The sequence below is a fragment of the Salvelinus alpinus genome, chromosome 3 (genome assembly GCF_045679555.1).
Source record: "Salvelinus alpinus chromosome 3, SLU_Salpinus.1, whole genome shotgun sequence".
NCBI classification, from domain to species: Eukaryota; Metazoa; Chordata; class Actinopteri; order Salmoniformes; family Salmonidae; genus Salvelinus; species Salvelinus alpinus.
In genome coordinates this window covers 47,641,143-47,713,231 of record NC_092088.1, presented here as the reverse complement: position 1 = coordinate 47,713,231, position 72,089 = coordinate 47,641,143, and the positions used below count along the sequence as shown (strand labels likewise).

Below are 72,089 nucleotides of genomic sequence, written 5' to 3'. Positions count from 1 at the left end.
AAACGGAAGAAAGCGGAACGAAACAGGGAGGGACCTAGCTGAATTTGTCCAATAATAGAAACTCTTGTTTTCAATTTGCAACTCGTTGGACTAACCCAGAAATGTTTTCAATATTGATTGATTAGGCATGTTGCGGAAATATTAAATGTGTCACACTTTGTCAGCAAGCTGGAGAGGTCACAGTCAAATTTAGATGCATAAGTACCGGTCTGAAGTGCGCTCCAAAAGGGCATTCCTTACATAGAGCCTTGTATACTGCTATCTAAACCTACATCAACATGAATCATTGGATCGGTTCCTACATGTGACTGGCTCTGTCTCCTATCTTAACTTAAAGAACATATTCTGGGGCGTTCTGACAGATGTTCCTCCGGAGGGCCGCCCCCCTCCCCATCTCTTGACCAGACATAGGCAGGAACCAAGGATTGTTTATGACACCAAAGATAAGATGCACAAAGAACATTTCCTTTACAGGCATATTAAGTTCAAGAACTAGCCTAAGTTACATATGGCGATAAACTCGTGTGTTGCGGAATAGGTTATCTGACTTGTCATAGTCATCATGTTAGGCTTAGTATGTCAATGTCTGGACGTCACCCCGTTTGTTTATAATGTTGTCGTCTTGATATAATTGTGTTAGTGGCGGGTTTAGCCTAATCCAGTGTTTCCCAAACAGGGGTAGGGTCTACAAGCAGCCTACCATATCAACAGCAGTTGAATATGGGGGACACAGTCTCACCTTTTAGCTAACCAACCACCCTGCCAGCTTTGTGTAGTCCAGACATGGGCAAACTACGGCCCGCGGGCCACATACGGCCCGTTAGGCTTTTTAATCCGGCCCGCCGAACTTGTCCAAATTATAGTAAAAACCTCCTTTTTTTCCCCTTTCCCTGCAATGCCCACGTTTCCCCAATAGATGGCGCACTCAAAACACATTGACCGTTGTTGGAGTGGCGCGTATTTCTCTTTATTTCACTTTAATTTTCACTTCGTTTCACGTCACCATTAAGCCCTTCTGTGAAAATGAGCGGACCAAAGAGAAGGAAAGTGGACAGCGAATGCCGAGTGTTTAATAAGGAGTGGACAACAAAATACTTCTTCACTGAAGTCCGATCAACGGCTGTATGTCTGATATGCCAAGAAGCTGTTGCGGTTTTCAAAGAGTACAATATCAGCCGTCACTTTGCCACGAAGCATGCGAACTATGCTAGCAAGCAGTCAACACAAGAACGGGCGGCTACTGCTCAGAGGTTGGCAGCTAATTTACAGTCAACAGAACTTTTTTCACCGACAAACTGCAATTCAAGAGTCAAGTACCAAGGCAAGTTATTTGCTGGCATTCAAATTAGCAAAGGCTAGCAAGCCTTTCTCCGAAGGCGAGTTTTTGAAAGAGTGCATGGTAGAGACAGCAGGTCTCTTGTGTCCGGAGAGCAAAGCCAAGTTTGAAAAAATCAGTTTAGCACGCAGGACAGTGACTCGCCGCGTGGAACTGATTGACGAAGATATAGTCAGCGAGTTAAACAAAAAGGCGGAGTCCTTTAAGTTATATTCACTAGCACTGGATGAAAGTAACGACATAAAAGACACTGCTCAGCTCCTAATTTTTTAATTTAATGGGGAAATCCGAAGAATTCCCCGAGCTGAGCGACACAAACTGGCTTTGTGACTTTGCGTTTGCTGTGGACATATTTTCACACATGAATGAGCTGAACGTGAAGCTACAGGGGAAAGATCAGTTTGCGCACGACATGTACACAAATGTGAGAGCCTTCAAATCCAAGCTGGTTTTATTCTCCAGGCAAATGTCAAACAAATCTTTCGCACATTTCCCCACACTAGCCGTGCAGAAAGAGGCCGCCCGAAATGCGAAGAAATACTGCAAATCACTGGACGATCTGCACAGAGAATTTTGCCGTCGGTTCTGTGATTTTGAAAAAATTGACAAGTCACTTCAACTGGTGTCCTGTCCCCTGTCACAAGACCCCGAATCAGCACCGCAGGAGCTGCAATTGGAACTGATCGATCTTCAGTCTGACTCCGTCTCAAAGGAGAAGTTCAAGTCTCTTAAACTGAATGACTTTTACGCTTCACTTAACGAGACCGCGTTTCCAAACCTCCGGAGGACGGCGCAGAAGATGCTGGTGTTGTTTGGCTCGACCTACGTGTGTGAGCAGACGTTTAGCGTCATGAAAATCAACAAAGCCCATCACAGATCCAAGTTAACTGACCAACACCTCAGATCTGTCCTGAGAATTGCCACAACAAAACTAACTCCAGACTTTGATGCACTGGCAAAAAAGGGAGACCAACAACACTGTTCCCACTGAAATGGTGAGTTTTTCTGCTGTGTTATGAAAAAATGCATATGGAAAGTTTGGAAGTGCGTCTTTTAATTAAGAGCAATGCGCATTTACGCACAGCAGCGGTACAGTAGCTTTATTAACACGCCGCACATCGCTCTTAATTTAAATTTAAATTTTCAGCTGCAGGTAGGATATTTAATACAGCCTATGTCTGTGTGCTTGGCAACGATACACGTGTACTGTTTGCGCGTGAAGGCGAGGGCGTCCGTGGCGAGTTTGTAGAGCGCGCGGTCAGGACAATCCATCCATGATTTTGCGGAGTTTAACACAAGTAGATATTATTGAGCTTGAGTATTTCGTTGTGTAATAATATGTTTTGAATGTTGAAAGTGATTCCATTTTTCAATAAATGTTGATTTCTTTAACTTTGCACCTTCGATTGAAACTTATTAAAAACAGACGCAATCTTGATAAATCACAGTGCGTATGTTATTTTAATCTATTTACATTTCCTCATCCCGGTATCTGCGAAATAGTATGTAAATGCCATATCTTGCATATTCCTTGAGACAAATTTATTAACTGATAAGGGCTATTTTTCACATTTCAAAGACAGTTAATAAATTGGGTTGTAGTGTTCTTACTGTGCTATGAGGTTTGCACACACTACATTTAATGCTTTAGTATATCCGGCCCAAACACTCCCTCCAAATGCTCCTGGCCCGGCCCCTCTGTCAAATTTTAGAACCCATTGTGGCCCGCGAGTCAAAAAGTTTGCCCACCCCTGGTGTAGTCAGTCAGTGCCACTGTTAGTAGGCCTACCATCACTGTTAAATATTTCTCCACTGTCTCATGTTTTGCATTCGCTTCTTGCCAGCAGTTTGTTTGTGCCATGGGTTGTAGAACAAACTGTCATTTTCAATTCTTGCATGTCTATTTTAAAACAACAATTTTTTTTAACTGGTTTGCCATGCATTTGTTGCCTGTGCACTATTTACCAATATTACCATATTCAGCTGTCAAATATTTATTTTATACCTGGCCCTGAACTGACTGTGAGAGGTAGCCTATAGGTCTAACAGTTTAAATGAACAGGGAGCCATCCCCTTCACTCTGAGTTGCAGGTCTTATCTTACCCTCAGGTTTCTGGTTTAGATCCCCCATGGTAAAGAGTAGACAGACACGAGACACCATTTCATTCCCACAGCCATATCCATTCTGAGTAGTGGTCATGGGAGGAATAGTTGTCAGGTTGCATTAAATGAGCTTCTGTTCTAGAAGGAATGCTCTGGGTTATAAAAGGACGCAACAATAACACCCTTCAGTCTCATAAACAAATGGCTGCTGGGCCTAGGAATCCTGGGAACTGTAATCTTTACCCTCCTCACCCCCATGGCTGCCGAATTGGATTACTTCTCATTACTTGTGTCCTGAGTCTGTGCCCAGTTGTAACCCAGGGATATTTTTGTTTGTCAACAGGGAGTGACGTTTCCCGCCATGCACGCCATGTGGGCATCTTGGGCCCCACCAATGGAGAGGAGCCGATTGCTCACCATTGCTTACACTGGTATTGCACACCTAACCCACCCTTCACACACATTTCTTATTCTGGGGACTCACTCATGTTTGCATGTGTAGTATATTATTTTTATTAAAGTTACAATATGTAACTTTTTGGGCGACCTGACCAAATTCACATAGAAATGTGAATTATAGATCTGTCATTCTCATTGAAAGCAAGTCTAAGAAGCGGTAGATCTGTTATGTGTGCTATTTCTATGCTTCCCGTGATTAACATTTTTTTTAATTTACCTTTATTTAACCAGGTAGGCTAGTTGAGAACAAGTTCTCATTTACATCTGCGACCTGGCCAAGATAAAGCAAAGCCGTGCGACACAAACAACAACACAGAGTTACACATGGAATAAACAAACATACAGTCAATAATACAATAGAAAAAGTCCATATACAGTGTGTGCAAATGCGGTAGGATAAGGGAGGTAAGGCAATAAATAGGCCATAGTGGCGAAATAATTACAATATAGCAATTAAACACTGGAGTGATAGATGTGCAGAAGATGAGTGTGCAAGTAGAGATACTGGGGTGCAAAGGAGCAAAATAAATAAAATAAATAACAGTATGGGGATGAGGTAATTGGATGGGCTATTTACAGATTGGCTATGTACAGGTGCAATGATTTGTGAGGGAGATATGAGTCTCCAGCTTCAGTGATTTTTGCAGTTCATTCCAGTCATTGGCAGCAGAGAACTGGAAGGAAAGGCGGCCAAAGGAGGCTGACCAGAATGCTCATACGTGCACCATCGCGCGTATTTTGATTTTGTCCACCCACACCAGACGTGATCAGGACAATTGAAATATTGAATTATCAAAACCAACTCTGAACCAACTATATTTATCCGGGGACAGGTCGAAAAGCATTAAACATTCATGGCAATTTAGCTAGCTAGCTTGCTGTTGCTAGCTAATTTGTCTTGGGATATAAAAATTGGGTTGTTATTTTAACTGAAATGCACAAGGTCCTCTACTCTGACAATTAATTCACAGATAAAAGGGTAAACCGAGTTAGTTTCTAGTAATCTCTCCTCCTTCAGGCTTCTTCTTCTTCTTCTTTGGACGTTATATGGCGGTTGGCAACCAACTTTAAGGAGCATTACCACCACCACCACCAACTGGGCTGGAGTGTGAACCTCAGTTTGTCTTTCAATGACCCACGTGGGTATATGCTCTTATAAACCAATGAGGAGATGGGAGAGGCGGGACTTGCAGAGCGTCAAGCGTCACAAATAGAACCAAGTTCTAGCAGTGTGGGTGCAATGATTGACAAACGTATGTGTACATTTATTTTGCAACGCTCACGCATGCGACGTGAGTGGTGTGGTCAGAATGTAAGTTTAGTTTTTGCGTCTCTTACTTTTTGTTTTGTACACCAGCTGACATACAATATTTTTGGTTATTGAAAAGATATTTCACAGCGGTTTAGATGGTACAATGATTCTCTACACTACTTGTTTCGTCACATAAACTGAAATTAGGCGGACCATTAGAATCTTAGCAACCAGGAAATGGCAGCGCGATTCCTGCATATTGCACCTATTTAAGTTGAGGTGATTTTCTTCACAAGGCAACTTAATAAAAAAACTCCTCTCTCCAGGTGCTCAGCTGGGTACAGTGGTCGCCCTTCCCCTGTCTGGTCAGATCTGCTTCTACCTCGACTGGACCTGGGTCTTTTATATATTTGGTAAGGCCGACAGAGGGTTTGAAACAGAGAAGATGTGAAACTGAACTTTATAGCATTTGACCCATTTCACACAGGTTTTTCGTAGTGTCGGCTTTGTCTTTGTTCATGCTTACAATGAATACAGACACGGTTTCCTTTATGCATTCCTTTTTTAGGGAACATAAAGGGGAAAACACTTGGTGGGAAATATGATTGGGGGGAATTTAAGTGCATGTCACAAGCAAAGCTTGTGCGGCATGTCCGTCCGTGTGTTTGTGTTTACATTTTAGTCATTTAGCAGATGCTCTTATCCAGAGAAACGTACCGTTTGACCATGCATTATTTGACTGTGTGTGTTTAGGTATTGTGGAGATTGTGTGGTTCATCCTGTGGGCTCTCCTTGTCAGTAACACTCCAAGCACACACCCGCGGATCTCAGAACAGGAGAGACTACATCACTTCTACCCTGAATAAGGAGGTATGTTGCAAAAGCAGCTGGGAATTGTAGTGTCTGATCTTTATGTCTAAGGCCCACTCTTTGTAAATTGGCAGACTATGGTTGTGTCAGGTTCATGAACATTAAGTACATAAATATAGAATACAGTGGTCAAATACGCAGTGAAGTTATGTACAGCTTTTTTGTTGTTTTTTTGTCCTCAGTACAGTAGCAGTGTAAACTGGCACACTATTTGGTGCAACAGCAATCTCAACAGGAGGAACTGACTGCCTTTTTATGAACACTGTTATATGCAACCCGTTTTACTGCGGTCACATAACTTTTATTGTATTTTTACTTCACATTTGTTATGCAACACTTGGCAGACATTGAGACATTGAAAAGAAAAAGGTGTTTCTAGCCAAACATCCACAAAGCGCTTTTCTCAGCCACCCTCAAATAAGCCTGTGATAAAAGTGATATTTCACATGGGCAAGTCTAGTGTTATTTTAAGATGGTCATCTTTGATGTTCTTTTGTTCAGATCTCTCCGACGGGGGACCACATCCCCTGGGGGTCCATCTTGAAGGCCATTCCGCTGTGGGTCATAGTGGTGGCTCACTTCTACCACTGGACCTTCCACACACTACTCACCCTGCTGCCCACATACATGAATGATGTATTGGGCTTCAGTATCAAAGAGGTGAGTTTGTTAGTTCTGGTCACACACCCAGCCACACAGTCTCTGTCATTAACCCAGTGTTTGTTGTATGTGGTCCCGTTAGAACGGTGCCCTGTCGCCTCTGCCCTACACCGGCTGTGGGCTGCTAGCTGTGCTGGGGGGCCAGCTGGCTGATTACCTGAGGGAGAACTTCTTCTACCGCACTGTGGTCATCAGGAAGACCTTCAGTCTCATAGGTGAGGAGCAGCATTACAAGGGGACAGAGAGAGACACTCACAGATGAGCACATATACACACTCACCCACACATACATTCATGCTCACACAATACATGCTCACAATCCACATATTCAAACACGTTCAAACACCCACACTGTCTCTATCTTCTAGCTGTATCTCACATTACCTCTATATTTGGATAAATCTAATTTTTTTGTTTTGTTATCAATGTCTTCCCTCCATGTATCCTATGTTTACCATATTCGGTGGGTGTATGTAGGTATGATTGGTCCGGCAGTGTTCATCGTGGCTGGAGGATTCGTAGCCTCTGGCTTCAACATCAATCACCGCGACATTGCCCCCCCCATAAGATACTGAGATCACTATTGATACTGTTACTAGCACTTCATTTTTAGAGAGAGGAATGACCAGGAATGTATAGCATAGTAAAATGGTTATAACACAGTAATAACCATTGAATTATTGTCTTGTTGTGAGATGTGTGTAACTGTCAAAAAATTGTGTGAATGTTCCTTTTCCCTTTTTAGTTATGCTGGAATCTTGTTGGGAATCACAAACTCCTTTGCCACGATATGGTGGGACCAGTCATAGCAAGAGCCCTGACCAAAAATGTAAGAATCTGTTATCATCACATATCTTTCAGATAATGAAAGTACAGTATTATAAAACACTTTGCAGAACTCATGATTGTTGTAAGTGTAGCAAAGTTAAATTAAAGGAAAACAGCCTTGTAAATAAAACTTTTAATATTTTAATGTTTGTTATTTTTGGTAAGTGGACCCCATATAATGGGTGTAAGTGCATTTTTAAAAATCAATTATCAATGCTATTACTCTTTATGTAGGCCTTTTTGTGTGGTATGATAACCCCTTTCGTTTTTTACTTTGTTTACAGGTAGGGGTTTGCGCTGGAGGTTGTGGACTCTTGTGCCTAAAATCACTTGATGAAGTCTTGCATGGACTGACATCAGACAAGTACCATTTCTACTTTTAGTCAACATTTGTTGCTTCCTCCGCTAGATGCTCAGGAGAAAAAACAACAACAAGCCATATGAATTAAGGATCTTGTATGTAGCACAGTTAGCGGCAACTGAAAGAACCCAGTCTCAGAGGATAGAATCCAAGTGCAGTTCACCCACTCCCAAGGCGAAGGATATACGTCTCACTCGGGAACAGGCCCCGACCCCAGTGATCTGCGTGAAGAGGAGGCGGAGAAAGAGAGGCCGGAGGGCAGGCTGCCTTCTGAGGAGTCGGAGGCGATCGAATAAACCCCCACTCCGCTCTATTCTGCAAGCAAGCATGCAATCTTTGGACAATAAAATGGACGAGTTATTGGGTAGATTAAACTACCAACGGGACATTAAAAACTGTAACATCTTATGCTTCACGGAGTCGTGGCTAAAAGACGACAATATCAACATATAGCTGGCTGGTTATACGACGTACCGGCATTATAGAACAGCGGCGTCTGGTAAGACTATGTATTTTTGTAAACAACAGCTGGTGCACAATATCTAAGGAAGTCTCGAGCTATTGCTCGCCTGAGGTAGAGTTTCTCATGATAAGCTGTAGACCACATTACCTACCGAGAGAGTTTTCATCTGTATTCTTTGTAGCTGTTTACATACCACCACAGTCAGAGGCTGGCAATAAGATAGCATTGAATGAGCTGTATTCCACCATAAGCAAACAAGAAAACGCTCAACCAGAAGCGGCGCTCCTATTAGCAGGGAAACTTAAGTCAGTTTTACCAAATTTCTATCAGCATGTTAAATGTGCAACCAGAGGGAAAATAACTCTGGACCACCTATACTCCACACACAGAGATCCATACAAAGCTCTCCCTCGCCCTCCATTTGCCAAATCTGACCATAATTACATCCTCCTGATTCCTGCTTACAAGCAAAAATTAAAGCAGGAAGCAACAGTGACTAAATCAATAAAAAAGTGGTCAGATGAAGAAGATGCTAAGCTACAAGACTGTTTTGCTAGCACAGACTGGAATATGTACCGGATTCCTCCAATGGCATTGAGGAGTACACCACATCTGTCATTGGATTCATCAATATGTGCATCGATGGCGTCGTCCCCACAGTGACCGTACATACATACGCCAACCAGAAGCCATGGATTACAAGCAGCATCCGCACTGAGCTAAAGGCTAGAGCTGCCGCTTTCAAGGAGCGGGACTCTAACCCGGAAGCTTATAAGAAATCCCACTATGCCCTCCGACGATCCCTCAAACAGGCAAAGCGTCAATACAGGACTAGAGTCATACTACACCGGATCTGAAGCTCGTCGGATGTGGCAGGGCGTGCAAACCATTACAGACTACAAAGGGAAGCACAGCTGAGAGCTGCTCAGTGACACGAGCCTACCAGACGAGCTAAACTACTTCTATGCTCGCTTCGAGGCAAATAACACCTAAACAGGCATGAGAGCACCAGTTGTACTGGAAGACTGTGTGATTAAGCTCTCCGCAGCTGATGTGAGTAAGACCTTTAGACAGGTCAACATTCACAAGACCGCAGGGCCAGATGGATTACCAGGACGTGTACTGCGAGCATGCGCTGACCAACTAGCAAATGTCTTCACTGACATTTTCAACCTCTCCCTGTCCAAGTCTGTAATACCAACATGTTTTAAGCAGACCACCATAGTGCCTGTGCTCAAGAACACTAAGGTAACCTGCCTAAATGACTACCAACCCGTAGCACTCACGTCTGTAGCCATGAAGTACTTTGAAAGGCTGGTCATGGCTCACATCAACACCATCATCCCAGAAACCCTAGCCCACTCCAACTTGCATACCGCCACGACAGATCCACAGATGATGCAGTCTCTATTGCACTCCTCACTGCCCTTTCGCACCTGAACAAAAGGAACACCTATGTGAGAATGCTCTTCATTGACCATCGCAGCCCCCCCCCCAACAAATGTAATGAAATAATTTAGGATTTTTTTTGGGGGGGGGGACCGCCAAATGTTACCATGGGTCAAAGAGAAGAATGTTCTCTTTTATAGCTAATTTCATGATATTCTACACATTTTGCCACGAGGCTGAGAGGAAAATGTGCAGTTTTATAGCTAATATCATGCTTTTCTACACATTTTTGCAATGATGCTGAGCGTATTTTACATTATTAAAGAACATTTCCTGCTTTTGAGAATAAATGCAACTCGCAAGCACGCAAACATGTCACATGTAACTTGATATGTGAATAAATTCTATAAGATTTGCAAGCATGCAACTCAATTTGAGAATGAATGCAACTCATTCACTAAACTTGCGACTGATTAACCTTCTGTGAAGCAGAACTACATTTGACGATTTTGAATCTGCACACTCAATAGTTGTATCACTAATTTAGCAACTGACCTCTGGCAAAAGTTTTGTAGGTGAAAAAAAAGTGCTCTGCATGCAAGTGTAGCACATGGGGATGTGTACAACTTCTCTTCAGCTTGAAGTGTCCCCACTGCACCAGCGAATAGCTAGCTTTTTGCATGGCGCCGACTGGTAAGACTCTTCAGGAGGACGGTCACGTGTGCTAGGAAGGAAAATGGCCCGAGTTCGCTCCAGGTATGGGCCGAATCGGTCAGGAAGTGGTACTTGAAAACATATTGTTTTCACCACTTCTGAAATCGTCAGACAAAGTTCCGCCCCAATTCATTTTCATAGAGGGCACGCAGAGCAATGCTCAGGGGATTGTGGTAAGGTGAGTGGTGAGGACCATACTAGCAAAGCGGTAGAAAAAGTTCAGCTCTGCTCTACTTTCTGCAAATTGCACACCCCCACCACTGCCTTAACCAATCAGGTGAGGAGCATATGTGCTTGAAAAACTTCCGTTCATGAAACAGTTCCGCCTGCCATTAGTTCCGGGCAAGCAAGACCAAAAAAGATGAAGGAAAGCCAATCATTGCTCTGTCTGGTTTTCCAATTCTATATGATGTCGCTTTGCTAGAATACAGAGACAAAATCAGAAGGTCAATGGCATGGAGGAGGATTGCAGAGGGTGTTGGTGGGTGAAGAGAGATTTGTAAGAGATGTTTGCTTGTTCTGTTAGCTAGCTATGAAACTCAATCAATCTAAACCTCAAAACTGATCAAGGCCATTATTTGTGAATGTGTTGACTAATTTTTATTATATTTGCCCACCAAAGGGTAGAAATCACCAGTAACACACAACATTGTAAATTAAACACCGGGCATGAATTTCCCATGTCAAATGCTACAAATTTAATAATGGTATCTTAACATCATGATTCTCATATATTATATCTTATGGCTCTTTCATTATACCTGTGTCTTGATCTGGATGATTATAGCTCACTTCCTGTAAAATACATTGGCCTACATGTAATGGGTACTTTAGGTAAAGGAAATTGTGGTTTTGACTTGCAAACATTGTGCAAAGCTCTCTTCGCCTAACTTCAACATCAACATTCTCTGCAATCCTCCTCCATGCCATTGACCTTGTACTCTAAAATCATTCTAAGCAAATAAGGTAGAATTACGCGCCCCAAGATCCTTATCGACATTTTGAATTACCCTACAAATTGTCAGCTCCTTATTTTCATATACAATAATGTACCTACAATACAAGGGATGGATTTGCATTAAACAATTTCATGTCAGAAAAATAAAGGAGGTTGGTTAGCCTCATATATTATCTGCTGGTATCATTTTAAACAGGTTTTGCTGTTTTTATTGACATTTGTCAATAAAACTCATGAATACATCTATTTATGTCTACTTGTTTTGTATTCTACTTGTAGCTCTGGTTGTCCTGAAAAGAAAAATGGTAAAAAACTTCACTATGAGGCTAAATATAAGACCTAGACATGAAGATACAGTTGAAGTTGGAAGTTTACATACACTTAGGTTGTAGCCATTAAAACTCGTTTTTCAACCACTCCACAAATTTCTTGTTAACAAACTACAGTTTTGGCAAGACGGTTAAGACATCTACTTTGCATGGCACAGAATTTTTCCAACAATTGTTTACAGACAGATTATTTCACTTATAATTCACTGTGTCACAATTCCAGTGGGTCAGAAGTTACGCAAAGTTGACTGTGCCTTTAAACAGCTTGGACAATTCCAGAAAATTATGCTATGGCTTTAGAAGCTTCTGATAGGCTAATTGACATAATTTGAGTCAATTGGAGGTGTACCTGTGGATTTATTTCAAGGCCTACCTTCAAACTCAGTGCCTCTTTGCTTGACATCATGGGAAAATCAAAAGAAATCAGCCAAGACCCCAGAAAAAAAATTGTAGACCTCCACAAGTCTGATTCATCCTTGGGAGCAATTTCCAAACGCCTGAAGGTACCACGTTCATCTGTGCAAACAATAGTACGCAAGTATAAACACCATGGAACCACGCAGCCATCATCCCACTCAGGAAGGAGACTCGTTCTGTCTCCTAGAGATGAACGTACTTTGGTGTGAAAAGTGCAAATCAATCCCAGAACAACAGCAAAGGACCTTGTGAAGATGCTGGAGGAAACAGGTACAAAAGTATCTATATCCACTGTAAAACGAGTCCTATAACGACATAACCTGAAAGGGTGCTCAGCAAGGAAGAAGCCACTGCTCCAAAACCGCCATAAAAAAAGCCAGACTACAGTTTGCAACTGCACATGGGGACAAAGATTGTACTTTTTGGAGAAATGTCCTCTGGTTTGATGAAACAAAAATAGAACTGTTTGGCCATAATGACCATTATGTTTGGAGGAAAAAGGGGGAGGCTTGCAAGCCGAAGAACACCATCCCACCACGGGGGTGGTAGCATCATGTTGTGGGGGTGCTTTGCTGCAGGAGGGACTGGTGCACTTCACAAAATAGATGGCTTCATGAGGAAGGAAAATTATGTGGATATATTGAATCAATCTCAAGACATCAGTCAGGAAGTTAAAGCTTGGTCGCAAATGGGTCTTCCAAATGGACAATGACCCCAAGCATACTTCCAAAGTTGTGGAAAAATGGCTTAAGGACAACAAAGTCAAGGTATTGGAGTGGCCATCACAAAACCCTGACCTCAATCTTATAGAAAATTTTTGGGCAGAACTGAAAAAGCGTGTGTGAGCAAGGAGGCCTACAAACCTGACTCAGTTACACCAGCTCTGTCAGGAGGAATGGGCCAAAATTCACCCAACTTATTGTGAGAAGCTTGTGGAAGGCTACCTGAAACGTTTGACCCTAGTTAAATAATTTAAAGGCAATGCTACCAAATACTTATTGAGTGTATGTAAACAACTGACCCACTGGGAATGTGATGAAAGAAATCAAATCTGAAATGTATCACTCTCTACTATTATTCTGCCATTTCACATTCTTAAAATAAAGTGGTGATCCTAACTGACCTAAGACAGGTAAGTTTTACTAGGATTAAATGTCTGGAATTGCGTAAAACTGAGTTTAAATGTATTTGACTAAGGTGTATGTAAACTTCCGACTTCAACTGTGTGTGTATGTGTATATATATATATATATATATATATATATATATATATACAATGCATTCAGAAAGTTTTCAGACCCCTTGACGTTTTCCAAATGTTACGTTACAGCCTTATTCTAAAATGTTTTAAATACATTCTTCCCCTCATCAATCTACATATTGCATAATTACAAAGCAAAACGAGCATTTTAGAAATTTTTTGAAGGAAAAAAACCTGAAATATAACATTTACAGTGGCTTGCGAAAGTATTCACCTCCCTTGGCATTTTTCCTATTTTGTTGCCTTACAACCTGGAATTAAAATATATTTTGGGGGGGTTGTATCGTTTGATTTACACAACATGCCTGCCACTTTGAAGATGCAAATATTTTTTATTGTGAAACAAACAAGAAATAAGACAAAAAATCTGAACTTGAGCATACATAACTATTCACTCCCCCAAAGTCAATACTTTGTAGAGCCACCTTTTGCACCAATTATAGCTGCAAGTCTCTTGGGGTATGTCTCTATAAGCTTGGCACATCTAGCCACTGGGATCTTTGCCCATTCTTCAAGGTAAAACTGCTCCAGCTCCTTCAAGTTGAATGGGTTCTGTTGGTGTACAGCAATCTTTAAGTCATACCACATATTCTCAATTGGATTGAGGTCTGGGCTTTGACTAGGCCATTCCAATACATTTAAATGTTTCCCCTTAAACCACTCGAGTGTTTCTTTAGAAGTATGCTTAGGGTCATTGTCCTGTTGGAAGGGGAACCACCATCCCAGTCTCAAATCTCTGGAAGACTGAAACAGGTTTCCCTCAAGGATTTCCATGTATTTAGCGCCTTCCATCATTCCTTCAATTCTGACCAGCTTTCCAGTCCGTGCCGATGGAAAAACATCCCCACAGCATGATGCTGTCACCACTATGCTTCACTGTGGGGATGGTGTTCTCGGGATGATGAGAGGTGTTGGGTTTGCGCCAGACATAGCGTTTTCCTTGATGGTCAAAAAGCTACATTTTAGTCTCATCTGACCAGAGTACCTTCTTCCATATGTTTGGGGAGTCTCCCACATACCTTTTGGCGAACACCAAATGTGTTTGCTTATTCTTTTCTTTAAGCAATGGCTTTTTTTCTGGCCACTCTTCCGTAAAGCCCATCTCTGTGGAGTGTACGGCTTAAAGTGGTCCTATGGACAGATACTCCAATCTCCGCTGTGGAGCTTTGCAGCTCCTTCAGGGTTATCTTTGGTCTCTTTGTTGCCTCTCTGATTAATGCCCTCCTTGCCTGGTCTGTGAGTATTGGTGGGCGGCCCTCTCTTGGCAGGTTTGTTGAGGTGCCATATTCTTTTCATTTTTAATAATGGATTTAATGGTGCTCCGTGGGATGTTCAAAGTTTCAGATAATTTTTTTATAACCCAACCCTGATCTGTACTTCTCCACAACTTTGTCCCTGACCTGTTTGGAGAGCTCCTTGGTCTTCATGGTGCCGCTTGCTTGGGGATGCCTCTTGCTTAATGGTTTTGCAAACTCTGGAGCCTTTCAGAACACAGAACAGGTGTATGTATGTGTGTCTGTGTATATATATACTGAGATCATGTGACACTTTGATTGCACACAAATTGACTTTATTTAACTAATGTGACTTCTGAAGGTAATTGGTTGCACCAGATCTTATTTAGGGGCATCATAGCAAAGGGGGTGAATACACAGGCATCTTCTTCGAGTGTTGTTGAGGGGAGGGGGGACGTAAACTGCTATTATTTTGGGTTGAGTCCTTCAAAGATTTCCATTGGGAATTGTTGGTTGCAACAGGCATAAACAATTCCCAATGGAAATCTTTGGAGGACTTAAACCAAAATAGTTGATTACAACCATATACAGTCATTGATTACAACAATATCTAAACCATGTTTTATAAATACAATGTGATTCCATAATCTTATGGGCAGCCACAACTATAATTTGCGAAAAATAACTATTCATACTTAGATATCTGTGCGTTTTCAAAACTTGTACATTACAAATTATAAACCGACAATTATCACGTTTCAGGGAAGACCCAGATGCAGACAGTGTCCAGGTAACAAAAGTGTATTACTAGAACAGTGGGCAGGCAAATTGACAGGTCAAGGGCAGGCAGAGGTCATTAATCCAGATCAGAGTCCAAAAAGGTACAGAACGGCAGGCAGTCTCAGGGTCAGGGCAGGCAGAGGTCAATAATCTAGTGTGGTGTGACAAGGTACAGAACGGCAGGCAGGTTCAGGGCAGGCTAAATGGTCAAAACCTGGAAAACTAAAAAACAGGAACTAGAAACAGACAGGACCAAGGGTAAAAACACTGGTAGGCTTGATGAACAAAACGAGCAGGCAACAGACAAACAGGGAACACAGGTATAAATACACTGGGGATAATGGGGAAGATGGGTGACACCTGGAGGGGGGTGGAGACAAGTACAAAGATAGTCTATGTGCACAATAGTCTATGTGCCATCTCAATCTAATCTCAAAATGAGATGGCAATATCTACAGTACAAACAAAGATAAGACAAAGTAGTCATAAAGTTGCCTAACACTAAAATGTTAGTAATTATATGCCATGTAAAAAAAAACATTTGTGGAACACATTTCATAACAATAAATGAATGTACTTTTTTTTCTGAGTACAAGATGAAAATACATATCCATATTATAATTTTGTTATGGGGGGTGTGAGATTTATAAATGTTATTAAAATATGTGATCATACATTTTAAAATATATGTCACGTTTATATATGGGTTTTAAATATATGATCATATATTTTAAAATACACAGACTTTTCTGTTTGCATTTACGTGGGCTGGCACCCATGTCTCACTGGCCCATGGCTCCAGCGTCAACTCACACCCCTGAGTAAATACTTTGTAGAAGCAACTTTGGTAGCGGTTACAGCTGTGAGTCTTTCTGGGTAAGTACTGTATCTAAGAGCTTTCCACACCTGATTGTGCGAACTAATTTGCCTATTATTCTTTTCAAAATTCTTCAAGCTCTGTCGAATTGATTGTTGTTCATTTATAGGAAACCATCAGGTCTTGCCATAGATTTTCTAGTAGATTTAAGTCAAAACTTTAACTCCCATACTCAGGAACATTCACTGTCTTTTTGGTAAGCAACCCCAGTGTAGATATGCCTTGTTTTTTAGGTTACTGTTCTGCTGAAAGGTGAATTCATCTCCCAGTGTCTGGTGGAAAGCAGACTAAACGGAAAAGAGAGTTAGCCTCTTGTCAATATAGGGGGTGCTGTTTCAACTTTGTAAAATATCGTTCCCAAATTAAACTGCCTCGTACTCAATTCTTGCTCGTACAATATGCATATTATTATTACTATTGGATAGAAAACACTCTCTAGTTTCTAAAACCGTTTGAATTATTTCACCTCTCCGGTACATCGCTGGCGTTAGCAGCTAATTCTACAGGAGTAGAGGACATCTTTCAACCAAAAGACGATTGTTCTGGACAAAGGACCACTTGCCCAAGATTCTGATGGAAGCTCATCGAAAAGTAAGAGCTATTTATGATGTTAATTCGTATTTCTGTGGAAGAATGTAAAATTATTAGTCCGCCATTAATTTCGGCATGGTCTCGCTGTAACGCACGCTGTATGTCGAGTAACGTTAATTTAAAAAATCTAACACAGCGGTTGCATTAAGAACTAATGTATCTTTCATTTGCTGTCCAACCTGTATTTTTTAGTCAAGTTTACGATTAGTTATCGATTAGATTAGGTGCCTCTCCAAGATGGCGCCGGACAGATTGCTTCAAGTTTGGCTACAATTCACATTGTATAACCACGATTTGTGCCGCTAAATATGCACATTTTCGAACAAATCCTATATGCATTGTGTCATATGATGTTACAGGACTGTCATCTGATGAAGTATATGAAGGTTAGTCAAAAATTATATATCTTTTGCTGGTTTGTTAGGATCGCTAACCTTTGCTGCTGGTAAATGGCTTGTGTTTCTGGCTATTGTGGTAAGCTAATATAATGCTATATTGTGTTTTCGCTGTAAAACACTTAAAAAAATCTGAAATATTGGCTGGATTCACAAGATGTTGGTCTTTCATTTGCTGTACGCTGTGTATTTTTCAGAAATGTTTTATGATGAGTATTTAGGTATTTGACGTTGGTCTCTGTAATTATTCTGGCTGCTTCGGCACTATTTCAGATTGCAGCTGCAATGTAGAACTGTGATTTATACCTGAAATATGCACATTTTTCTAATAAAACATATGCTATACAATAAATATGTTATCAGACTGTCATCTGATGAAGTTGTTTCTTGGTTAGTGGCTATTTATATCTTTATTTGGTCGAAATTGTGATAGCTACCTATGCAGGAAAAAAATGGTGGGGGAAAAAAGTTGTGTCTTTTGCTATCGTGGTTAGCTAATAGATTTACATATTGTGTCTTCCCTGTAAAACATTTTAAAAATCAGAAATGATGGCTGGATTCACAAGATGTGTATCTTTCATCTGGTGTCTTGGACTTGTGATTTAATGATATTTAGATGCTAGTATTTACTTGTGACGCTATGCTAGGCTATGCTGGTCAGCTTTTTTACTGATGGGGGTGCTCCCGGATCCGGGATTGGGACCAATTAGAAGTTAGCACAATAGAGCTAACTCTCTATTCTGTTTATTTTTTATCCTGAAAAACTCCCCAGTCCTTAACAATTACAAACATACCCATAACATGATGCAGCCACCACTATGCTTGAAAATATGGAGAGTGGTACTCAGTAATGTGTCAGTATTGGATTTAACCTAACATAACACTTTGTATTCAGGACTAAAAGTGAATTTCTTTGCCACATTTTTGGCCATTTTACTTTAATGCCTTGTTGCAAACAGACTGCATGTTATGGAATATTTTTATTCTGTGCAGGCTTCCTTCTTTTCACTCTGTCAATTAGGTTAGTATTGAGGAGTAACTACAATGTTGTTGATCCATCCTCAGTTTTGTCCTATCACTGCCGTTAAACTCTGTAACTGTTTTAAAGTCACCATTGGCCTCATAGTGAAATCCCTGAGCGGTTTCCTTCCTTTCCGGCAACTGAGTAAGGAAGGACGTCTGTATCTTTGTGGTGAATGGGTGTATTGATACACCATCCAATGTGTAATTAATAACTTCACCATGATCAAAGGTATATTCAATTTTTGCTTTTTTATTTATTTTACCCATCTACTAATAGGTGCCCTTTTTGCGAGGCTTTGGAAAACCTCCCTAGTCTGTGGTTGAATCTGTGTTTGAAATTCACTGCTTGACTGCAGGACCTTACAGATAATTGTATGTGTGGGGTACAGAGATGAGGTAGTTATTAGATTCATGTTAAACACTATTATTGCATGCCGAGTGAGTCCACGCAACTTATTATGTGACTTGTTAAGAAAATGTTTACTCCTTAACTTATTTAGGCTTGACATAACAAAGGGTTTGAATACTTATTTACTGAAGACATTTCAATTTTAAATTTTTTATTACTTTGTAAACGTTTCGAAAAACATAATTCCACTTTGACATTATGGGGTATTGTGTGTAGGCCAGTGACACAAACTCTCAATGTAAAACCATTCTAAATTCTGGCTGTAACATTCCAAAATGTGGAAAAGTCAAGGGGTGTGAATACTTTGATGGCATGTATGCATATGCTTCAGACTACAGATTTAAACCTCTAAGGGATCGGTGTCTCTATACCGGGATGGTTGTTGCTAACGTGCACTAATGTGACTAGAATGACGTTGTAAGAAACAGCCAGCTTTTCACGACATAGACATGTCTTATATGGGCAGAAAGCTGGTTGAGAGAATGCCAAGAGTGTGCAAAGCAGTCATCAAGGCAAAGGGTGGCTACTTTGAAGAATCTCAAATATAAAATATATTTTGATTTGTTTAACACTTTTTTTGGTTACTACATGATTCCATATGTGTTATTTCATAGTTTTGATCTCTTCACTGTTATTCTACAATGTAGAAAATAGTAAAAATAAAGAAAAACCCATGAATGAGTCTGTACACAAGTGGAAAAAGCACATAGGGTTGGGAAGTTCAGCTCTTTTTACTGACACATCTTTTCGACTCGTTCAGTAAAATTAACCGGTGGTGGAAAAAGTACCTAATTGTCACACTTGAGTGAAAGTGAAAGTCACCCAGTAAAGTACTACTTGAAGAATTTGGTTTTAAATATACTTAAGTATCAAAAGTAAATGTAATTGCAAAAATATACTTAATTATCAAAAGTTAAAGTAGAAATAATTTCAAATGGCTTATATTAGGCAAACCAGACGAAACAATTTAAAAAATATTTCTTTCATTTATGGAAGCCAGGGGCACACTACAATATGCAGACATAATTTACAAACAAAGCATTTGTGTTCAGTGAGTCCTCCAGACCAGAGGCAGTAGGGATGACCAGTGCATGAATTGGACCATTTTCCTGTCCTGCTAACCATTTGAAAATGTAGCTAGTACTTTTGGGTATCAGGGAAAATGTATGGAGTACAAAGTACAATATTTTCTTTAGGAATGTAGTGAAGTAAAAGTAAAAGTTTTCAAAAATACAAATAGTTAAGTAAAAGTACAGATACCCCAAAAAACTACTTAAGTAAAAACACTACAAAGTACTACTTAAGTACTTTAGCCCACTGAAAAGAACAAATCTTTCGACTTATTTCATTAATTTGAATCAGTAATGCCCAGAGCACACAGGACCGCCTACCGGCAAACAAAGAGTATTGATACTACAAGCCTCTTGTTCACTTTTCATTCACCACAAGGGTAGTGGTGGGGAGTTGCCTCCTTAAGAGTTGATTCCACCAGTCCTTGCCCGCCGACTCCTATTTCTGGGTGTCGAGACTTCTACGATTCTGTATTTTTGAAAGGAGGAAACTAATTTCCATAGTATACTTTGAGAACACGAACTCTCACATCTTTCACAGCAATGAAATAGAGAGCTAGCGAGGGAGAGAGAGAGATAGAAGGGCCACAGCCAAGCATAAGTAGGCACGTTTCCAAGTGTTTTGGGAGTCGAGCAAGAGACTCCAAAAATCCTGAAGTCGTGCAGCACTACATAAGGGGCATATTGGGGATGTCATTTATGACTGAGACATGTACAATTGTGCTTTAAACAATGTACATTTGTTGATGGCTAGACATAAAAATTATTATTTATTGCTACATTTGAAACAAGGTCTAGTTGTGGCAGCAACCGGACAAGATTTTGAACGACTACTTGCGGATGTATTACCATTACAAAAAAGATTGCAGTTTTGAAACCGCTGTAAAAGTGCAATAACTGCAGTCGACTGTGGTATTTTGGAAGCAGTACTTGCAGAATAACTGTAACTGCAGTTACACTGCAAAATTACTGCAGTAAAAAAAACGGTGTTATTTTGGACACAGTATTTCCAGCACACTGCACTATAACTGCAGTTATACTGTAGTGTAATTCAGTTTTACTGCACTGTGACTGCAATATTTTTTGTAAGGTTTTGCTTGACTGCCATGAGGGCGACAATATAGTTCGAATTGCAGCACCCCAAATGATTCGTTCTTCAGTTTTTTGAGCAAGTGTTACAGAATGTCCCTGCCGAGGGCGCTGTGGGACTAATTTCCAGCATGTGTGTTGTTGTTTATGTCTGGCTTGAGCCATGATGAATGACTCTTACCCATCCTCCTTCCTCACCCTTTCTCCCCCTCACCTGAGACATCACGTCTCCTCCAACTCATGGCTTCAGCCAATCAGACAATAGCCATGTGTCTCACCCCTGTGCACGCTCTAGCCATGCAGTCTCTCCAGGTCCTGATTGGCTAGCCAGCCTGACAACACTCTCAAAAGGGAGTAAATATTGGCACATTATACCTGAACGTGGTATTCCAGTCTGTGTTTGTGGGTGGACATACAGTATGTGCATGGAATGCTTGAGTAAATTATTAATGTGGTTTAGCTTGGCTTTGTATAGCACTACGTAGCTATTACAATGTTATATGCTGAAGTTGTTATTAGTATTGGCTATTACCTTTTAGTGTAATACTTGCTATTTATGTTTCCCATTTGTATAGCCTCATTGTATAGTATTAGGTAAGATGTTTACATTAACTCTGCTGTTATTATTGTACTAATATTTAATACCTGGTTATTAGAGAGAGTCCTTACCTATTGTGCTATTGTATGTGTGTTAACTCTTGGACTGCCTTATTCCCTCCTAACCAGCGGCCGTGTCAGTGAGTCACAAACCAAACCAGTGAAATACGTAGGGCCGGGTCGCTCTCTTTCACAAAGGCTGTTGAGAAAATACTCAACAAACAAGCAAAATCACATTCCTTGCATAGAGGCCTTGCATAGAGCACCTATTGTGCTATTGTATGTGTTAACTCTTGGACTGCCTTATTCCCTCCTAACCAGCGGCCGTGTCAGTGAGTCACAAACCAAACCAGTGAAATACGTAGGTCGCTCTCTTTCACAAAGGCTGTTGAGAAAATACTCAACAAACAAGCAAAATCACATTCCTTGCATAGAGGCTGAATTGACGTTTAATATTTCAAAGACATGATTTGATATTAACTTTTTAGAGATATTGTAAATGTTAATTACACATTAACAATCAATTAATAACTTGTTTGTTTCTTTAGGAATCATTATACAATTCAGTTAATGGTTGAGCGACAGACTTGAAACTTGTTATTAACAGCTGCTGAGCGCAACTGTAGATCCGAGTTACTAGGCACCGCTGTTAAGTCATGCTGCTTACTTAGCGAGTACCACCAAAGATTATGGATATACTGACAAGATACATGTCTCTCCACCCTAACAATGAGAGTCGTTTGTCCACGAAGCGGCACAGCGTGCTGTCTAGCTCCCACCTATCCTTTCTTTGGATTGGTGGATACATCTTATTATTGTATCCTTTTTTTAACATTAGTTTTTTTTAAAATTTTTATTATCTTCATTTATGGAGTAACAATTACAATATTTTCTTTAGGATTGTAGTGAAGTAAAAGTTGTTAAAAATAATAAATAGTAATGTACAGATACCCCCAAAAACGACTTAAGTAGTACTTTAAAGTATTTTTACTTAAATACTTTACACCACTGATTAGTGGTTCCACTTCCGATTTGGCCCATACCTGGCGAGAACTCGGGACCTCTAACTCGTTAGCACATGTGACCGCCCTCCTGAAGCGTCTTATATACAGTACACACTATGGTCTTACCAGTCGGCATCACGCGAAAAGCTAGCTATTTGCTGGCGCAAGTGGGGACACTGCCCGCTGAGGAGTACGTTTCACACATCCCCATGTGCAACACTTGCTTGCAGAGCAGCTCTTACAAAACAGACAATTCACCCGTTGCAATTGTTGTAAATGAGTTGCATTCATTCTCAAATTGTGTTGCATGCTTGCAAATCGTATTGAATTTATTCCCATGTCAAGTTACATGTTTGCAAGTCTTATATTTTTTCACACATCACATTACGTGTTTGCGAGTATTGCTGCATTTATTCTCAAAATAATTTACATGTTTGCAAATATTTTTTGCAACTACAAAACTGATTATACAGGTGCAACTCATATTTTACATGTGCAAGTCATACTTTACATGCCTGCACAATACATTGTCTCTAATTTACTTCCATAGCAGGACCTCATGTTTAGAAGTCCATGCTTATGTTATAGGGTCGGTCTTATTTATAGGACCTTATTTAGTTTATACACAATTATTATTTATCTCAGAAAATTCTTGTACGGATTATATCCATAACCGCTCGTTCCCTAACTGAGGAAAAATACACTTTCATTGACGAATTCAAATGAAGTTGACCAATACAAATTAGGGAAAAGTCCGGGGTTGTATTCGATAAAAGTTTGTATTAAAAGTATGAATTTCAGCACCACACGGAAGGACTGCGGTTGTATAGGACAAACATAGGTACAGGTAGGCGTTTTCAGAATTACAATTTTTACAAGTATGGACTGATGGCGGCTCAATGTTGTCGCTAGCAAAACGCGGGACCTGTTATCATAACTCAACTGTGCCTCAATGTAAGAAAACGGAGTTGAGTGTGCCTCGTCTACTCGTTCCCTTGCTCTGATGCTCTGTCTAGGACGGTCTAGGAGGGGGTATGAGAATTGAGCGCAATTGCATAACCCCCTACTGTCTGGGATATAAGCGGATCAGCATCTCGTCACACAAGGTCTTTCATTCAGCACCGAACTTGACTGTCGTTTGAGCAGGTAGGCAACAGTTTCCGATAATATTTCACCCTTTGATAAATTGTTCTCAAATGCAATGCTGTAAATGGCGAATGATTGAATTATCTTTTTCTATTTTCCATGTGTCCTTATAATATTGTTGTCCGTGATGTTTTTGTGCGTGTGAATATTGCATTGACGCTGGAAGCCGACAGTCGGCCGTTAATGCGCATAGATAGTCTATTCCAGTAAACAGAGGGATGAGAGAACATGGCGGCAGAGGCAGAAGGAGAGCTCGAAAAGCTAAATCCCCTAGACTCCCTTCGAATTATCTGGTCGCGCTGCTAATTGTAGCACCCGCCCCCGTTTTCTAGTCCCCTATTTATAAATGCATGGACAGCAAAGGAAAATGAACAGTGGAGAAAAAAAACTATTGCAAAGAAAAAATAAACTATTGCAAAGCTACCAGATTTTATAGTAAAAATAACTGTCAGTTCTGATTATATCTGGTATCAGCTTCCAGTGCACATAGATAATCTTGCAGAACTGGCTACCGTAACAATTTCCATACATTACTCAGCTAATGAAATGTTATGTCATAAATAAATAACAACCTAGGGTGTTGATTAATGTGGCAATTGCAAAATTAGGTGAATTTGTGATGATCTTGTGTTTATCTGTCATTGTCATGTTGCAAATCAATGAAAATGAATCCACGCTACTGCCCTAGTAAAGCCAGAAATTGTTGACATGTTATTCCCCTTCATTTAACCTGTGGATGCATGCACTGCAGTAGTCTGGCTTCAGAAATGGCTGCTGCACTTCCAATGGCAAGGATCATGACAAAATGGAGGACTATCTGTGAGGCTATAGTTAGCAAATTGATACGGAATACGGAGGATATTCAGTGACATAAGATCTGATCGTCTCAATGTCTCATTACTGAGTTGAGAGCTGTGGTGGCAGAGGAAAGGAGGGATAACTAGCTGGCCTGCTAAGTGGAAGAAGAGAGGTGTGTGGAGGGATGTGAGGAGAGGAAAGAAACTCTGTGTGTCTTGAGCTTGACACAATTCTGTGCCCACTGACGTGATGCCCAATTTGCTGACATTAAGTGATTGCTTATTTGTCTCGTGGTGACAAATATGTGAAATTGTTTGTGTGTGTAAACTGTGCTTGCCCTTAGAAGTTATACTGAGGCAGTAACTGCTGGGGCTGTTACGCAATGGCAAGTCAGTTGTAGTGTCCTTGTGCTATAATTCAATATATTCCCTGCTGTGTTTTTGCCAAGGAAATCCCTTAAGATCCGTTGACCGTGTTGCGTTTTCCATTTGCAGACTCTCACTGTCACTTTAACCATGGGCAAGGAAAAGCTTCACATCAACATTGTGGTGATCGGCCACGTGGACTCTGGAAAGTCCACCACCACTGGCCACCTGATCTACAAGTGCGGTGGCATTGACAAGAGGACCATCGAGAAGTTCGAGAAGGAGGCTGCTGAGGTGAGTAGGAGTTCGTACTGTACTTTGCAATCAACTTTTGATAGTCCTTTCTTCTGTAAGCCGACGTGTTATGAAAAGGGTTTGTAGACTGCTGTTATATTGTATTATTCCATCATCTTTATAGGCTACTTAAGGATAGACAAGATATAACAATATGTGTCAAAAATGCGACAATCCTTCATCTTGGGAGTAAAATTCACTACAATGTTACTCCTCAGTAACATGTTTATAACCAGTGATGTGTGGTTTTCTCAGATGGGGAAGGGCTCATTTAAGTATGCCTGGGTGCTGGACAAGCTGAAGGCAGAGAGGGAGCGTGGCATTACCATTGACATCTCACTGTGGAAGTTTGAGACCAGCAGGTACTACGTCACCATTATCGATGCTCCCGGACACAGGGACTTCATCAAGAACATGATTACTGGAACCTCCCAGGTCTGAACCACAATGACAGTCTTTCCTTACACACAGACACTTGCCAGGTCTTCACTTGCAGGGCCTGGAAGTCTATTATTAAACTTGCAGCTTTGGTTTTCAAGGATAGCTTATAGCTGTACTGTAACCCCAGACAACTTCAGTAGTCGTAAAGTGCCTTCGTAGCATATGACTTTTTTGAAAACTTATTGTATGCATTATTCCCATGTTCTGGTGTTTACAGGCGGACTGTGCAGTGCTGATCGTGGCGGCCGGCGTGGGTGAATTCGAGGCGGGCATCTCAAAGAACGGGCAGACCCGCGAGCACGCCCTCCTAGCCTACACCCTGGGGGTCAAGCAGCTGATCGTGGGAATCAATAAAATGGACTCCACTGAGCCCACCTACAGCCAGAAGCGCTATGAGGAGATTGTGAAGGAAGTCAGCACCTACATCAAGAAGATCGGCTACAGCCCGGATATGGTAGCCTTTGTTCCTATCTCTGGCTGGAACGGAGACAACATGCTAGAGGCCAGTCCTAACGTACGTAAGCACAAAACTAAAGCGCATTTCTTGTTATTTCTGGTCATTATTCTAGGATAGCGTTGCAGCCACAGTGAGCCATCTATGACTATATGTAATATAATCTGCTCTCCACTTTAATTTGAAGAAAGTACGGTCAATGTGTAGCACAGCACACTTCATAACTTTGCTTTGAACATACTGCTAACTCCTGTCTCCTGCATGCTCAGATGACCTGGTTTAAGGGATGGAAGATCACCAGGAAGGATGGCAGTTCGTCCGGGACCACCCTGCTGGAAGCTCTGGATGCCATCCAGCCCCCGTCTCGCCCCACCGACAAGCCCCTCCGCCTGCCCCTGCAGGATGTCTACAAGATTGGAGGTGAGCATCACACCCACCCTAGAGGCTGTCAATCCATAATGATGATACATCTGTCACGCTCACTTTCTTATCCTCTCTCATTCAGGAATTGGCACAGTGCCCGTGGGGCGTGTGGAGACGGGTATGATCAAGCCAGGCATGGTGGTGACCTTTGCCCCTGTTAACGTGACAACCGAAGTGAAGTCTGTGGAGATGCACCACGAGGCTCTGACCGAAGCAATGCCCGGAGACAACGTGGGCTTCAACGTCAAGAACGTGTCCGTCAAAGACATTCGCCGTGGCAACGTGGCCGGAGACAGCAAGAACGACCCCCCAATGGAGGCAGCCATCTTCACTGCTCAGGTGGGCAGGGCCAGACACACACACACACACACACACACACACACACACACACACACACACACACACACACACACACACACACACAAACTACTGTAGAGGTGTAAAAACCATAGAACCAAAAGTCATACAACTACAAATAATTATTATGTTTAACTATGAGACACAGTAATGATCACATGGATAAAAGTATTTGTGGCGATGATACAGCTTAGTAGTTACTATTAATATCCCATATTTTTCTTTCCACTGTTTCACACTGCTCTTCTCTCTTTTCTCACAAATATATATTTGTGGCACAGTGTGATGAGCTGTGGAGAACTATTTTGGGCAGAAAAGGAGCCAACATTGAATGTCATGGTTACCACATCAGTGCTGATACAGGTGTTGACAGAACAACCATGTTAACTGTGTCTGATGTTCCCTCCTTTAGGTGATCATCCTGAACCACCCAGGTCAGATCAGTGCTGGCTATGCCCCGGTGCTGGACTGCCACACCGCCCACATCGCTTGCAAGTTTGCTGAGCTCAAGGAGAAGATTGACCGTCGCTCAGGCAAGAAACTGGAGGACAACCCCAAGGCCCTGAAGTCTGGGGATGCCGCCATCGTGGATATGGTCCCGGGGAAGCCCATGTGTGTGGAGAGCTTCTCTGAGTACCCTCCACTAGGTGAGTAATGTTGGGTAGTAGTTCTCTTGGGCCTGGTTGGAATTCTATGAAAAGCATTCCACTCTCCCTTGAAGTTACCATTGATCTGACATCCTCTCGCTCTCTCTCTCTCTGCAGGTCGTTTTGCAGTGCGTGACATGCGCCAGACAGTGGCAGTCGGGGTGATCAAGGGTGTTGAGAAGAAAGCCCCCTCCACTGGCAAGGTCACCAAGTCCGCCCAGAAGGCCCAGAAGACCAAATGAATGTTGTGCTGCGCTGCCGACTCCAGAGTCACCCATGGCAGGACAGTGGTCACCCAACCCCACCCCCCTATTGGCTGCTTCAACTCCATAGTCAAGGACTGGTTAATAATCACAATGCATCGCAAAAGTATCAGAAGGAAAGAAAAAAGAAAGCCTAGTCCTTAAGACAGTGTTTGTTCTTACTCCCATTTCAAAGTGGCTAGATTCATATGTATTTACGTTGTAATAGCACATTGCTAGTTTTAAACGTGTACTGTTAAATAAGTGAAAGGCCATGTCCCCCGTGTGTGAGATATTTTAACCATAGAGGGGCGCGGATATAACTCACTCTTCACGCAGTCTGTTGTCTTGCTTTTAGTGTTTGTAAACTACCTGGTGCTTTATAGCAGCCTATGGTAATACAACTTAAAACTCTTATAAGTAGAACATTTGAGAAAAGTTAAGTGTATGTTGTATTATAGCTTTAAAGTAAACAAAAAAGCTAAACATTTTACATTTGTCTCACTCTACGCATACTGAGCAGACCAATTGTTGACTCTCCAAGCACTTTTAATTGGCATTTTGTTAACTTTGCACTGGAAAAGGTTTTAATTGGCAGAAGCTGTTGTATCTTACTCTGTTCAAGATGGCAGAAGCCCTGTTCATGACATTAAAGATGTTTCAACCAACCAGAATGTTCACGTACACAGTTTTTGCAGATGCACGAAATGCTTGTTTCTCGCTCCGACAACGCAGCAATATCTAGCAATACAATAACAATACACACATAATAAAAAATAAATTAAGACATCAGGTTGAGCAATATCAGAACGTGCAATGTCAGAACCAGAATGTAAATATATCCAGAATGTATCTGAATGGTGTGTATAGACAGAATGGACAGTAGGGGAGTGAAGTAATTTGAGCCGAAGGGTTACTTGAGCCACGACCTTTTTCTAGGAAACACAAAATGAATCTTGACCAAATATTAAGGAAGATGTCATCTTCAAATCAAATTTGATTTGTCACATGCGCTGAATAAAAGACCTTACAGTGAAATGCTTGCTTACAAGCCCTTAACCAACAATGTTTTAAGAAAAAAATATTGTTAAGTAAAAAAAGATAAGTAAAAAATTGAAAATTAAAGTAAAAAAATAATTAAACAGAAGCAGTAAGATAACAATAGCGACGCTATATACATGGTGTCTGAAGGAAGAAACCACTTGGGAAAAGTGCTAAGCAAGTTAGGTCCAAAACACTGATTTTCACAGTCAAATAAATGTATTGTGTTACAGTGGCTTGCAAAAGTATTCACCCCCTTGGCATTTGTCCTATTTTGTTGCCTTGCAACCTGGAATTAAAATTGATTTTTGGGGGGTTTGTATCATTTGATTTACACAACATGCCAACCACTTTGAAGATGCAAAATATTTTTTATTGTGAAACAAACAAGAAATAAGACGAAAAGACTGAGAACTTGAGCGTGCATAACTATTCACTCCCCCAAAGTCAATACTTTGTAGAGCCACCTTTTGCACCAATTACAGCTGTAAGTCTCTTGGGCTATGTCTCTATAAGCTTGGCACATCTAGCCACTGGGATTTTTGCCCATTCTTCAAGGCAAAACTGCTCCAGCTCCTTCAAGTTGGATGGGTTCCGCTGGTGTACAGCAATCTTTAAGTCATACCACAGATTCTCAATTGGATTGAGGTCTGGGCTTTGACTAGGCCATTCCAAGACATTTAAATGTTTCCCCTTAAACCACTCAAGTGTTGCTTTAGCAGTATCCTTAGGGTCATTGTCTTGCTGGAAGGTGAACCTCTGTCCCAGTCTCAAATCTCTGGAAGACTGAAACAGGTTTCCCTCAAACATTTCCATGTATTTAGCGCCATCCATCATTCCTTCAATTCAGACCAGTTTCCCAGTCCCTGCTGATGAAAAACATCCCCACAGCATGATGCTGCCACCACCATGCTTCACTGTGAGGATGGTGTTCTCGGGGTGATGAGAGGTGTTGGGTTTGCGTCAGACATAGCGTTTTCCTTGATGACCAAAAAGCTAAATTTTAGTCATATCTGACCAGAGTACCTTCTTCCATATGTTTGGGGAGTCTCCCACATGCCTTTTGGCGAACACCAAACGTGTTTGCTTATTTTTTTCTTTAAGCAATGGCTTTTTTTCTGTCTCCTCTTCCGTAAAGCCCAGCCCTGTGGAGTGTACGGCTTAATGTGATCCCATAGACAGATACTCCAATCTCCGCTGTGGAGCTTTGCAGCTCTTTGGTTTCTTTGTTGCCTCTGATTAATGCCGTCCTTGCCTGGTCAATGAGTTTTGGTGGGCGGCCCTCTCTTGGCAGGTTTGTTGTGGTGCCATATTCATATTTCTTTTTTAGTAATGGATTTAATGGTGCTCCGTGGGATGTTCAAAGTTTATGATATTTTTTTATAACCCAACCCTGATCTGTACTTCTCCACAACTTTGTCCCTGACCTGTTTGGAGAGCTCCTTGGTCTTCATGGTGCCGCTAGCTTGGTGGTGCCCCTTTCTTAGTGGTGTGGCAGACTCTGGGGCCTTTCAGAACAGGTGTATATATACTGAGATCATGTGACAAATCATGTGACACTTACACTACACACAGGTGAACTTTATTTAACTAATTATGTGACTTCTGAATGTAATTGGTTGCACCAGATCTTATTTAAGGGGTTCATAGAAAAGGGGGTAATACATATGCACGCACCACTTTTCCGTTTAAAAAAAATATATATATTTGGAAACAAGATATTTTTTACCATTTCACTTCACCTATTTGGACTTTTTTGTGTATGTCAATGACATGAAATCCAAATAAAAATAGTAAAAACGCCAAGGGGGATGAATACTTTTGCAAGGCACTGTTTAGGTTTCATGCTCGTATCTAAAACAAAGTACATATTTTTAAGATTGTTTTATACATCAGGTGGGGTCTCTATAAGCTACAATATGAGTTCCTTAACCCAGCATGAAAGTGCATCCTTGTAGCTGTGTGGGCTAATATATTCATGTGTTTTTGCCTACGGGTAGGTTGAGCCAATCGCCATGGGGTAAATTGAGCCAATGGCCACCATACCCCATACAAATTATGAGTACATTTAGTCCGTTTTATGAGTAATATGCATGGTATTTTTGCAATGTGTCATGCATATGAACTCAAGTGCATTTTTATTGTTACAAAGCAGACATCATCATGCCCCTTGTATACAAACATCATGAGGTTCTTGACAGAGCAGTCCAGGAAGTGAGAGAAGGGAAGAAGTCCAATCGAGCAGCAGCAAGGTATGAAAAAATAGACTGTATGACACAGAAATGGTACATTGACAAAAAGGAAGGAGTATCTGTGCGAAAGAGAGGCTATGATAGAGTAGCAGAGGCACACACAGTTTCATCTGATGACATGGACATGCTTGCTAAAGGTATCAAGAATCTTCAGACCAGTTTAATGCGCTTTAGTAGCCTCAAATGCAGAGAACTAAACTACAAATTGACACATTGACACAACATCCCTGTCCCAGACAACTGGTCAAGAAATAGAAGGGTAAGTGATATTGAACAGAGAGATCTACAGTGCCTTCAGAAAGTATTCATAACCCTTGACTTACTTCACCATTTTTTGTGTTACAGCCTGAATTCAAAATCGATTTAAAACAATCTCACCCATCTACACACCATACCCCATAATGACAAAGTGAAAACATGTTTTTAGACATTTTAGCACATTTATTGAAAATGAAATACAAAAATATCTAATTTACATACTGTACGTATTCACACCCCTGAGTCAATACTTTGTAGAAGCACTTTTGAAAGAGATTACAACTGCAAGTCTTTCTGGGTAAGTCTCTTAGAGCTTTCCACAAATGTGCAACATTTTCCCATTATTATTTTCAAAATTCTTCAAGCTTTGTAGAATTGGTTGTTGATCAGTGCTAGACAACCATTTTCAGGTCTTGCCATAGATTTTCAAGTAGATTTCGGTCAAAACTTTAACTCGGCCACTCAGAAACAATCATTGTCTTCTTGGTAAGCAACTTCAGTGTAGATTTGGCATTGTGTTTTAGGTTATTGTCTTGCTGAAAGGTGAATTCATCTCCCAGTGTGGTGGAAAGCAAACTGAGACAGGTTTTCCTCTAGGATTTTGCCTGTGCTTAGCTCCATTCCATAAATTTTTTTATCCTGAAAAACTCCCCAGTCCTTAACAATTACAAACATACCTAACATGATGCAGCTACCGTTTTGCGTGAAAATATGGAGAGTGGTACTCCGTAATGTGTTGTATTGGATTTGTCCCAAACACAACAAGTTGTATTCAGGACAAAAAGTGAATTGCTTTGCCACATTTTTTGCAGTATTAGCTTAGTGCCTTGTTGCCAACAGGATGCATGTTTTGGAATATTTGTATTCTGTACGGGTTACCTTCTTTTCACTCTGTCAATTAGGATAGTATTGTGGAGTAACTACAATGTTTTTCATCCATTCTCAGTTTCTCCTATCACAGCAATTAAACTTTGTACTGTTTTAAAATCACCATTGGCCTCATGGTGAAATCCCTGAGCGGTTTCCTTCCTTTCCGGCAACTGTGTTAGGAAGGACGCCTGTATCGTTGTAGTGACTGGGTGTATTAATACACTATCCAAAGTGTAATTAATAACTTCACCATGCTCAAAGGGATATTCAATATCAGATTTTTTTTTTTTTACCCATCTACTGACCAATAGGTGCCCTTCTTTGCGAAGCACTGGAAAACCTACCTGGTCTTTGTGGTTGAATCTGTGTTTGAAATTCACTGCTCGACTGAGGGAATTTACAGCTAACTGAATGTGTGGGGTACAGAGGTGAGGTAGTCATTAAAAATCATGTTAAACACTATTATTGCACACAGAGTGAGACCATGCAACTTACTATTGGACTTGTTAAACACATTTTTACTCTTGAAGTTATTTAGGCTTGCCATAACAAAGGGGATGAATAAGTACTGACTCAAGACATTTCAACTTTTCATTTTTTATGAATTTGTAAAGATTTCGAAAAACATAATTCCACTGGCATTATGGGCCATTGTGTCTAGGCCAGTGACAAAAAATATCTACATTTAATGCATTTTAAATTTAGGCTATAACACAACAAAATGGGGAAAAAGTCTGAAGGCATTGTATATCTGAATGTAGGCATAAATTTAAGATATACAATATACCACACCCCCATTCCATTAATTAAACGTTGACCTACAGTGGCAAGAAAAAGTATGCGAACCCTTTGGAATTACCTGGATTTCTGCATAAATTGGTCATAGAATTTGATCTGATCTTCATCTAAGTCACAATAATAGAGAAACACAGTCTGCTTAAACTAATGACACACAAACAATTATACGTTTTCATGTCTTTATTGAACACCCCGTGTAACATTCACAGTGTAGGGTGGGATAAGTATGTGAACCCTTGGATTTAATAACTGGTTAACCCTCCTTTGGCAGCAATAACCTCAGCCAAAGTTTTCTGTAGTTGTGGATCAGAGCTGCACAGCGGTCAGGAGGAATTTTGGACCATTCATCTTTACAAAACTGTTTCAGTTCAGCAATATTCTTAGGATGTCTGGTGTGGACCGCTCTCTTGAGGTCATGCCACAGCATTTTAAATCGGGTTGAGGTCAGGACTCTGACTGGGCCACTCCAAAAGGTTATTTCCTTCTGTTGAAGCCATTCTGTTGGTGATTTACTTCTGTGTTTTGGGCTGTTGTCCTGTTGCATCACCCAACTTCTGTTGAGCTTCAATTGGTGGACAGATAGCCTTACATTCTCCTGCAAAATGTCTTGATAAAATTGGGAATTCAGCGAAGCAGCCCCAAACCATGATGCTCCCTCCACCATACTTTACAGTTGGGATGAGGTTTTGATGTTGGTGTGCTGTGCTTTTTTTCCTCCACACACAGTGTTGTGTTCCTTCCAAACAACTCAACTTTAGTTTAATCTGTCCACAGAATATTTTGCCAGAAGCACTGTGGAACATCCAGGTGCTCTTTTGCGAACTTCAGATGTGCAGCAATGTTTCTTTTGGACAGCAGTGGCTTCTTCTGTGGTGTCCTCCCATGGACACCATTCTTGTTTAGTGTTTAACGTATCGTAGACTCGTCAACAGAGATGTTAGCATGTTCCAGAGATGTCTGTAAGTCTTTAGCTGACACTCTAGGATTCTTCTTAACCTCATTGAGCATTCTGCACTGTGCTCTTGCAGTCATCTTTGCAGGGAGAGGGGAGAGGAGCAACAGTGCTGAACTTTCTCCATTTAGAGACAGTTTGTCTTACTGTGGACTGATGAACATCAAGGCTTTTAGAGATACTTTTGTAACCCTTTCCAGCTTTATGCAAGTCAACAATTCTTAATTAAAATGAGGTCTCCTGAGATCTCTTTTGTTCGAGGCATGGTTCACATCAGGTAATGCTTCTTGTGAATAGCAAACTCAAATGTTGAGTGTTTTGTATAGGGCAGGGCAGCTCTAACCAACATCTCCAATCTCGTCTCATTGATTGGACTCCAGGTTAGCTGATTCCTGACTCCAATTAGCTTAGGTGTTCACATACTTTTTCCAACCTACACTGTGAATGTTTAAATTATGTATTCAATATAGACAAGAAAAATACAACAATTTGTGTGTCATTAGTTTAAGCACACTGTTTGTCTATTATTGTGACTTAAATGAAGATCAGATCAAATTTGATGAATAATTTATGCAGAAATCCAGGTAATTCCAAAGGGTTCACATATTTTTTCTTGCCATTGTACCTGCACCATCGCCCACTGTCACAGGACACCATCACCCACTTATCCCAAGGCTGCTCAATTTAACCTGTCCCTATGCTCAATTTACCCCACCTGGGGTAAGTTGTGCCAAGAGACCACTTTTTTTTGGACAAGCTATCTTTTCAAAGCTGTTATGTTTGCATAAATTCTGATTATTTCCAAGGATTCACAACATTCTGAAATATAGGTAGATATCTTTGTTAGAAAGAATACTATATTTCCTTTGATGTAGTGATGCTGAATGTAAAAAATGGCTCCACATACCCCACTCTCCCCTATATGGATAGAAAAGGTGTATACAGCAGTAGTTATATAGAATGAGCCAAAGTGCCTGAGTACAGAGACAAAAAAAAAAAAGATGTGTCATTGACTGTCCCAATACCTTTGAAGCTCACTGTCTATAGGACAGCCTGTTCTTATAGACTAGAACAGTGGAGGCTGCTGAGGGGAGGACGGCTCATAATAATGGCTGAAACAGTGAATGCGAATGGCATTAATTTCTTTCACTAGGGTAGGGGGCACTATTTTCACTTCCGGATGAAAAGTGTACCCAAAGTAAACTGCCTGCTACTCAGGCCCAGATGCTAGGATATGCATATAATTGGTAGATTTGGATAGAAAACACTCTAAAGTTTCCAAAGCTGTTAGAATAATGTCTGTGAGTATAACAGAACTGATTTGGCAGGTAAAAACCTGAGAAAAATCCATCCAGGAAGTGGGATTTTTTTAGGTTTGTAGTTTTCTATTGAATGCCATTACAGTATCCATTGACTTAGGACTCAAATTGCACATCCTATGGCTTCCACTAGATGTCAACAGTCTTTAGAAATTGTTTCAGGCTTGTATTCTGAAAAATGAGAGAGTAAGACCACTCTGAATGAGTGGACCCTACAGTGTCACAGAGGTTTTTCATGCGCACGACCGAGAGCGCGCCTTTCTTGTTTACCTTTTATATTGACGACGTTATTGTCCGGTTTAAATATTATCGATTATTTAGGCTAAACACAACCTGAGGATTGATTACAAACATCGTTTGACATGTTTCTACGAACTTTACGGATACTATTTGGATTTTTCGTCTGCCTGTTGTGACTGCGTTTGAGCCTGTGGATTACTGAACAAAACACGCGAACAAAACTGAGGTTTTTGGATATAAACAGGGACTTTATCGAACAAAACAAACATTTATTGAGTAAATGGGAGTCTTGTGAGTGCAACCATATGAAGATCATCAAAGGTAAGTGATTAATTTTATCGCTATTTCTGACTTGTGTAACTCCTCTACTTGGCTGGTAACTGTTTGTAATGATTTGTCTGCTGGGCGCTGTTCTCAGATAATCGCATGGTATGCTTTCGTCGTAAAGCCTTTTTGAAACATGACACCATGGTTGGATTAACAAGAAGTTAGTCTTTAAACCAATGTATGACACTTGTATGTTTTATGAATTTTTATAATGAGTATTTCTGTTTTTGAATTTGCCGCTCTGCAATTTCACTGGATGTTGGCCAGGTGGGACGCTAGCGTCCCACGTACCCTAGTGAGGTTAAACACCAGCCATTACCACGTGCCCGTCCTGCCCAATTAAGGTGCCACCAACCTCCTGTGGACTAGAAGTAACATTAAAGGTAATCCGGGACACTCAAATTAGTATGATATGTTAAGTTTGGTATGGTTACATAAGACAGAACATTATTTAAGGCAAAAACAAAAGGAGGGTGGTTGGTCATGGTGGATGGATAGGCATATAATGCGAACTTCTAGCAACCCAAAGGTTGCGTGTTCGAATATCATCTTGGCCAACTTGAGCATTTTAGCTAATTAGCAACTTTTCAACTAATTGCTACTTTTTAGCTACTTTGTAACTACTTAGAATGTTTGCTAACCCTTACCCTAACCTTAACTCTTTTAGCTAACTCTAACCTTAACCGTTTAAACTAACTCCTAACCTTACCCAGCTAGCACAGTGGATCTGGGCCGATTCCGGCTGAGAGTCGGGGCACTCGGCTGAGAGTCAGACTCGGCCGATGTCATGTGGCCCGCAGTATTACTTATGGCTAGGATGCTCGGGCCGCTTCCGGTGTGAGTTATCTGGCCCAAATGTATATATTACTTGGTGCTCGGGCCAATTCCGGTGCGAGTTATCTGGCCCAAATCTATTACTTGGGGCTCGGACCGATTCCGGTGAGAGTTATCTGGCCCAAATGTATATATTACTTGGTGCTCGGGCCAATTCCGGTGTGAGTTATCCGGTCCAAATCTATTACTTGCGGCTCGGACCGATTGGGGCTACTCTCTGGCAGATCATTACACGGGCTGCTTTATATAATTAACATTTCATTATTTATTTATTTTTCCATATTTTCCTCATTGTTTCTGTGATCAAAAAATACAATTAACATTTAAATGAAATTCTTTAAGCGTCCTGTGTAGTATTTTAGTATTTTGGTACTTTGTGCAAGGCAATTGATAATCATTAAAAACTTTGTGGGTGGAACTTCCCGAGGAGCGCAGTGGTCTAAGACACTGCACCGCAGTGGTCTAAGACACTGCATCGCAGTGCAAACTGCGTTTCTACAGATGCTGGTTCGAGACCCGTGCCGACTGCGACCGGGAGACCCATGAGGCGATGTACAATTGGCCCAGCGTCGTCCGGGTTAGGGGAAGGTTTGGCCGGCCGGGATGTCCTTGTCCCATCGCGCTGTAGCGACTCCTGTGGCGGGCTAGGCGCTTGCACGCTGACACGGTCACCAGGTGTATGGTGTTTCCTCCGACACAAAATGTTTTTTTGTGGATGGGTATAATTTGTATGTATAAAATGTATAATAGTAATATTTTAAATGACTAAATCAGGTAATTTTGTACACATTTATTTCAATTTGCATCAGGCCGCTTCTGGGGGTATTCTTGTCAGATGCTGGCAAAGTCGGCTGAATTCTGGTGGACGGAAATTCTGGGCAGTCATTCATTTTGATTCCGGGCCGAGTCCGACACCCGATTCCGGGCCGATTCAATCAGTTTCGGTCACCCGGAAGAGGGCCGCTTCTGGGCCAATTACTCATTGCTAGCGGGGTAACCCTAACCTTAACCCCTAACTCCTAGTCTAGCTAATGTTAGCCAGCTAGCTAACGTTAGCATTAGCAATCTAGCCACCTAGCTAACGTTAGCCACAACATATTCGAATTCATAACATATCTTTAGTTTTGCACATTCGTAACATATTGTACGTTTTGCAAATTCGTAACATATAATACAAATTCATAACATATTTTGAGAAATGGATGATGGACATCCACAAATTAATGCATACCATACAAAATGTAACATATCCCACTAAACAGAGTGTCTCGGATTTACGTACAGAATAACACAAAATGCTCTGAGACCAGGTTGATAGGGCAGCAGTCTCTATGGTCCAGGGTAGAGATGACTGTTTAACAGTCATGATGTCCTGAAGATCCCCTCGGTGGTTCATGGATATCTCAAGAGACATCTTATACTTGTTTAACTGGGTTAGGGTAGTCATTTGCCCTGGTTTAGTAATATAGTTCATTCATGTAAGAGTAAAAGAGTAATAGTTACATATTTATCGCTATCATACTGAAAGTTAAGTCCATTAAGTTACTCGATGGAAGATAGGGATTTGGAGCGACAAGCATTTATCACGTCATTTACCTGACAATAGCACATTTCACGGCAATCATACATGACACAAGTGAGGGTGGGCGTGCATGTGCTTTTGTTTACTCTGTCTCAATAGCTTTCGACACAAGAGGGCGATGAACGGATTCTGTATGTAGAAAGGGGAGTGTTCACATTCACTTTTCATCACACGGAAACAGTGAAGAGAGTATAAATTTAGCTAGCATAGAAGACAGTTTAACTCGTCGATGTCACATCACGATCATACTTACTACAATGAGCGGCAAAGGGAAACCACGAAGCGTGCGCGCAAAGAGTCCGGAACCAGCGCATGCCAAGAATCCGGTTCGGGCCAAGAGTGCCCGGCAACCTCCAAAGGAACCAGTGAAAGACACTAAGGAGGAAACGCAACAGATCACCGATGAAAACAAACCCAAGAAAACCAAGGAATATAAGCAGCCTAAGCGCACCACTGAGGAAAAGGCACCTGTGCCACAGGAGTGCGTAGAAGTTAAAACCGGATCAAGGATGGTCAAAAAAGGTGACAGCGTTGACTCAAATCCGAATAAGATCCTGTTTACAACCATTGATCAATTGAAGATTAAGAAGAAACAGAAATCGGAATCAGCAAGTATTGTCAATGACACAGTAAAGCGTATAATGGACCACATGAAAAAGTGTACAGAATGCTTCAAAGATGTAAATGATCTGCGCACTGGAAGTTACTACGAGAATTTAAAGGTGGGTCATTAATTAAATTCAATCATACATCACCAGTGTGACCCAATACTCTTTCATGCTTCACACATTTTTGACGATCTTTTGATCAATATAGATTTCTAATCCCGACGAATTTGACGTGATGTTAACTGTGCCCGTCGAGCGGGTGGACATTCGGCCGTTTGGGGATGATGGGGCATTTTACAGCGTGGCGTTCAAACGAGGAAAACACAAGTTGGATCGCTTTCTAGATGAAGACAACACAATATCTGCCAGTGGAATGCTTACGGAGTTCAGAAACGAGGTTAAAAAGTGTGTGAAGATACTCAAAGGTGTGTACGGCTGTAGCGCGCGCTTCCCAAATGCCTATAATGTAGCGTATGTATGCAAAACATTTGTTAATGAAATGTTTCTTATTTCCATACTTCTATCAAGACGTGGGGTTGGAGAAGAAAAAGAAGGGTTGCCCGGCAGTGACCTTACTGATAAACGGGACGGGAACGGTCCCTATCTCACTGGACATTGTTCTGGGGCTTGAGGTCCGCTCGAGCTGGCCCACTTTCACCCAAGGAGGCATAGACAAAATAGACATCTGGCTCGGGACCAAAGTGAAGAAAGAACAAAAGTTTAAGGGGTACTACCTCGTTCCGAAGTACGAGGGAAAGGGCACGGTGGAACGGGAAGGTGTCTGCGCTAGAGGTAACCGTTTTGTAAACATTAAGTCAACACTATTAAAGCTAACACATCTTGAATAAAACTATCACTTTCATTTGTGAGATTTCTTCATGAATGAGAGGTGCAAAGCATAGGGCGATCAGGATGTCTGCAGAACCCCCCCCCCCCCCCAAACAAAAATATGATTAAAAAATGTTTTGAAATTGTTGAAAAAAGATTTTTTCTCACAAAATTAGGGCCTTTACTAGTCCTGTATTAGAGGACACATATAGGTGTCAAAAAAAATTCAGCACTGCTTCCCCCCCTTTCTGGAGAAAGGGGAAGTGGCATGTAGCTATGTCCTTTTTCTGAGTTTCCTAAATGGTTTTTCTTGTCCTGTTACCTACAGACACATGGCGCATCTCATTCTCGCATGTGGAGAAGAGTATCCTAACAAATCATGGCTCCCAGAAGACCTGCTGCGAGGCCAGTGGGACTCGCTGCTGCAGGTAAGCCTACTATAGAATGAATACTACAAACATGAATACTGTAGTCATAACGTTCAAGTGGATTTTTCCTACACATTTTATGAACGCGTCATTAAACCCATTTCCTTTGATAAATTGTGTATTATCATGTGTGCCTTAGACTTGCCATTTTCTTGCTTCAGGAAGTACTGTCTGAAGCTTCTGAAGCACCTGTTGGGCTTGCTGAAGGCAGAGAACCCTAGTCTGTCCAAGTTCTGTTCCTACCACGCCAAGACCACCCTGCTCCACGCCTGCTGCTCCAGGACCCAGGACAGCGACTGGGAGGAGGCCCAGCTGGGACAGTGCTTCCAGCAGCTGCTGGAGGACTTTGAGGGCCACCTGAAAGATGGCATGCTCCCCAACTTCTTTATCCCCACACACAATCTACTGGGCTCCGGCCATGACCGCAAGAGCCGTCAGTTCCTGGCCCGGCGCATCGAGGAGGAACGCAACACCGGTTTCCCCATTTTCCGCAAGTGAGTCGGGACTACCTCGATCACCTCCCCTTAGTGACTCACCCAGAGGCCCAATAGGCATAAGTGGAGTACAGTGGTGGTCCCATACAGTTGTCTTTTCTTAAAGCAAAGGCATAGGAGGAATTGAAGAGCAGAGGAGTCAGAAGTTTCATTTAATTCAGATCTTACTTGAAGAGTTTTGAGAGCCAACTGCTCCTCCAACAAATTATTAAAGGTAATGTAGCCCTTTCCTGCAGTCAATGACCAAAAGCTCGCTCTTAGGCCTCATGGGTTGAATGTTATTCATATTTTGTAAAAATAATTTAATAATTAATAAAGATTATTTTTTTTAAACCCGATGAAAATCTGGAGTTTCTATGTCAAACGGTTTTGCTATATTTCAGTCTTCTGTGATGTATATAAGTGTAATATTGCGATGCAAAGTAAAAAATGTATACATCTCAATTCTGTATCTGACACGGTACATACAGGTGTCTTCTTTTTTTAAGCCCATAACTATGTTTGAGGGGTATACTTTTGTTTCAAAGTATATTTGTTTAAGACTACCAAGAATCACTCTGTGTGACCCTACATTTTGCCCACTGCGGTAAAAGGTTAAACAAACTCAGTACAACACTATTAATTGTTCAATTTTAAAAAAAACATAAAAATGTGCAACACAAAAAAAGGCTGAACACTGGAGGTTCCAGCATTGAAGTTACAAGTTGCTTCATCCTCTTCTGAGGAAAGAAATGACAGATTCGTAAGACAATTGGCAAAGGGATATTGGACTCTAAACCACAAAAGATGAGTAGTTTTAGCACTAGGAGCTAACATGAGCTTTCAGTGAGGATTTTCCATTAAAAAAAATGTAATCGCTTAAAAATAATTTCATACTCAATTATACCTACTCAGGATGTCAACACCATCTATTCCTTGCAGAGTATTTGTCCACCTGTGTGTCTGTCTTGGCCAAACCAGGAGGAAGAAACAGATTTTCCCTGGTGTATGTTTTGCTGTGAGTTGTTAGAAACTGACTGTGTGACAGTTGGTCCAGGTGCATGCTGGGAAACTCCAGCTATAATTTTTGTGACCACGGTCATTCTCTTTGACTCGAACTGTCTAACAGAGAGAGAGAGAGTGTGTGTATGTGTGTGTGTGTGTGTGTGTGTGTGATGTGAACACATTGCAGGTGTCTCTCTGTTTACCCGATATTTGTATTTCTGTTCAGCTTTTGTTCACACAAGTTTATTATTAGCCATGCATTGGAATTTAAGGCCTGAGGGCAGGTGTTTTCAGCTGCATACCAATAAATTGCAATGTGCATGTGTGAAATACCCTACTTTTTAATAAAACAGAATACATAATGGCAAATATGTCTTTCTTATCTCTGTGAACCCAAAGGACTAGACTATTGTTGAAACCCTACCCCCTTTCTTCACAAATGTATGCTTAATATGATATATTACGTTGGTATAAGGATTTAGAATTTTAGGACTCTTTTAGGTATAAAAAAAGATACATTTTTTTTATAAAATATTGAATTTGGCTTTTACTTCTATTTTTGATATTTTTTAAGTTGTATTATTTTACCTTTATTCATACAGGTTTTTTCTCATTGCGATAATATCTCTTTTCCAAGAGAGACCTGGTCCAATAGCAGCAGGGGGAACAATGTTTCAGACAAAACAACTTACATACACTAACACAACATTAAACAAAACTATAAATACACATACAGTACAACAATTACATATTACATTAAAAACACAAATATCTTGACTAAAAACAGCTGGCCTAAAAACAATTACACTCATCTATGTTGTATACATCGATCAAGTGTTTAAACTCCACCAACGAAACTAGATCATCACATTTTAAAATGTTCAGGAGAGAATTCCAGGACCACGGTGCTAAGTAACTAAAACTATTTCTACCATGACTTGTTCTAATTTTTGGTACTGTTAGAGGCAAATCAGAATGGGACCGTAATTTACATTTATTTACTGACCTGACTAAAAAAGAACAGAGATAAAATGGCATTTTACCCAATATGGTCTTATAAATCAGTGTATACCAGTGTTTAAGCCTACGCAGCCAACCAGCCAACCAACACCACTTCGTTCGGACTGAGCGAGTCACTCTTGAGCACACCTGCTTTCTCAAGGCGTGGCACCACCGTTGAGCTCAATGTGCATGCCATAGAACCATTGTCAATCATAGCGATCACCTCTATAACATCCCCCAGTAACACACTAGTATAGAAAAGTTAACCGTTGTGGAGCACTCTCTGTGTATTTTGCATAATTACTTTTTTGTTCAACTTAATTTCATCACAAACACTAGAATATATTGACTCTAAATCTACACCGCTATCTGATTGGGGCACCTCACAAGGCCCAGCACTTCCCCCCACCCCGTGCGGGCCAGCTAGTTTTCCTGCCTCTGTGTCGTGTTGCTGTTTGATGGAGCGACGGGAGTTACCGATGAAGCACGAGGACATTCTTGACGTGTGTGCCCAGCTCCATAACAGAGGAAGCAGGTGGTGTGAATAACAATTATCTATTGTGCTGTGATTTGCATCCCCACACACTTTACGTTGCAAAGACGGGTTCTCCCTTCCCCTGGGCCTCCTCTGGAAACAGTTATCATAGCCGCCTACAGGTTGCTGTGGCCTCTGCTCCAAGACACGTTCAAGCATGGCAATCACACGATCCAGTGCCTCGGATGAGCCATTTGTGGGCTGCGGCAAGGGGCCCGGGCAGTTTGCAACAGCCGACACTGGCCTACTTACTTCCTGCGTCAGTGTGGTGACCAGTGGGGCCAGCCGCAAGGGACGTGGAGCCTTGCACTTCCTCTGGTACTCCTCCAGCCTGCCATGGACCTCCACAGCCGTCCATTCATGCAATGGTTTGCACATGAATATCAATGACAGCTCTGGGTTCGGACAGTGCTTGATGAACATGACAGTCAGAACACGTAATGTATTGTCTAGCTCCTTGTTCTGCCTCTTCAAACAGTCCTCTGCCACCTCTATGGCTCTGTTCAGTCTGATCCAGTAATCAAATGGAGTCTCCCCTTCCATTGGCAACGTAGAATAAACATCAGCTAGGGGCATGTCGGAGTTGATTGTGTCGCTAAAGTGATGCTTCAGAATGTCAAAAAACGGTTTAGGGCCCTGGCTTAAGTCAACTAGGTTAGGCTTACTCTTACCATCTGCTTAACAAATCCACAGACACATCCTCATTCCTAGGACTAGGTGAAAATGGCTCAAATGCACTGAGTTGAGGTAACTCTAAATCATGTGGAAGGCGCACACTTGCCTGTGCAGTTGACCTGGCCAGAGGTGTGGAAATAAGTGCAGAAATAGCCGCCCCCCTACCCACTGACGGTGAAGGATTAACTCCTCTGCGCTACGGATCCCTTTTACGGGATCATTTTCCTAAACAACCGCTGAATTGCAGGGGGCAAAATATTACTAGAAATATTTATAATCATGCAATCACAAGTGAAATATACCAAAACACAGCTTAGCTTGTTGTTAATCCACCTATCGTGTCAGATTTTGAAAATATGCTTTGCAGCGAAAGCAATCCAAGCTTTTGTGAGTGTATGCTACAACAGCTAGCCCCAAATTAGCATGGTCACGAAAGTCAGAAAAGCAATAAAAGTAATCGATTACCTTTGATAATCTTCGGGTGTTTGCACTCACGAGACTCCCAGTTACACAACAAATGTTCTTTTTGTTCGATAAATATTACTTTTATATAAAAAAAACGCCATTTGGGTTGCGCGTTATGTTTGGAAAACCAAAGCCTCGTTCCGTTCGACGAAAATTTCAAAAAGTATCCGTAATGTTCGTAGAAACATGTCAAATGTTTTTTATAATCAACCTCAGGTTGTTTTTAACAAACATAATCGATAATATTTCAACCGGACCGTAACCTATTCAATAAGAGAGAAAAAGAAAATGGAGAGCTACCCCTCTCGCGCGCAGGAACTCATCAGAGGACACCTGACTAGTTTTGAAAAATCTCGCTCATTTTTCAAAATAAAAGCCTGAAACTATGTCTAAAGCCTGTTCACAGCCTGAGGAAGCCATTGGAAAAGGAATCTGGTTGATACCCCTTTAAATGGAAGAAAGACGGGCCAGGAAACACAGATTAAAATTTTTATAAACACGTCCGGGTTAGATTTTCTCAGGTTTTCGCCTGCAGAATCAGTTTTGGTATACTCACAGACAATATTTTGACAGTTATGGAAACTTTGGAGTGTTTTCTATCCTAATTTGTAAATTATATGCATATTCTACGATCTGGACCTGAGAAATAGTCCATTTACCTTGGGAACGTTATTTAAAAAAGAAATAAAAATCTGACCCCTAGCGCCCTAGCGTCAAGAGGTTAACCATGAGAACTCCCCTACCTCTCCCAAAAGTCTCCATTTAAAAATAATTAAAAAATAATAATAATATATATATATATATATATATATAAAATAAAATAAATCTATGTAAATAAAATTTGGTAAAAAAATATATATATCACAATCAATATGAACACTTCTATAAAATCAGCTTGAACATAATGTACTCAAAATAAAAGTTCAGTATTAGTTTCACTATCAAGTAGTTAGTAGTAGTTGTTTAACAAGACCAAGAATCGACAAAGAAAAGTAACATGAAATGCCCTCAAATAATAGCTGTCGCCACCATGTGGCAAAAAAAGGCGTCGCACTCACGTTAATTGGCTTCGGAAAGTTACTAGCATAACAGCACAATTACATCACTAAATAATCATACTATCACCACATACAAGTAATAAACAGTTTTATTATATTTCCCCCACTCACTCATGCTACCAGGAGCTCCCAGAGAATTCCACTTGTGCAGAATACGAAACCTAGGCCTCTGGTGTGTATCAGCAACCGCAGTACTTCTTGAAGCCGGGTCTCGGAACCCTCCATGTGACGTCCGGCGAAGACAAGAAGACGAGTCTCGGCACCAGTGTAACAGATGTTGATCGTACTCTACCTGCGTTGTGTTTTGTCCAAATAAATCACCCCAGCCAGTGGTCCCAGTTGAGCATTATTTATTATCTGCTGTTGTTAAATAGGAAACAGCACGTTAGTTGTGTAGGGCTTGATGATGTTGATGGCTGTCGATGGTAAAAATCTGTAGCATGAAAACAACTGTGTTTGCAGTGGGCTTATGTGACCAGCATGCTAGCTAGCACACTTATATACAGCAATCATATGCCAAAGCACATCCCAGAAAGCCCCTCAATCCCTAACAGGTACCATATACCCACACATGTATAAATCATCAGTGTAATGTACAGCAAACTTGTACACATTGTAAAATAGAAAATAGAAAACAGTATTCAGAACGTGACCTACTCCTTGCATCACATTTTCATACTGGGGAGACCTGATGTTCGCGATCTCCACCTATCTGCAAGCGGGGCCAATCCACAACACGCCTTATTGTCATCGGAATTGAACCAACCAATCAGAATGCTTGAACATTAAATACACCTTTCTTTAGAGGCAAGTGGAAACATATCCAACCCTGTTACATTTAGAAGCTTCTGATAGGCTAATTGACATCATTTGAGTCAATTGGAGGAGTACCTGTGGATATATTTCAAGGCCTACCTTCAAACTCAGTGCCTCTTTGCTTGACATCATGGGAAAATCTAAAGAAATCAGCCAAGACCTCAGAAAATAAATTGTAGACCTCCACAAGTCTGGTTCATCCTTGGGAGCAATTTCCAAATGCCTGAAGGTACCACGTTCATCTGTGCAAACAATAGTACGCAAGTATAAACACCATGGGACCACGCAGTCGTCATACCGCTCAGAAAGGAGACGCATTCTGTCTCCTAGAGATGAACGTACTTTGGTGCGAAAAGTGCAAATCAGTCCCAGAACAACAGCAAAGGACCTTGTGAAGATGCTGGAGGAAACAGGTACAAAAGTATCTATATCCACAGTACAACTAGTTCTATATCGACATAACCTGAAAGGCAGCTCAGCAAGGAAGAAGCCACTGCTCCAAAACCGCCATAAAAAAGCCAGACTACAGTTTGCAACTGCACATGGGGAAAAAGATCGTACTTTTTGGAGAATTGTCCTCTGGTCTGATGAAACAAAAATAGAACTGTTTGGCCATAATGACCATCGTTATGTTGGAGGAAAAAGGGGGGACGCTTGCAAGCCGAAGAACACCATTCCAACAGTGAAGCACGGGGGTGGCAGCATCATGTTGTGGGGGTACTTTGCTGCAGGAGGGACTGGTGCACTACACAAAATAGATGGCATCATGAGGAAGGAAAATTATGTCGATATATTGAAGCAACATCTGAAGACATCAGTCAGGTAGTTAAAGCTTGGTCGCAAATAGGTCTTCCAAATGGACAATGACCCCAAGCATACTTCTAAAGTTGTGGCAAAATGGCTTAAGGACAACAAAGTCAAGGTATTGGAGAGGCCATCACAAAGCCCTGACCTTAATCCTGTAGAACATTTGTGGGCAGAACTGAAAAAGCGTGTGTGAGCAAGGAGGCCTACAAACCTGACTCAGTTAAACCTGTCTTAGGTCAGTTAGGAATAGGCCAAAGGAATGTCAGGAGGAATAGGCCAAAATTCACTCAACTTATTGTGGGAAGCTTGTGGAAGGTTACCTGAAACGTTTGACCCAAGTTAAACATTTTAAAGGCAATGCTACCAAATACTAATTGAGTGTATGTAAACTTCTGACCCACTGGGAATGTGATGAAAGAAATAAAAGCTGAAATGTATCATTCTCTCTACTATTATTCTGACATTTCACATTGTTAAAATAAAATGGTGATCCTAACTGACCTAAGACAGGGAATTTTTACTTGGATGAAATGTCAGGAATTGTGAAAAACTGAGTTTAAATGTATTTGGCTGAGGTGTATGTAAACTTCCGACTTCAACTGTAGTTGCATTGGTTTTGCTATACTTCTCACTGAAACTGGCATTCTATATATTTTTCAGCAAGGAAACAAAGTTTCGCTTGTGTGAATGCTACTTAAACAAACAATGTAGCTAGCATAAACTGGGACCTAGTAAATCGACCTTTAAATGTGTGGGCAACTGTTCACAGAGAGCCACAGTATACAAGATATTTCTACAGCCAAGCCTCAACACAACTGATTCAAACTGATTATGATATTCAATCTAGACTGGGGACTTCATCCATAAAGCTGCAATATGTAACTTTTGGGGCAATCTGACCAAATTCGCATGGAAATGTGAGTTATTCATCTGTCATTTTCTTTGAAAGCAAGTCTAGGACGCGGTAGATCTGTTCTATGTGTGCTATTTCTACGCTTTCCGTTCTTAAGTTTATTTTTTGCTTCTTACTTTCAGGCTTGTACACCAGTTCAAACAGCTGAAAATACAATATTTTTGGTTATGGAAAATGTATTTCACAGTGGTTGAGATGGTACAATGTTTCTCTACAGTGTAGACCATAACTAAATGGTATGTTGTTTTTCTTCCACCCAAGCCTTATACACCTGAGTCAGGAAGAAGAGACAACTAGTAGACAACGGTCTCTTAAAGTTGCACGATGCAGAAATCGCTCTGCCATTTCCTGGTTACTAAAATTCTAATAGTTTGTCTAATTTCAGTTTGTGACAAAACAAGCACGTATAGTGTAGAGTCTACACTATACGTGCTTGTTTTGTCACAAACTGAAATTTGTACTTTTGGGTGCCAGGGGAAATGTATGGGGTAAAAACTACTTCATTTTCTTTAGGAATGTAGTGAAGTAAAAGTAGTCAAAAATATAAATAGTAAAGTACAAAAAATTACTTAATTAGTACTTTAAAGTATTTTTACTTAAGTACTTTACACCACTGTCACAAACATCTTTCCAGGGTGTTTATGCATCCTTCTCACAATACAACCTCTTCCAACAGCACGGGTAGGGGAATGGTATACATCTGCAAGTTATGTTTTGATGTCAAGTCAGCTGTTGCTACCTTAGCTGTTGTGCTACTGACCAGTGACACTAGCATACTGACATGCTATTAAAAGACAGCAACGTATTCACTTAAAAAATATGATTTTAGGCAAATCATTAGTTACCTAGCTAGCTATCACATTAAATGTGCAAATATATCATAGCCAACATTAGCTAGCTAAGCGCTAGACAGCGAACTAAGTGCTAGCCAGTCAGTGGCGATGACAGATTGAAACTGGTATCAACAAAATGTGTTTCACTCTATCCCATAAAACATGACATTGCTAACTAGGCATGAATTAGCTAACACAATTTGAAAGTGTATTAGGTAGTTGAATTAATAAGTTAGACACTCACCGGACAACTTTGGTAGGTAACGTTAGCTAGCTAGCTAGATAACTTGGTTTCCATTTTCCTACAGATTTTTCTAATCCCCGTGATTTGTTGTCATCGGTTAGAAACGTCTTCTTGTAAACTGTTTACCACTAGTGGCAATAAATATTATTGCCACAGGTTTGCCACAGATCCAAATAGATTCTTTAGAGAATTGTTTGCCAGATAAAAACATCTGATGAACTGTTTGGCACTTGTGGCAATAAATATTATTGTTGCCAAAGGTTTTCCGCAGATTCACCACTAGTGGCAAACATTTGCAAACTTCTGGCAACATTTTGTAACACACTATTTAGTTAACGTAAACTCACCCCATTCCGTACAAATGTGCGTAACCGCGGCATTCAAACAAGACTGCAATGACAACGAATGGGACTGTGGTGACTGTGTTGGCATCAAAATCCGGGGTGTGAAACTACGTTTTGATTCAGCGTTGATTGACATGGTAAGGGGCTAACAATATTGGAGAAAATATGAAAAAACGAACCCCTCTGATGCTGTATGTTACATCGTGACGTGTCACTACGTAACGTACAGCGTGCATTTGCAACTTATTTTGTACCGTACAGCCTCTTTCCACCAGGGCTAGCCCTTCTCTCGCAGATTAAAAGCATGCTTAACCATATACACTTGTAAGAAAACTTCATTATTTTTGTCTAAATTAATATAATTATTGCTAATATTAAACTAATATTTCATGACTAGGGTGCCAATTGCATTTTTTTGCGCATCATTGCTGCGAGCCATCATGACCCTCAAATGCCGGAACAGCTGCAGTTCACTTGTGAGGCTAACGTTAGCGCAGCCCTAAACCCCTCTTCAAATTCGACACAAGCCTTCAAACAGGTATGTGATGAGACATTACATAAACTCTTTACGTTTTATTTACATTTTAAAGTTGATTAGTTGGACAAATCGGGTGAAAAAAACTGTTTTCTTCACACAACATATTTCCCCCTTTCAAGATCACTTCGTAGCCTTCGCTCCCCACCCGCCATTTTTAAAAAGACCCGACAGCGCTCATTGCCTTGTTGAATTATGCAGAGATGGGCATCATGAAGGTCTCGTCATTAATTTAGTTGGAAAGGGGAGAAATTGATCTTTACATTGGTATTGATATTACAGTTGATCTGGAAGTATTACGTTTTTTGGGCGCAAAAATAAGGTCAATTGTACGGACCAAGGCGATGTACAAAAGTGAGTGAGTTTACGTTAGCAGCAAATTTGCCATAAATTTGCGTGAAGTTTGCCTACACTATTTTTCATCCGATAGCTTGTTCTCCATCTTTTTTTAAAATAGTGAGGCAACATGTTTTCCATTACTTTTTTTTATTTCCATGACTGCTAAATCCCAGAGACTCCCATATAATTATCTGACTACTTAAAGATAGACAAGATATGTGACAATATGTGTAGACAATACGTGTCAAAAATGCAACAATCCTTCATCTTGGAAGTAGAATTCACTTCAATGTTACTCCTCAGTAACATGTTTATAACCAGTGATGTGTGGTTTTCTCAGATGGGGGTAATTGCTTTTAATCTTGGTAAAGCTACCATGGATAGATGCATAATATGTAGAACTGTAGTTTTTGAGTATTTTAATAAACTTACATCTGAAGAAAAAACATATTTATGCTCAGGTTTATTGAATATTATGGATTTCAACACACAATCCCGATGTGTTTCAATGCAAACTGAGCTTAATAGGAGCATACTGGCCTTAATTGGAACAGCAAGGATTTATGGTAAAAACAAATAATAGCAAAGTTTACTCAGAAAATATTAGGAAACCAATGGTCTGGGGTATAAATATAAACTATATATAACAATATGATAATATTGAACAATATTTATATATTTCCATTTGCAGTCTATATAAAGAGGGTGCTTTTTGTCATGTCTGCTCCCGCTCCCCCTCTCTGGCGCTCGAGGTCGCCAGGCTGCTCATCATTACACACACTTTCACTATCGTTACGTGCACCAGTGCTTCATCGAACTGGCTCGTCAGGCTCCCATACCTCAGCTGGCTTGAGAGGCTCACAAGCATCGGTTGGCTCGTCTGGCTCCCGTGCCTCGGCCTGCCCGTCAGGCTCGCCCAGGCAGAATGCCAGGTGGCGCACCTAGGGAGGAGGGGGAGGGGGGGGTTAAGCTGTGAGTGCTTGCGATCTATTATATTGTTGTGATTCACCAAGTTATGTTGCTACCGTATTGACTGTAACATATGGTACAACTGCTAGCATGAGAAGCCCATATTTTCAATTGGCAAGCAATAGTAATTCATTCCCATGTAGTATGTTATCATGTGCATAAATCAACACACTAATCTCTTAGTTTGACAGTAAGGTACTAAATATATCTGACATTTGTTATCTGAGATTTTAAAATTGTATCTGAGAGTCGCCTCCACACAAGTGTTTTGCAACTTTGAAATTGGCCACTAGTAGGAACTTACACATAACTGTTAATAACTTAATAATAAAATATCTGAACGGCTTAGAAAACCACATGAACTGCTTGAAACATTAAATATTTCTTATTTTTTTCTTTGAATCCAAATATTGAAATGGTCTTAATGGGTATGTGGGCTTAATAGGTACACTTACACTTTGCCTCATGCCAGACCATAAACGAATACACCTGTTTAGCAGAGCTTACTGAGACTTGACTTCCCTATGCAAAATTTAAAAAAAAATTCACATGCAAATAAATTAAGGCTCAATTTAAAATCAAAGGCAAAGCACAAAACTATCACAAAAAGCTAACCCATGACAAACATACCTCAACCAGAGAACTAAGCACATGATTGCATGATTACACACATGATTACATGATTATACACAACTCAAAACTATAATCTCTCTATCCATCCTCTTCTTTCTCTTCATCTCAGTTACACGGGGAGTGGCACTGGGATGGAAAGGGCGAGGCGGGTGGTAGGACTGAGAGATAAGTTTATTTTTCCTGCAAATGTTCATTGGGACATACAATTGTCTAATCCAAGCCAAAGAAGCGTAGGCAGCTGCGTAAGCAGTCAAGTTGACATTTTTTTGAGCCATATAATGAGTGCCTGACTCAGACACAGGAAATGCTCAAATGAGGACTTGGCATGTCTCTGCAGTTTTGATAATTACCTTGTTCTTGGTTCACCCATCATGTTGTGTTTCTGCAATGGGACTCTGCCATGGTTAGGACTCCTACCCCCCTTATCCATTGTGAAAAGTCAACAACCTACCAGAAATGTAGAGCTACTACCATATACTGTATATCATTAACACCTATACAATGTTATACCTATCTAATTCGGTCAGATTTACATGATGTGCCTCTTGAATCGGGCAAGGAATAAATGTATAGTTTCCTCTCAATGTCTTGCTAGGCGTCATGTTGTGCAACACTATATTCTTGCCTATGAAGATGAGAACTTTGTCCTCAGGCTCCATGTAGCAGTTGTTCATTCTTCTCTGTGTAACAGTTGGGATTATCAGACAATTCTGAGGGAAAACATATTTCTTATCCCAGGATTGAGGTACGTTTTCCGAGCCATATCTAGCAAATCCAATCTGATAGTGGGTTATAAGCACTGCAGCTCGTAAAAGGTCCAATGCAGTCATTTTTATCTCAATATTAAAACATTTCTGGGTAACAATTCTGTCACGAATCCCGCTTCCTGAGTCTGTTTTTGCCTGTGTTCTGTCCTGGAGTGTTTTTCCGGTGTCCTGGAACGCACCCTGTCTGGTTGCCGGGTGACGTAGCTAGTTGGGAGATCTCTGATTACCCGCACCTGTATCCCATCAGCTATCTGCACACCTGGTCCTGATCATCACCCCTCCACTTCATAAGCTCTGACATCCATTCCCTGCCGGATCGTTAGCTATGAACAGTATGTTGTGCCAGCGTACCAGCCTCCAGTTTGATAGAGTTTGTTTTGTTGTTTTGTACGTCTTGCTTGCCTTGAACTTACCTCCGTTTTTTCTGTCTACAGTCATTCACCCGGAACACTCATCCCATCCCTACCTGGTCGTCGGTGACTTCAGTTACTTCCTTGGATCTGCTTACTCAATTCCATCAACTCCCCTCCGCTGCCCGCTCCGCTACTTGGATTTTTCTATCACTACATTTACACTTGTAAATAAATACTCACCTTCGTCTTACTCTCCTTGTCCTGGTCTGCTTCTGGGTTCTACTTTAGAGAATCGTGACAAATTCAGTACCTCAATGTGATTGTTTTAAATAAAAATGGTCCCAAAAAAGTTATAATCTTAGCAAAGAGCAATTTCTCAAGCTAGAATTTTGCTAGGACAATCTGGGATTGGTCTGAGTGTGGAGGGGAAAACTGAAAACTAGCTCTTATTGGCACATCCTAGGGATGACACCAGGCAGGCCAAAACCCCATCCCACCTAAACAGGCTGAAATTTCAGGCGGCCTTTTCAATAAGCTGTTACACTAAAAGGGAATTATCATCATTTTCACAATTTCACTATTATTCCAAACTCATAGTGTGGAAATATATATAAAACACAGTAAATTTAAGTTTTGACTGCAATTTTTATTTGTTTTAAAAACATATTTCATGCAATTCTACCTCATTTACACTACAGATGACATTGCCTGAATCTTTTTTAATACCACACAAATGACTGAAACGAGTGGCTACTCTGACACTGACAAACTGAGATCAATCTGGTCTTGAATTCAAACAAACAATAGCCCAGGCCAATGAAGCGACACACACAGATTGTAAGGAATTTGGAGGAAATATATATATACAGTATATACAGCATGAGTCAAAAGTTTGGAAACACCTACACATTCAAGGGTTTTTCTTTATTTTTACTATTTTCTACATTGTAGAATAATATTGAAGACATAAAACAATCAAATAACACATATGGAATCATGTAGTAACCAAAAAAGTGTTAAACAAATCAAATCGAGCTTAATGACGAGTTTGGAGGACACTATGGTGTTAAATGCTGAGCTGTGGTCGATGAAAAGCATTCTTACATAGGTATTCTTCTTGTCCAGATGGGTTAGGGCAGTATGCAGTGTGATTGCGATTACGTCGTCTGTGGACCTATTGGGGCGGTAAGCAAATTGGAGTGGGTCTAGGGTGTTAGGTAGGTTGGAGGTGATATGATCCTTGACTAGTCTCTCAAAGCACTTCATGATGACGGAAGTGAGTACTACGGGGCGATAGTCGTTTAGCTCAGTTACCTTTGCTCTCTTGGAAACAGGAACAATGGTTGCCCTCTTGAAGCATGTGGGAACAGCAGACTGGGCTAGGGATTGATTGAAAATGTCCGTAAACACACCAGCCAGCTGGTTTGCGCATGCTCTGAGGATGCGGCTAGGGATGCCATCTGAGCCGGCAGCCTTGCGAGGGTTAACATGTTTAAATGTTTTACTCACGTCGGCTGCAGTGAAGTAGAGTCCGCAGGTTTTGGTAGCGGGCCGTGTCGGTGGCACTGTATTGTCCTCAAAGCGAGCAAAGAAGTTGTTTAGTTTGTCTGGGAACAAGACATCGTGGTCCGCGACGGGGCTGGTTTTCTTTTTGTAGTCCGTGATTGACTGTAGACCCTGCCACATTCCTCTCGTGGCTGAGCCGTTGAATTGTGACTCTACTTTGTCTCTATACTGACGCTTAGCTTGTTTGATTGCCTTTCGGAGGGAATAGCTACACTGTTTGTATTCGGTCATGTTTCCGGTCGTCTTGCCCTGATTAAAAGCAGTTGTTCGCGCTTTCAGTTTTGCGCGAATGCTGCCATCAATCCACGGTTTCTGGTTGGGGAAGGTTTTAATAGTCGCTGTTGGTACAACATCACCGATGCACTTGCTAATAAACTCGCTCACCGAATCAGCGTATACATCAATGTTGTTGTTCGACGCTACCCCGATCATATCCCAGTCCACATGATCGAAGCAATTTTGAAGCGTGGAATCAGATTGGTCGGACCAGCGTTGAACAGACCTGAGCACGGGCGTTTCCTGTTTTAGTTTCTGTCTATAGGCTGGGAGCAACAAAATGGAGAGTCGTGGTCAGATTTGCCAAAAGGAGGGCGAGGGATGGCTTTGTATGAGTCGCGGAAGTTAGAGTAACAATGATCCAGAATTTTCCCAGCCCGGGTCGCGCATTGGATATGCTGATAAAATTTAGGGAGCCTTGTTTTCAGATTAGCCTTAGCCTATATGTATATATATATATACAGTGGGGAGAACAAGTATTTGATACACTGCCGATTTTGCAGGTTTTCCTACTTACAAAGCATGTAGAGGTCTGTAATTTTTATCATAGGTACACTTCAACTGTGAGAGACGGAATCTAAAACAAAAATCCAGAAACTCACATTGTATGATTTTTAAATAATTAATTTGCATTTTATTGCATGACATAAGTATTTGATCACCTACCAACCAGTAAGAATTCCGGCTCTCACAGACCTGTTAGTTTTTCTTTAAGAAGCCCTCCTGTTCTCCACTCATTACCTGTATTAACTGCACCTGTTTGAACTCGTTACCTGTATAAAAGACACCTGTCCACACACTCAATCAAACAGATTCCAACCTCTCCACAATGGCCAAGACCAGAGAGCTGTGTAAGGACATCAGGGATAAAATTGTAGACCTGCACAAGGCTGGGATGGGCTACAGGACAATAGGCAAGCAGCTTGGTGAGAAGGAAACAACTGTTGGCGCAATTATTAGAAAATGGAAGAAGTTCAAGATGACGGTCAATCACCCTCGGTCTGGGGCTCCATGCAAGATTTCACCTCGTGGGGCATCAATGATCATGAGGAAGGTGAGGGATCAGCCCAGAACTACACGGCAGGACCTGGTCAATGACCTGAAGAGAGCTGGGACCACAGTCTCAAAGAAAACCATTAGTAACACACTACGCCGTCATGGATTAAAATCCTGCAGCGCACGCAAGGTCCCCCTGCTTAAGCCAGTGCATGTCCAGGCCTGTCTGAAGTTTGCCAATGACCATCTGGATGATCCAGAGGAGGAATGGGAGAAGGTCATGTGGTCTGATGAGACAAAAATAGAGCTTTTTGGTCTAACTCCACTCGCCGTGTTTGGAGGAAGAAGAAGGATGAGTACAACCCCAAGAACACCATCCCAACCGTGAAGCATGGAGGTGGAAACATCATTCTTTGGGGATGCTTTTCTGCAAAGGGGACAGGACGACTGCACCGTATTGAGGGGAGGATGGATGGGGCCATGTATCGCGAGATCTTGGCCAACAACCTCCTTCCCTCAGTAAGAGCATTGAAGATGGGTCGTGGCTGGGTCTTCCAGCATGACAACGACACGAAGCACACAGCCATGGCAACTAAGGAGTGGCTCCGTAAGAAGCATCTCAAGGTCCTGGAGTGGCCTAGCCAGTCTCCAGACCTGAACCCAATAGAAAATCTTTGGAGGGAGCTGAAACTCCGTATTGCCCAGCGACAGCCCCGAAACCTGAAGGATCTGGAGAAGATCTGTAGGGAGGAGTGGGCCAAAATCCCTGCTGCAGTGTGTGCAAACCTAGTCAAGAACTACAGGAAACGTATGATCTCTGTAATTGCAAACAAAGGTTTCTGTACCAAATATTCAGTTCTGCTTTTCTGATGTATCAAATACTTATGTCATGCAATAAAATGCAAATTAATTACTTAAAAATCATACAATGTGATTTTCTGGATTTTTGTTTTAGATTCCGTCTCTCATAGTTGAAGTGTACCTATGATAAAAATTACAGACCTCTACATGCTTTGTAAGTAGGAAAACCTGCAAAATCGGCAGTGTATCAAATACTTGTTCTCCCCACTGTATATACAGTTGAAAACAGAAGTATACATACTCCTTTTTCACAATTCCTGACATTTAATCAGAGTAAAGATTCCCTGTCTTAGGTCAGTTAAGATCAACACTTTATTTTAACAATGTGAAATGTCAGAATAATAGTAGAGAGAATTACTTATTTAGCTTTTATTTCTTTCATCACATTCCCAGTGGGTCAGAAGTTTACATACACTCAATTAGTATTTGGTAGCATTGCCTTTAAAATGTTTAACTTGGGTCAAATGTTTCGGGTAGCCTTCCACAAGCTTCCCACAATAAGTTGGGTGAATTTTGGCCCATTCCTCCTGACAGAGCTGGAGTAACTGAGTCAGGTTTGTAGGCCTTCTTACTCACACACGCTTTTTCAGTTCTGCCCACAAATGTCCTATAAGATTGAGGTCAGGGCTTTGTGATGGCCACTCCAATACCTTGACTTGGTTGTCCTTAAGCCATTTTGCCACAACATTGGAAGTATGCTTGGGGTCATTGTCCATTTGGATGACCCATTTGCGACCAAGCTTTAACTACCTGACTGATGACTTGAGATGTTGCTTCAATATATTCACATAATTTTCCTCCCCATGAAGCCATCTATTTTGTGAAGTGCACCAGTCCCTCCTGCAGCAAAGCACCCCCACAACATGATGCTGCCACCCCCGTGCTTCACGGTTGGGATGGTGTTCTTAGGCTTGCAAGCTTCCCCCTTTTTCCTCCAAACAATAACAATGGTCATTATGGCCAAACAGTTCTATATTTGTTTCATCAGACCAGAGGACATTTCTCCAAAAAGTACGATCTTTGTCCCCATGTGCAGTTGCAAACCGTAGTCTGGCTTTTTTTATGGCGGTTTCAGAGCAGTGGCTTCTTCCTTGCTGAGCGGCCTTTCAGGTTATGTCGATATAGGACTAGTTTTACAGTGGATATAGATACTTTTGTACCCGTTTCCTCCAGCATCTTCACAAGGTCCTTTGCTGTTGTTCTGCGATTGATTTGCACCCTTCGCACCAAAGTTCGTTAATCTCTAGGAGACAGAACACGTCTCCTTCCGGAGTGGTATGACGGCTGTGTGGTCCCATGGTGTTTATACTTGTGTACTATTGTTTGCACAGATGAACGTGGTACCTTCAGGCATTTGGAAATTGCTCCCAAGGATGAACCAGACTTGTGGAGTGCTACAATTGTTTTTCTGAAGTCTTGGCTGATTTCTTTAGATTTTCCCATGATGTCAAGCAAAGAGGCACTGAGTTTGAAGGTAGGCCTTGAAATACATCCACAGGTACACCTCCAATTGACTCAAATGATGTCAATTAGCCTATCAGAAGCTTCTAAAGCAATGCCATCCTTTTCTGGAATTTTCCCAAGCTGTTTAAAGGCACAGTCAACTTAGTGTACGTAAACTTTTGACCCACTGGAATTGTGATACAATTAATTATAAGTGAAATAATCTGTCTGTAAACAATTGTTGGAAAAATTACTTGTGTCATGCACAAAGTAGATGTCCTAACCGACTTGCCAAAACTATAGTTTGTTAACAAGAAATTTGTGGAGTGTATGCAAACTTCCAACTTCAACTGTATATACACTACCATTCAAAAGTTTGGGGCTACTTAGAAACGTCATTGTTTTTGAAAGAAAAGCACATTTCTTGTCCATAAAAAGAACCTCATATTGATCAGAAATACAGCGTAAACATTGTTAATGTGGTAAATGACTATTGTAGCTGGAAACGGCTGATTTTTAATGGAGTATCTGCATAGGCGTACAGAGGCCCATTATCAGCAACTTTCACTTCTGTGTTTCAATGGCACGTTGTGTTAGCTAATCCAAGTTTATCATTTTAAAAGGCTAATTGATCATTAGAAAACCCTTTTGCAATTATGTTAGCACAGCTGAAAACTGTTGTGCTGATTAAAGAAACAATAAATCTGGCCTTCTTTAGACTAGTTGAGTATCTGGAGCATCAACATTTGTGGATTCGATTACAGGCTCAAAATGGCCAGCAACAAATAACTTTCTTCTGAAACTCATCAGTCTATTCTTGTTCTTAGAAATTAAGGCTATTCCATGCGAGAAATTGCCAAGAAACTGAAGATCTCGTACAATGCTGTGTACTAATCCCTTCACAGAACAGCGCAAACTGTCTCTAACCAGAATAGAAAGAGGAGTGGGAGGCACCGGTGCACAACTGAGCAAGAGGACAAGTAAATTAAATTGTCTAGTTTGAGAAACAGACACCTTACAAGTCCTCAACTGGCAGCTTCATTAAATAGTACCCGCAAAATACCAGTCTCAACGTCAACAGTGAAGAGGTGACTCCGGGATGCTGGCCTTCTAGGCAGAGTTGCAAAAAAAAAGCCATATCTCAGACTGGCCAATAAAAATCAAAGATTAAGATGGGCAAATGAGCCTCCAGTGATGATCCATGGCACGAAGCCTCCAGTGATGATCCATGGCACGAAGCCTCCAGTGATGATTCATGGCACGAAGCCTCCAGTGATGATCCATGGCCCAGAGCGTGCAGTGAGGATCCATGGCACGAAGCCTCCAGCATAGATCCGCGGTCCAGAGCCCCCAGCGATGGTCCCCGGTCCGGAGCCCCCAGCGACGGTCTCCAGTCCGGGGCCTGCAGCGAGGGTCCCCAGTCCTGGGCCTGCAACGAGGGTCCCCAGTCCGGGGCCTGCAGCGAGCGTCCCCAGTCCAGAGGTGCCACCAAAGTGGGGGTAGCCAGAGGTGGAGCGGGGTCTGCGTCCCGCACCGGAGCCGCCACCGAAGTAGATGCCCACCCGGACCCTCCCCTATAGTCAGGTTTTGCGGCCGGAGTCCGCACCTTTGGGGGGGGGGGGGTGGGGGTACTGTCACGCCCTGGCCATAGAGAGGCTTTTATTCTCTATTTTGGTTAGGCCAGGGTGTGACTAGGGTGGGCATTCTAGTTTCTTTATTTCTATGTTTTCTGTTTCTATGTTTTGGCCGGGTATGGTTCTCAATCAGGGCCAGCTGTCTATCGTTGTCTCTGATTGGGAATCATACTTAGGCAGCCTGTTTTGCAACCTTAGTTGTGGGTAGTTGTCTGTGTTAGTGGCCTGTATAGCCCTAGTCAGCTTCACGTTAGTTTTTGTTGTTTCCTGTTTTGTTGGCGACATTCAAAATAAAAAGAAATGTACGCTCACCACGCTGCACCTTGGTCCTGTTATTTCCACCCTGACGACGATCGTGACAGACACACCACGATCATAGTATATATTTGATCCCTTGAAGAGGTTTTGGTTGCATGAGGTTGTTACAGTAGTTTGGATGTGGTACTGGTTAAAGCCCTTGTTTTATAGTGTATTAGTAGTATGTATGATACCATTTGAAGCCCTTGTAGCTGTTCTTGTGGCACTCTGACTAAATCTGTAGAGCTAGTTCTCTAGCGGGCATCAGAACCACCATACCAGGGCCGTCCTGCTTATCTCTTTTCAGTGGGCACACATACAACAAGTGTAAGATATACAGCAAATGTCTATACCATTCCCTCTGAACTAAACGAGAACATAAGGGGTTGAGGTCAATCTTGGATTGAGCAATGGATTGAAATTACACCAGTATGGGCTCCCGAGTGGGCACCGGTCTAAGGCACTACATCTCAGTGCAAGAGGCGTCACTACAGTCCCTGGTTCGAATTCAGGCTGTATCACATCCAGTTGTGATTGGGAGTCCCATGGGGTGGTGCACAATTGGCCCAGCATTTTTCGGGGTAGGCCGTCATTGTAAATAAAAAGGTGTTCTTAACTGACTTGCCTTGTTAAATAAAGGTTGAGTATTATTTTCATTTTTTTAAATGGTGGTAAACTCACACAGACTGCACATCCATATGGATGAAGCCAGGTAGGCCAGGGTCTTCCCTGTGCATGTCTGGGCGATCGCAATCAGGTCATCTCCTTTCAGTGACACAGGCCAGGCCTGAGACTGGGACAGAGGGACACAACTGTTATCAGCATGGGAATGACGCTGACAACATGGGAGTTAAAGTGTAATTTTGTATGGTACCAAGTACCAACCATGGCATCACAGTAGTGGGTTTATTGTTAAAACAAAATATTGTATCTCAGAATAAAGACATTGTCAATGCCAACCCAGGCATCACAGAATGGGTGCATGCTGCCCTTACTGATGTTAGGTGCAGGAAGTGTAGTCAGCATAATGGATATAACCACAGATAACAGGAAGCTATGAGTCAGCTCATTACAGGCAGAAAGCTTTCTTACGAAATATCCTTCATTGAGCTTCAAAGGGTGTGTCCCAATAACATCTCCTTTCTCCTACTTATGCGCAGTATACTTCTGTACTTTTTTGATACTCAAACATAAAAAAATGGTTTGATACTACAATTGAGTTACTTTCGGTATTTCTATCAAATGTGTCTCATGTCGCGTAATGACTTAGAGGATCAATTCTGTCTAGTAATTTGTCAACCAGGCCAGAAACGTCTCAGCGCATTTGGCGTTCCAGTTCTACAATACAGTTTGCCATAAAAAAAATGGTGTCACATAGACATGGAAAACTCATGCTATATTTAAGCATTATGATTGGTCATGGTCATTCATTTATGCACCACCACGCTTCGCACGGAACACGCAAGCTGTCCAGAGTGCAGACTAGCAAAAAGAAGCGCTCATCAATCCACTCGCTGAGTTTATTTATTTTAGGGATAGTGATTTATTTACAAAAGTAAACTTCCAATAGTGAACATAGTAACAAATTAGCAATAGGTTACTGTTAGTAGTCTACAAAAAGTCAGCTCTACAAAAAGACACCTAGCATTGGTCTAGGCTACTGTAGCCAAATCGCTCAAAAGTGTGCAACTGCAGGCCGCAATTTGTGGCGTTCCTGCATGTGGGCATTCCTGCATATGCAGGAACGCCCCCTCCCTCGAACATCCCTTTGGTTCCTTCATGAATGCACCCTCTCGGCTGGAGCACGACATCCTCATGCTTGTGTGACAGTTTTGAATGTTGGTCAAAAGAGATATAAAAGTATTATTTTAGTTTTTTTGCCCCCGCCTACTGGAGTCCTCCTTGCCAGCACACAGAAAAACTGTCTACCGGTCATCCCCACCTCCATCTAGCACAGAAGACGGGAGGCGAGGGCGACTTGTTGTTTACCAGAGTCCTCCTTAAGGCTAGCTGGCTAAGCTAGCATAGTGTCCTTCGCTCCCACCTGCCGAACAACTGCCTTCAACGTCATTAACAGAACTGCGGGAAAACAGTGCCCAACATGCGGGGCCGAAGGACACTGTCTACCGGTGTACAGCTAGCTAGCTACCGTTGTATGCTCGAGTCTCGTTTTTAAATGTATGTAGTTCTGTCCTTGAGCTTGTTTATTATCATGCCATGTGTTATGTTTTGTGTGGATCCCAGAAGGAGTAGATGCTGCTTTCGCAACAGCTAATGGGGATAAATAATAAAATAATAAATAAAAGACCAATATATGGTTTTGCAGAAGGATTTTAGACTAAATGTCCACATCTCATTATTTGTTTCTCTTATTTTAACTACAGAAGTCAAGCGCCACCACCCCATCAGCTACAGAGTACAGTTACATGCACACAATAATGTGATTATTGTGGATAGTCAGACTAATATACACTGCATTCGGAAAATATTCAGATCCCTTGACTTTTTCCACATTTTGTTACGTTACTGCCTTATTCTAAAATGAATTAAATTGTTTTTATTTCCCCCTCATCAATCTACACACAATACCCCATAATAACAAAGCAAAAACAGTTTTTTAGAAATTTTTGCAAATTTATAAAAAATAAAAAATATGTGCCTTTTACTGAGGAGTGGCTTCCATATGGCCACTCTACCATAAATACCTGATTGGTGGAGTGTTGCAGAGTTGGTTCCCCATCTCCACAGAGCTGTGTCAGAGTGACCATCGGGTTCTTGTTCACCTCCCTGACCAAGGCCATTCTCAGTTTGGCCATGCGGCTTTGTCATTATGGGTTATTGTGTGTAGTTTGATGAGGGGGGAAAAAATCATCCATTTTAGAATAAGGCTGTAACAAAATGTGGAAAAAGTCACGGGGTCTGAATACTTTCCGAATGCACTGTAATAGTTTTCATTAAATGTTTACGTGCTTTGCAAGAAAAACGATTCCCCTAATAATCCTGTTTACATGGACACATTGAAAAGGCTACCTGATGGCACTGATAAATACCTGATAAATGCAGAAAATCTCCAATCAAAATAAACGTTCTACCACAGCAAACATGCTATTTTTGGGAAGCATATTTGATTCTGAGTTCAGAAATATAAAGTATGAATGTGAAAACTACTTCTAACGCGTACATTCAGTTCCGAACTCCCTTCACTCATGCTAAGGCTCGGTCGGCTGGTGCTAGCACATGCGCAGATCAAATAAAGTGCTGAAACACTAATTAAGGTGTTTACTGTCCTAATAATTTGAAAGATTGCTAAGAAAACCAGTTATTTTAATCGGCGTATGTTTACTTAGATTTGGACTTTATCCCGATTAAGATAAACAGAGTAAGGTGTTCACACGACTATTGCACAATCTGCCTGTTGCCATAATCTGTTAAATATGAAATTATTAGTGTGCATGTAAACATACTCCAGCCTACCATTACATCCATGCAAGAACCAAATACTGAAGTGAAACATCCCACTCCCCCATTTTCTTCTGGTTCATATCAGAGCATGTGAGCAGAGTTGAGAGGTTGGAAATCCAGCTCATTGCTTGTGGAGGGGTGCTTGTGCACCATTCTGGGGCTCCATTTGCTTTCCTACTGCTCAGCTAAAAACCGCTCTATGCTCACAGGGGGGGGGGGAAATCACAATTTAACCAACACCCATCTATTTTTGTGACTACATAGACCTACCAATAGTTTTTTAAGTATTTGAATAAACATGAAAAGGTGAATGTAAGAAGCGAACATAATTTAAAATAGGCTACATGTCATATTACACAGCATATAAACACTCTAAATAGGTCAGGAGCCAGACAGGGAGCCTAAGAAGGAACGCAAATGAATTATCTAGGCTATATTATTTCAATTATTTCAAGGCTATAGCCTACAAAGAAATACATTGTGAAGCATTTGCGAGTGCGACACAATAGGCTGGTAGGGACAAAAAGCGTTCAGCATTTAAACAACATTTAGTTGAATTAAATCATTATAGTTGTAACGGCTCTCTTTCGGTGAGTGAGTAGACCAAGGCGCAGCGGGTGATGAATACATAATGACTTTATTGTAAGACGAAGACAGACACGAAATACACTTGACTAAATATACAAAATAACAAAACGAACTAGACAGACCTAAACTACGAACTTACATGAAACGAAGAACACATGAACAGGAACGACCGAATGAACGAGACGAGACAGTACCGTGTGGTGCAACAAACACAGACACAGCGACAATCACCCACCAACAAACAGTGAGAACAACCTACCTTAATATGACTCTCAATTAGAGGAAAACGCAAAACACCTGCCTCTAATTAAGAGCCATACCAGGCAACCCAAAACCAACATAGAAACAGCAAACATAGACTGCCCACCCAAAACTCACGCCCTGACCATCACACACATACAAAACAACAGAAAACAGGTCAGGAACGTGACAGAACCCCCCCCTCAAGGTGCGAACGCCGGGCGCACCAGCACAAAGTCCAGGGGAGGGTCTGGGTGGGCATCTGACCACGGTGGTGGCTCAGGCTCCGGACGCTGTCCCCACACCACCATAGTCACTCCCCGCTTCTGTATCCCCCTCCCAATGACCACCCTCCAACTAAAACCACCTAAATGAAGGGGCAGCACCGGGATAAGGGGCAGCACCGGGATAAGGGGCAGCACCGGGATAAGGGGCGGCAGGTCCTGGCTGAGGAACTCTGGCAGGTCCTGGCTGAGGGACTCTGGCAGGTCCGGGCTGAGGGACTCTGGCAGGTCCGGGCTGAGGGACTCTGGCAGGTCCGGGCTGAGGGACTCTGGCAGGTCCGGGCTGAGGGACTCTGGCAGGTCCGGGCTGAGGGACTCTGGCAGGTCCGGGCTGAGGGACTCTGGCAGGTCCGGGCTGAGGGACTCTGGCAGGTCCGGGCTGAGGGACTCTGGCAGGTCCGGGCTGTAGGGCAGCTCACGACTGTAGGGCAGCTCACGACTGTAGGGCAGCTCACGACTGTAGGGCAGCTCACGACTGTAGGGCAGCTCACGACTGTAGGGCAGCTCACGACTGTAGGGCGGCTCCTGACTGGCTGGCGGCTCTGGCAGCTCCTGACTGGCTGGCGGCTCTGGCAGCTCCTGACTGGCTGGCGGCTCTGGCAGCTCCTGACTGGCTGGCGGCTCTGGCAGCTCCTGACTGGCTGGCGGCTCTGGCGGCTCCTGACTGACGAACGGCTCTAGCGGCTCCTGACTGACGGACGGCTCTAATGGCTCGGGACAGACAGGCGGCTCTAATGGCTCGTGGCAGACGGATGGCTCAGAAGGCGCTGGGCAGACGGATGGCTCAGAAGGCGCTGGACAGACGGATGGCTCAGAAGGCGCTGGACAGACGGATGGCTCAGAAGGCGCTGGACAGACGGATGGCTCAGAAGGCGCTGGACAGACGGATGGCTCAGAAGGCGCTGGACAGACGGATGGCTCAGACGGCGCTGGGCAGACGGATGGCTCAGACGGCGCTGGGCAGACAGATGGCTCAGACGGCGTTGGGCAGACGGCCGACTCTGCCCTGCTGAGGTGCACAGTAGGCCTGGTACGTGGTGCCGGAACTGGAGGTACCGGGATGACGGCACGCACTTCAAGGCTAGTGCGGGGAGCAGGGACAGGGCACACTGACCTCTCGAAGCGCACTATAGGCCTGGTGCGTGGTACCGGAACTGGAGGTACCGGGCTGAGGGCACGCACCTCAGGGCGAGTGCGGGGAGAAGGAACAGTGCGTACAGGGCTCTGGAGACGCACAGATGGCTTAGTGCGTGGTGCCGGAACTGGTGGTACTGGGCTGGGGTGAGGAGGTAGCGCCGGAAATACCGGACCGTGTAGGCGTACTGGCTCCCTTGAGCACCGAGCCTGCCCAACCTTACCTGGCTGAATGCTCCCCGTCACCCGACCAGTGCGGGGAGGTGGAATAACCCGCACCGGGCTATGTAGGCGAACCGGGGACACCATGCGTAAGGTTGGTGCCATGTAAGCCGGCCCAAGGAGACGTACTGGTGGCCAGATATGTAGAGCCGGCCTCATGGCACTTGGCTCAATGCTCAATCTAGCCCTACCAGTGCGGGGAGGTGGAATAACCCGCACTGGGCTATGCACCCGTACAGGAGACACCGTGCGCTCTACTGCGTAACACGGCGTCTGCCCGTACTCCCGCTCTCCACGGTTAGCCTGGGAAGTGGGCGCAGGTCTCCTACCTGCCCTCGGCCCACTACCTCTTAGCCCCCGCCCAAGAAATTTTAGGGTAGTACTTGCGGGCTTCCAGCCTTGCTTCCGTGCTGCCTCCTCATAACGTCGCCTCTCCGCTTTCGCTGCCTCCAGCTCCGCTTTGGGGCAGCGACACTCCACTGGCTCTGCCCAGGGTCCTTTACCGTCCAGGATCTCTTCCCATGTCCAATCCTCCTTTTCCCACTGCTGCTGTCGTGGCTGTCCGTTAACCCGCTGCTTGATCTGGGTTTGGTGGGTGATTCTGTAACGGCTCTCTTTCGGTGAGTGAGTAGACCAAGGCACAGCGGGTGATGAATACATAATGACTTTATTGTAAGACGAAGACAGACACGAAATACACTTGACTAAATATACAAAATAACAAAAAGAAATAGACAGACCTAAACTACGAACTTACATGAAACGAAGAACACATGAACAGGAACGACCGAATGAACGAGACGAGACAGTACCGTGTGGTGCAACAAACACAGACACAGCGACAATCACCCACCAACAAACAGTGAGAACAACCTACCTTAATATGACTCTCAATTAGAGGAAAACGCAAAACACCTGCCTCTAATTAAGAGCCATACCAGGCAACCCAAAACCAACATAGAAACAGCAAACATAGACTGCCCACCCAAAACTCACGCCCTGACCATCACACACATACAAAACAACAGAAAACAGGTCAGGAACGTGACAATAGTCTATAAATTGCGAATATAGGATGTGACTTACTTAGAATTAAATACAAATCAAATGGAAAATTACTTATTAGTGCCTTTGAATTCATTCTTAGAATTCATTTTTTAGAAACATGAGTTTGGCCAGTCTGTGGTTTCAGGCTCATACGATGGCTCTCGGCTAGCAGCGGAAAATATCCTCTCCACACTTGCAAAGCATTGGGGATGATAAACACCCTTTTGGCCAATCTTGCCAGGCTGGGCAGAGATGCAGTTGTTTTTGTATTTTTCTATAGGTAGGCCTAAAGGTTTTTAGGCAAAATAACCAAATCAAAACAGAAATCTCCTTGAAAGTGAGAATATGCCAAAATGATGTCCTATTGTATAGATAATAGAACGAAAATGAAGGAAAGTTTTTGTTGTTGCTGTTAATAAATACTTTGCTACAATGACACACCGAGTTATCTACCCACCTTGCTCCTTTCTTTTAGCATGTGCACACATAGCATGCCTTTGGGATAGTGTGATTCTTTAGTTGTGGGCACTAAATCACCGCACTTCCTCTCTTGCTATTGGTCCTCATCTTTGTAAGTTACCTTGATTTAGCACCTATGTGTTTTATCAGTTTCTTTGTGAAATATTTAGTGAATTCCATGACAGTAGCACAAGCAAGGGGCTAAAGCAGCACACAAGTAGACTACGAATGCATGCTGGGCTGAGCATGCCTGAGCTTGTGAAGTGAGTGCTACTGGTGCAGGCGAGAAGGCCAACGCTCCAGCCAAATTGGGCACACTCAGCTCACATACTCTGGTTCATATACAGTCAATAAACTAAGCAGACCAGACCCAGCTGCTAATGCATAGGTGCCTATAGATGGGTTACGTTTATTACACATTTTTTGTAATTTAGCAGACACTCTTATCCAGAGCGACTTACAATAGTGAACGCATACATTTTCATTTGTACTGGTCCCTCGTAGGAATGGAACCCACAATCCTGGCATTGCAAGTGCCATGCTCTACCAACCGAACCACACCTGTCAGCAGACAATGTCACAAAAACTATGTAAGTAAATAACAAGAAACTGATATATGGGGTATCATAAGTGGCTCGTTTCATCTTTTTCTTGATACAATGTCTTGTTTTGAGTTGTTTTGACAAAGTTCATGTCAGTACTAATATTGCTCAAATTTGCTAGTTAGCTAACCAACAATTGTAAGGATGTTGTTGTGTATTGATAGTCAAGTTTGTCCCTTTAGGGCACCTGTAACACCCCCCTGCTTACATACATTGGAATGCTTGTAATGTTTTTCCTGTAAAATGCATTAAACAATGCCCACGTTAGTTTCTACTCTAGTCTCATGTCCTGTCCTTATTGTATAAGTAATACGGTGTGCTATACAACAAAACTAGCGACGAGGAAGAAACGTTCTCACGTTTGTGCTCATTATCGTCAGCAGAAGCTGTAGAAAAGACGCAAAGAAAACGTGGAGTTCTAGCCAGTCGAGGGATGCTAGCTAGCTTCTGATGTCACAGCAACTAGAGCCTCAAGGGATAGGAAGAGTTTCGATTCAGGAGACAGTGAAGTTACTGTGAGTGGGAAAAAATGTAATTAAAAAAGGGTCTGTGAGTAAGGGACCGTCTGAAAGTGTGAGAAAGAAAAATAATACATCGAAAATGTCTGCAATGGTTGGAAGTAAAGGAACATTTGATGAATCTGTGGAATAATGGAGTTCTTACACAGAACGTTTTGAGTGCTTTGTGTTGGCAAATGGAATTAAAGCAGAAGTCGTTGTGCCAACATTTTTGACTGTTATAGGAGGAAAAACATTCAATCTACTGCGCAGCCTAGTAATGCCTGAAAAACATTCAATCTACTGCGCAGCCTAGCAATGCCTGAAAAACATTCAATCTACTGCGCAGCCTAGCAATGCCTGAAAAACATTCAATCTACTGCGCAGCCTGGTAACGCCTGAAAAACCTGGTGATAAATCATATGATGAAATTGTGACTACTTTAAAAGGACATTATTCTCCCAAACCACTGATAATCGCAGAGAGATTCAGGTTTCATGAGAGAAATCAAGAGGAGGGGGAGTCAATCTCACAGTTTGTGGATGTATTGAAACAGTTATCTGAACACTGAATTTGGGCGATCACTGAGTGACACTACACGTGATAGGTTAGTGTGTGACATGCGCAGCGAGGCAATTCAGAAACGCCTTTTGACTGAGAGTAACTTAACATCGCAGAGAGCAATAGAAGTGAGTGTGTCAATGTAAATGGCAAATAAAGACGCACAGCAGCTAAGTGCATAAGGTGTCTACAGATTTTAAAAACAAGGCAAGAGATGGCAAGCCATGCTATCGCTGTGGGAAACCAAGTCACCAAGCAGAGGTGTGTTGGTGTAAAGACTTAGACTGCAGAAGTTGTGGGGAAAAGGGTCACATCGAATGTCCATGTAAAAACAAAAAGACACAATCAAACAAAAGTACTGAACAAATGAAAAGCGACTTCAGGGAGTACAACAAGAAAGTGCATAAAATGGAGCACACAGAGGATGAACAAAGTGATACCCTGTCTGAAAGGGAAGAATCTTTGCATGTTTTGTCCATTTCAGACAATGGACACGGATACTGGGTGACACCGCTACTGGATAAAAAAAAAATTATAATAATGGAACGGAAGGCGATATCATTTGGAATGCGCGTGACCAAGATCTGGCACTCTGCCAGACCACTGACTGAAACACCTCCCATCCGGTCCCACATCACAGTAGAGGCTTCATTCAACGTTCAATAGACAACAGTCAATAGACTGTTGACATCTAGTAGAAGGCGTAGGAAGTGCGAACAGATCCATATCTTACAGGGATTTGAGTAGGCGTGAGTTGAACATCGACCAGCCTCACAATTCTCACTTCCTGTTTGGATTTTTTCTCAGGATTTGCCTGCCATATGAGTTCTGTTATACTCACAGACATCATTCAAACAGTTTTAGAAACTTCAGAGTGTTTTCTATCCAATAGTAATAATAATATGCATATATTAGCATCTGGGACAGAGTAGGAGGCAATTCACTCTGGGCACGCTATTCATCCAAAAGTAAAAATGCTGCCCCCTATCACAAGTTAAGATCAAATCCCAATGCCCCTGTTCTGAACATAAAATAATGTAGAAAATCATATGTCTTGGATGAAAATCACACATTCATCCCTAAAGTGTTAATAATAACTGTTGTCGGCGAGGTGTGAACTTGTTGCATCTAAAATCCTGTCTCGCTGGTTACACACCTGAGGCACTGGGAGGGTGTGGATAACGGGGAAATGTTCTGCTCTAAAAAACTGTCAGCTGGAAAAATCTAGAGTGAGCTGAAGAATATGAGGCGAGTGAAACCTGAAATACAGGCAGATGATGACAGAGTGAATAAATACTGCCAAGTTCAGCCTCATGGTAAAGATAAATGCCTGCTTATGGTTCACTGCTTGAAAAACTTACTTATCAAGCATCTGCTAGTATGTCCAGCTAATGTGCACTTATTTTTCAATCAAGCTCACCTTCTGCTGGTTTGTTAACCAGACAAATGGTTGAATAGACAGACTGAAAGAAAGTCTACTTTCTCTGAAGCATAGATAGACACAGCCCAACTGTATTGAAATCAGACCCACGTCACAGGTACCGATCTAGATGTCAGAACTCAGCACTGGTGTCTTTTGTTATGTCCAAAGCCATATTTCAGTGACGCGACATAGCCTACCTACACACGGCACACAGAGCATGGTGACCTATATGAACATCATTAAAATCCATGTAAACCTTCAGTGACGCGCATCTACCTCAACACACACAAACCCAAGCATTGTTTAAGTCTCAATGCGGTCTCCTCACGTTAAAAAGAGGGAAAAGCTACACAGTGGGCCTGTTGTGTGTGAAGATCACTCGAAACCACACCAAAGGAAGTATGTTATCAAATCAGTGTGTCACCGAGGCTAGTATGGCCTATACATTGGCTCTTTCAGAGGCAGTGCGACATTACAGCTTTGGCACAGAGAGAGCACATTGTAGTGACTGAGTTAGAGGTCTAAGCCCCCAGTGAGGCCTATTCGTGGTTCCAGGGCCCCAATGCTCCCCTCATCATGTGCCTAGCAGCCACTGATTTGGGGCTCAGAGAGGCATTATTCCTATGGGTGACACATAGAGCTTTGGGCTTTTACTAATTTAACTTGGAGAATGTGGTTAAATGTGATTTACAAGAACAGCCAAAGGAAGAACATTTGCTTGGTTTTAAACAGAACGTGGGATTAGAAACTGGTTGAGAGAATGCCAAGAGTGTGCAAAGCTGTCATCAAGGCAAAGGGTGGCTACTTTAAAGAATCTCAAATATGTAATGGAAAGAATGTCACTGAATGAAAGATGAGACTCTGAATGGAAAGATGAGACTCAGATATATTTTGATTTGTTTAACACTTTTTTGGTTACTTCATGATTCCATATGTGTTGTTTCATAGTTTTGTTGTCTTCACTATTATTCTACAATGTAGAAAATAGTAAAAATAAAGAAAAACCCTTGACTGAGTAGGTGTTCTTAAACTTTTGACCCGTAGTGTACATCTGCCCTCAATGTTGCAGTTTTGTGGGTTTGTACAAAGATTTGACTAGACCCCGATTATTCCCTAGATACATTTACCTAACTGACCCAATAACTGATAGAAACAATCAAACCCTCTTTTGCATACCAACTCTGTTCAGTTCTTCGCCCCTCCTTTTCCAGGTTTCTCTTTGATGTTGTTAGTGTGTAGGGGAGTTCCTCCCTAAACGATCTTAACCATCATGCTCCAACTTGAGGGGTATGAAGTGAGTCTGTAGTTTGATGGCAGTCCCCATCGACTGAGGATGAGCGATCACAATTATGTAATTGAATGAAAATTATGTTTAGTAATAATAATCTACATTAATCAATCTGGCTCCATTATTATGTGAATAAATTCAACAGGCGTGCTTCTCTGAGGATCTAGTTAAGGTAGCGAACCTTGCATCACCTCTCAGTATGACTATAACGAACATGTGTCCATCTTGCAATGCTATGCAAATATTAAGAGGCTAGATTCAAATAGCTAATCCTGGCGACCAATTTCTAGCATTAAGTTATTGAGTCAAGTAGACCAGGGATGTCAAGGTAAAACCCAAGCATAAACTATATGTAGTGTAAATAATATTCACCAATAGACCTGCTCAATTATGAACGTATGGTCAATCAAAGAATTACCCGATAAAACGAGGAATGCATTTGTGACTCATTTCAGGAAACTAGGCGTAT

General features: G+C 41.9%; 2 protein-coding genes and 1 pseudogene across 2 annotated transcripts; all 3 read left to right on the top strand.

Annotated features, from left to right (window-relative positions):
• Positions 1–1,613: 1,613 nt before the first annotated feature.
• LOC139569818 (sialin-like) lies at positions 1,614–8,165 on the top strand (annotated as a pseudogene).
• Positions 8,166–23,479: 15,314 nt separating this feature from the next.
• Positions 23,480–28,305, top strand: LOC139570857 (elongation factor 1-alpha, somatic form-like). Its single transcript, XM_071393142.1, has 8 exons — positions 23,480–23,616; positions 24,909–25,073; positions 25,329–25,508; positions 25,732–26,028; positions 26,238–26,388; positions 26,474–26,730; positions 27,161–27,395; positions 27,513–28,305. The coding sequence occupies exons 2-8, from the start codon at positions 24,930–24,932 to the stop codon at positions 27,635–27,637; spliced, it is 1,389 nt and encodes a 462-aa protein (XP_071249243.1). The 5' UTR covers positions 23,480–23,616; positions 24,909–24,929; the 3' UTR covers positions 27,638–28,305.
• Positions 28,306–38,275: 9,970 nt separating this feature from the next.
• On the top strand, positions 38,276–41,821 carry LOC139570856 (cyclic GMP-AMP synthase-like). The gene is made up of 5 exons (XM_071393141.1): positions 38,276–38,832; positions 38,927–39,143; positions 39,247–39,510; positions 39,875–39,974; positions 40,136–41,821. Exons 1-5 carry the CDS (start codon positions 38,368–38,370, stop codon positions 40,470–40,472), a joined length of 1,383 nt encoding a protein of 460 aa, XP_071249242.1. The 5' UTR covers positions 38,276–38,367; the 3' UTR covers positions 40,473–41,821.
• Positions 41,822–72,089: the final 30,268 nt, after the last annotated feature.

Excerpts from the sequence above, each read along its gene's own strand:
- LOC139570856 (XM_071393141.1), top strand. The coding sequence starts at position 38,368 with ATGAGCGGCAAAGGGAAACCACGAAGCGTGCGCGCAAAGAGTCCGGAA. Across the intron at positions 38,833-38,926 it reads GTTACTACGAGAATTTAAAG|ATTTCTAATCCCGACGAATT; the intron begins GTGGGTCATTAA and ends TGATCAATATAG. Across the intron at positions 39,975-40,135 it reads AGTGGGACTCGCTGCTGCAG|GAAGTACTGTCTGAAGCTTC; the intron begins GTAAGCCTACTA and ends TTCTTGCTTCAG.
- LOC139570857 (XM_071393142.1), top strand. The coding sequence starts at position 24,930 with ATGGGCAAGGAAAAGCTTCACATCAACATTGTGGTGATCGGCCACGTG. Across the intron at positions 25,509-25,731 it reads TGATTACTGGAACCTCCCAG|GCGGACTGTGCAGTGCTGAT; the intron begins GTCTGAACCACA and ends TGGTGTTTACAG. Across the intron at positions 27,396-27,512 it reads CTCTGAGTACCCTCCACTAG|GTCGTTTTGCAGTGCGTGAC; the intron begins GTGAGTAATGTT and ends CTCTCTCTGCAG.